The following is a 72,089-nucleotide window of genomic DNA, read 5'->3' as shown; positions in this document are numbered from 1 at the left end:
CGCAGCCGCTGAGATATGACAATACAAAGGCTACCTTGGTCTGATCATTAGGGAAGGCCCCAGGTCTGCATAGGAAGTGCAAACGACACTGATTCATGAATACGGCGAATCGTTTGGGGTCCCCAGCAAAGCGTTCAGGTGGGGCCAGCGGCATGTTTCCAGGCAGATTAATCTGCACAGGGTTACTGGAAACCACAGGAGCGGGGTTCCCTCCAGAACCGGGTAGAGGAGTTTGCCCAGCTTGACCTTGCAAAAGCTGTCTGGCCAGGTCATCAGTTCTTTCCTTTGATATTATTAATTCCCTCCTGAGGGCATTAGTCTCTTGACGAGCGGCATGTACTTCGGCCTGTAATTCCCCCAGTTATTTTCCATAGCGCCTTGGTGGGAATTTGTAGGAAGGCTTCGCGTTCTGTTACGCTCACCTGACTCCCACGGAGGCGCTAGCCTGGTTCGCGCTGCTATGACCTCTTCTAAGGTGATGCGCAGGGTTCGGAAGACGGACTGGACCGGGCCCCCAAATCTGGCTTGCCTGGCTCACAGAAGTATCCTTCTGTAGGCGAAAATAGGGGATTAACTGTCTGCGGGGTAATGCAATTGGCCTCCCACTTTCCCCTCTCGCCCTCCTCGAAACCCTTCTGTGATTTCTCGTAGCGTCTCACCTTAGGGTCTGGAAGGACGAGCTCTCCATCCTGCTTCTGATGCAGGGGCGCGTTGGTATCCAGTTACTTCACTGGATTTTCGGATTGGTGAGAACCAAACTTGCTTGGCGTCCAGGTAAGTTTTTTGATAAGAGGTTCCCCTTGTGTCCATGCATTAATGTACTAATGCTAGTGTCTTTTTCCCCATAGGGGCCGGGGTACGGAATGCCGGGGAACAGGCACCGACCCGAGATGAGCGGTGAAATCCTTGTAGAAATCAGGTAAGTCTTTAATGAGCGTTTTTTGGTAATGTCTTTTCATTTGCTCATTAACGCTGATGTCTCTTTTTCCCCTTAGGGGCCGGGGTCCGGAAATGCCAGGATGCGGCGCGGACCCGAAATGAAGAGGGAATGAATCAACAGGTAAGTCTTAACATGGAGATTTAGCTTTCCTTATTCCCTTCTCTCTCTCACCTTTTGTTCTGGTCTTTTTTCTCCCTACGCGCTGGGGCGTGACTGCGAATCCGGATGATCGCTGCTGAACATGGAGGCGCCCTGTAAAGGTGAGTGGAATGCGGCGCTGCAGCGATCGAAGCGATGAGCTTTTAAATTAAAGTCTTCCTTTTCAGGATTGTCGGCGAGATGTCTCCGGGATGCGGATTTAGCAGGTAAGGACTTTTCCTTCTTCTGTTCTCTTCTTCCCTTCCTTTACAGGTGATCCAGGATGCTGGCAGGCGTGGCAGAAGTCAGGATGCAGGAGCAGACACGGTGAGCGTCCAGCTGCTAGATGCAGAACAACGCGAAGCATGTGTGGCTGTTCGGGTGGGGTTTAAATAGCCTTGGAAGAAGTTCCAGGTATGTATCCTTCCTCCAATCAGGTATGTATCCTTCCCCGACCACGCCCGGATGGTAAATTAGTCCTACAGGTAAAGTAGTTCCTTTCAGGCCTCAAGGAGGCCGGGATCCTGCAGCATGGTCTGCATCAGGTAAGTGCACCCAAGCAATCCCATAATGAGCCTGGCACCTATGGCGCCAGGACTGATGTCTTTTATGAGCCTGGCGCCATAGGCGCCAGGACACTGTCCAAAGGGCCCCTATATGGGGTTGCTGGGTCCTTCCTTGGGGACTGGATGTCCGCTTTCGGGGACGCAGGGCTTGAACCGGCTCCCCGGGAGCGGGCATCATGACACATAGCTGGAATAACTTTTGCGGGGGGCACGCATACAATTGCTGCATTCGCGGATGATATGCTCTTCACTTTAACCCAACCAGAGACGTCCCTGGGGGCGATAGAAAGGGAACTTAACCAGTTCGGGCAGTGGTCGAGCTAAAAATAAACGCAAGCAAGTCTGAAATTCTCAACCTCACCCTCTCGAACAAGGTTGCGCACAACCTCAAAAGGACCTCCCCATATAGATGGGTGGAACATTCCAAACTTACCTGGGAATTAAACAGGCCATATCAGTGGAATGGCTATACCAAGCGAACTATCCGCCACTCCTGGAGAAGCTCAAAACCAAAATGATAGACTGGGACCCACTATCTATAACATGGTTAGGATGCATAAATGTCTTAAAAATGGTGGTACTACCAGAGTTACTCTATTACTTCACAGCCCTCCTGGTTCACATTCCCCCAGCCCTATTCAGAGCCCTCCACAAAATAACAAGTACATTTGTGTGGAATAACAGACCCCCGAGAGTGGCCAGTAGCTCCATTTTATCAGTAGTGGGAGACTCATGGGACAAAGCGGTGAAAAGAGTGCACATCACCACATATCCTTCTGCATATACACTGGTATTTAACAACCCGCAATCCACCCCAGGACACAAAACACCCACATTTGAAGCCTGGCAACAACAGGGATGCCTGAAAGTTAGAGATATGTTCAATGGGGACCAGGTTAAACAATTCGACCAATGTAAGACAGACTTTGCCCTGGGGGAAAGGGAAAGATATAGCTACGCCCAACTGAGGCACTGGCTGCACCACCCCTCTATGAAACCAGCAGTGAGCCGACAACTAACCCCTTTCGAAAAGTACCTAAACAGGGACCCATGGGACATGCGAGTGGTCACATCTATATATAAGCATATAAAAGCTGGCGAGGCCCCTCTGGCAAGACCATACAGGAAAAAATGGGAGACCACCACTGGGTGCACAATAGAGGAAGCAGAGTGGACGAAACTATGGACGCACATCCCCAGACTGACGAGATCCCTCCAAATTCGGGAGATCTGGCTAAAACTCCTACTTCAGTGGCACATGACACCGATTAGACTGCACAGAATGTACCCAGGCACCTCGCAGCTCTGCTGGAGGGAATACGGATCCACATTTGGTGGGAGTGCCCCAAGATAGAGCAATACTGGGGGTGCATATAAGAAGCAATCGAGCAGGTCCTAGGGGTGAAAAGCAAGGGGAATAGAGGCCTGGCAATGATAGGACTCGATGGGCATTGGAGGAAATCACCTCAAAGCCGGGTTGCAAGCTCTACGTTATGATGATGATGATGACAGCGGCACTGGTGCTGGCACATAAATGGAAGTCCAGGGATCCCCCACAGGACCACGAATGGGTGACGAAAATCTGGAGCTTTGTCGCCCTGGAGTAGCTCGCCTACTCCATTCAAGGACTACAAAAGGTTCAGTACAGACTGGTCCAGGCTACTGAGATAACTAATGGAGGGGGCACGTGGAGTATGGTGCCCAAGGAGCATGGGCCTCTTGGGAATAACCGACAGGCCAGGGGAAGGGGAAGTAGCCCAACCCTAAACTGAATCCAGCATGGACACATCATGTGAACAAGGGCAATGTATGGACATTCCTAGGATCATGAGGATGGTACCAAGCACTCAGAAGCACCAAAGAGAAATACTCAATGCACACAATGTAAGACTTGCCAGAGAGATGAATGCAGGGCACATAATGCAATTATGAATGCCGCAGAAAGACAAGAACACCTCATCCAAGTACAGTCAATCCTTGACGGTCACATGTATGCATCAAGGTACCATAACGGTTGAAGGTGGCAATCTACCAGAGGAAGAGAAGTAGTGAAACAAGTGACGAGGGCACCCACTGAGAGTTTGCAGTGTCTTTCAACTTCCAGAACCAGCCACCAATTCATTGGATCCATCAACCAGTAAAGAAAGAACCATGCAAAGTAGAGGAGGCGAAAATGGAAGATGCGAGGAGAACATTGAATGACATGAAGATATCTGGAAAAAGGTTAAGCCTTTCACTCAGTCTTTTCCTAGTCACCAGGTGGTTGTAAAGGGTTTACTAATCGTGCTCTGACACTTTTTGTGCAATGTCTCTTTGGCCGTATGATGTGTTGGGTGGAATCACCATCCTGGCATATCTACAAGTAAGTAGCAATATGCTTATTTGGCGATCCTCCAGATGGCGTCACGTCTCCGCGAGGCCGCTGACCAGCACCCAACCCTTCCTTACATATGTTAGAATTGGAGACGATGTGTTACTATAATGTGTCAGACAGTCTCACTATGAGAAAGACTTGGACGAAGACGAACACAAGAACGCTACAGTAAAGCCTGAAGGGTGCTCAACCAACTGTAGTCAATTTGCCTGACATTACACTGGGACCGTCGCTGCTATATAAACCAAACAGCGAAGAACGAAAACGAGTAAGATATCTGGAAGGAGAACTCGGTGAGCTAAGAGGCCGCCAACAAGCTTGGGAGTTGGAAACGGTGTTCGGAAGCAGCAGCAAGGCAGCTGTGTAGAGTGCCGAAGACAAATCCCAGGACAACAGGAAAGATTCTCACCAGTCGGTGGGAAGCCGGGCAACCCTGAGGTTGAGAGTCAATGTGGTGGTTGCGTGACCTGTAATAGGTGGACTGTCTGAGAACTACACCCAGACCCCCAACAGTAGCCTATCACGGGGCCACATAGGCATTTACTTGTAAGTGTGGTAAGTATGAGGAACTGTGGGGGTTGCGCGACCTGTAACGGGTGGAGTGTGGGCTGAAACTTGCATTCAGACTGCCAGCACTAACTGCCCACAAAGCCAAGACGGACGAAGAAGAGAGTAAAGAAATGCAAAGTCAGATTGACTGAAGAACGGTGGCCGAAGAAAGTAGAAGAAGAAACCCGCGACCCCTGGCGAAACTGGTGAAGAGTTCCCTGAAACAAGGTAACAGGAACAATGTTAAGTCCAGGAGGGTGATTGTAAAAGTTGAAAAGATGACACTGAAAGAGAAAACTGAAGTAGACCATTTTGTGAGGCAACTCCCTGGGCAGTTCCATAAAACTGTGATATTGAGAAGTCAAGAGGGACTCCTGGAGCCTCTTCCTCGCCCCGGTGGGGCCAATTTGACAAATATTGGCAGAACTGTGAAGACTCAAGGAGAGCTCAGGTTGAGGGGAAGTCAAAGGACAGTGTATATCTGGAAATAATCCAAACCCTGTGGGAATAATTTAAGGAATTAAACATAACGTGACTTATGAAGAGCTGGGTCAAGCTGGAAGTACACTAGGAGAAGGGAGCCTTTTTCCTAGTTTCGTAAGACTTATGTAACATTGTGAAACTGGAACTTTGAACATTTTGAAACCAGAATTTTGCAGAACTGTTACTTAGGAGAGGGGAGCCATTCTCGTGGGTTGTGCGGGTACGCGTTTCATTAGCTTAGTAATGTATGTTGTAGAGATGGGGATACAATAGGAGTTTTGACCAGGACGGTACCTTTGATTTGGGACTTCACAGACTTCCTGACAGGTCTGACTCTTAGTTTTGTTGAGGCAGGGACAGCACCTCCAGCTCTAGGGATAGGTAGGTGTATCTATTTGGTTGAAATAAAAGTCTATAGCAATCACAATGCCAACCCACAAATGGTATGCGTTCTTCAATGCATCATTAAATACCCACATATAATTTTTAATAGGGAGCTATCTTCTGCATAGTATTTTTTATATAGTATAAGATAGTCCATCCTTTTGCCTGCCTGGGCAAAAAGCTTAAACCAGACTCAGACCAACCGATCTCTACCCTTTGACAGAGCCAATGCACCCTGACAATGTTTTCCACCTAACTGTTTATCCAGCTCAGATGTTGAAAAGCCAAGCCCTCTGCTTCAACAGCATCATTGTGTTCATTTCAATAAGTGGAGGCAAATTACATTCCCAACCAATGAACAAAGCTTATCAATTCGACCACGATGTGTAGGCCTATATCTTCTACTATGTTTATTTGGGTTTAACCATATACAGTAGCCTGTGGCCCAAACTGGGCCTGGCTAGGCAGGCTAGGCAGACTAGGCTAGGCTAGGCTAGGCTAGGCTAGGCTAGGCTGGGCTGGGCTGGGCTGGGCTGGGCTGGGCTGGGCTGGGCTGGGCTGGGCTGGGCTGGGCTGGGCTGGGCTAGGCTAGGGTAGGTAGGCAGGCTAGGCTAGGCTGGGCTGGGCTGGGCTAGGCTAGGCTAGGCAAGGCTAGGCAGGCTAGGCTAGGCTAGGCTAGGGTAGGCAGGCTAGGCTGGGCTGGGCTGGGCTGGGCTAGGCTAGGCTAGGCTAGGCAGGCTAGGATAGGTAGGCTAGGATAGGCAGGCTAGGCTAGGCAGGCTGGGCTAGGCTGGGCTAGGCTAGGCAGGCTAGGCCAGGCAGGCCCGGCTAGGTAGGCTAGGCTAGGCTAGGCTAGTCTAGGCTAGGCAGGCTAGTCTAGGCTAGGCAGGCTAGGCTAGGGTAGGCTAGGGTAGGCAGGCTACATACTTGCCCCATACGGAAAATATAGAAGTAAAGACAGAGACACTAGGGGGTAGGCATAAAGTACTTTATTTAGTGTTTCTGTGGTGTTTGGTGTGAAGGACTGAACCATCCAGGCCACCATGGGCTGTATAGAACGTTCACTGGACAGAGAAGGCGACAAAAAAAGAGCAGACCTCCCCTCCCCCAAAAGGGGCCTAGCCAGGGGACAAATAATTCAAGAATAAAGAAAACAGTTGGAAAAAAGGCAGAACATTGGATAGAAAAGAGAAGGAGCAGCAAGTGGTGGCTCGCTTGGGGGGCAGACTAGACCCCCCAGGGTTATAAAGACTGAATACCAAGCCACGTGTGGAGAGCAAACTGTCATTGTTACCATGGGTTATGCTCCCGTAGCAGCCTGCCCACCTGCGGAATGGTGATCGCTGTTGGCCCACCTCGGGAGCAGGCTGGACAGGCTAGAGCTACTCAGTATGGCCCACAAATGTTGAACAGCCTGAACTGACCTGGCCGTGCCCCTTGTCAGCCTGCCTGAAGGTCAGGCAATACCATAGCTCTCAACCTTTAGTGTCACCAGGGTGGGTGAAAACACCAGATTTTGTTTTTGGTGGGTGAGGGCACATAGAACTGTATAGGCGTGTACAAGGCTTGGCGGGTGATTTAGCGGATTCCAAGGTGGGTGACATCCGCCAGAAGCATGTGAGTTGAGAGGTATGCAATACTGGTCCAGAAGAGAAGTCCTCCCCCACATTCACACCTTCCACCACTTTCCTCATCCGTGCAACATTTTGAAGCCTACAGCCTTTTATTTAGGCAATAGGCCCCTCACAGGGGGGGCGTTACCACTTCAGGTAATGCCCCGGGGCTCATAGTTACAGGCCCGAGTGAAGCGAGGGCCTTAACGAAGGCCATGGTGCATTACCTGAAGTGGTAATGCCCCCCCTGCGAGGGGCCTATTGCTATTAGTACCCCCGCCCATAAGCCCGGGGTACTAAAAGCATTTATTTTCTGTTCTGAAATGCTCTGCCGTTGCGTTTTGGAACAGGAAAAAAAAGTTTAAAAAATGGCCACCGTTGGGGAAGGGAATATGATGTCCGTTTTCCCTTTTGATGGTGGCCATTGAAGATAGGTGTGAAAAAGTAAACAAGCAGAATAGCCGCCATGCCATGGAAAAAAAATGGCCACCGTTGGTGAAGGGAATGTGAAGTCCCTTCTCTCTTTCCATGGCGGCCATTCAAAAAACAGGGAAAGGTTTAAAAAAAAAAAGAAAATAGCTGCAATGGAACGGAGAGAAGGGACTACATGTTGTCCCTTCTTCCTTTCCATAACGGCCTGTTGCAGATTGGGAGCAGACAGAAGTGTTCCCAGCACGCCTGCTCCCGAAATGGACAGCAAAGAAGGTAAGTGGGGTTGGGAGGGCGGGAAGGGATTTCTGTGGATGGGGGGAGGCAGACAACACTTACCTCGTTCCCCGGCAGGGGAAGATGGCGGCATCCGCTGGTAATTCCCCCGTTCCGAGCCTCCTCATTTACTGAGTGGCTGCCACACCCCTCCACTTGGTATGGAAGGGGAAGGAACATTGTAAACAGTGTCGCAAGGCACTGTAGGTAAGGGATTCCTGGTTAGGTAATGCCTGCACTGCAGGTAATGGTGTGCACGTTTAAAAAGCACATGACACCTCCCTGGGTACTAATTCTATAGGAACCATGGATGTACATGAGCCATGTACAGAGCAATGCTGCAGCCATGACATGAGATAACGTGGCAACATCAGCCATCTTTAAGGGGTAACGTGGTGAGGAAGCCGATAAGTTGGCAAGCACACAAGAGAGTAAAAGGCTGAGCAAATTATTTTGGATACGTCTGATTCTTTTGACACTGTCAACCACACTTCTCGTCTCTTCACTCACCAAGATCTTGGGTTTCGGAAAATCTGTTCTATCTTGTATTGCCTCCTACCTGCGAGGTCACTCTTTTAAGATCTCTTGGAACTCACAGACCTTTAACCACACCACTTTCCTGTTGGCTTCCCCCAAGGATTGGACCTTGGCCCTCTGCCCTAAAAAAATGCACTAATGCACTGCACCTTTCACTATCAGCTCTTTGCTAAGGACAGGCATTTTTCTGTATACCTCTTTCACACCAGCCTTCTTGTAATGGATTACCAACTGTCTCACTGCAGTCTGTAACTGGATGTGTTTCCACGGTCTTATTCAGAACTCTTACAAATGGAAGCCATCTTTTTTCCACCCAACGCCATCCCTCTCCCTCCTCCCGTCTCTTCAATATTCCTAGAATTAAGTTCTTCCTCCCTCATCGAAGACTCACAACCTTGGGGTCCTCTTTGATAGCAACCTATGATTGCAGCAATCAGTTTTGTCCCCGTTCACGCCCTCATAAACTGGCTCGCCACTTGTTTTCCTTTTTGCAATATTGTACAGGCACCCTTCCAGGGAATGCCTCCGCCATCTGTAAAACTGCAATTGTAAGTCCTTTCTGATCAAAAGTGCATCCCTGTTCTTCAAATAAATATGAATACAAATACAAATTGACCCTTTTGGCAATGCATTGGGCATTTCAACAACCCGTGGGTCCATTTGCCGGGTCATCACCTTTGGCCGTGCCCCAGGCAGGCCATTAAAGGCTCCTAAATGGGTCAGTGACAACCAAGACCCCCACTATGTCCCAGGTCCAAAAAGCTATGGAAAGTGGTCATTCAGTCAGTAACCACACTGACCCTATCAGTGTCCCACAGGCCTCAAAAGGGGTCTCTATGCCCAAAGGTCACCATCCTTGTCTGCAGTTCACGCCCATGGTCCGGAGACCCACATGTCGCCTGCAGAACTGTTTGGTGGTCCACAGGCCCCACCAGTACCCCTTAAACCTGGTCAGGTGCCCCTGGATCCTGTGGCAGAACATTTTCTTTATACTTTATGGGTATATTGTGCCCTCTAGAAGGGCATCATTTGAAATTTGCCCTCCCTAGGGTCAGTGCAATGCCAGAAGTGTCTCAACATGCAGACCAGCATATTGCACCCAGAAGAGTTGTGTCAGATGGCCCACTTGGAGGAATTGTGAAGGTTGGCCCGTGTATTGCACTTGGGGGAATTGTGAAGGATGGCCCGTGTATTGCACTTGGAGGAATTGTGAAGGATGGCCCGTGTATTGCACTTGGAGGAATTGTGAAGGTTGGCCCGTGTATTGCACTTGGGGGAATTGTGAAGGATGGCCCGTGTATTGCACTTGGGGTAATTGTGAAGGATGGCCCGTGTATTGCACTTGGAGGAATTGTGAAGGTTGGCCCGTGTATTGCACTTGGGGGAATTGTGAAGGATGGCCCGTGTATTGCACTTGCGGTAATTGGGAAGGATGGCCCGTGTATTGCACTTGGAGGAATTGTGAAGGTTGGCCCGTGTATTGCACTTGGAGGAATTGTGAAGGATGGCCCGTGTATTGCACTTGGAGGAATTGTGAAGGTTGGCCCGTGTATTGCACTTGGGGGAATTGTGAAGGATGGCCCGTGTATTGCACTTGGGGTAATTGTGAAGGATGGCCCGTGTATTGCACTTGGGGTAATTGTGAAGGATGGCCCGTGTATTGCACTTGGAGGAATTGTGAAGGTTGGCCCGTGTATTGCACTTGGGGGAATTGTGAAGGTTGGCCCGTGTATTGCACTTGGGGGAAATGTGAAGGATGGCCCGTGTATTGCACTTGGGATAATTGTGAAGGATGGCCCGTGTATTGCATTTGGGGGAATTGTGGGGGTTGGCCCCTGTATTGCACCTGGAGGAGTTGTGGGGGTTAGCTCATGTGTTTCACCTGGAACAGATGTGTAGGTTAGCCAATAAATTGTGCTTAGAAGATTGTGTAGGTTAGATAATATATTGCACTTAGATTTGTGTGGCTTGGCTCCTGTATTGCACTTGGGTGGATTGTGAGGGTTGGCCCATGTATTGCACTTGGGGGAATTGTGAAGGATGGCCCGTGTATTGCACTTGGAGGAATTGTGAAGGATGGCCCGTGTATTGCACTTGGGGGAATTGTGAAGGATGGCCCGTGTATTGCACTTGGGGGAATTGTGAAGGATGGCCCGTGTATTGCACTTGGGGGAATTGTGAAGGATGGCCGTGTATTGCACTTGGAGGAATTGTGAAGGATGGCCCGTGTATTGCACTTGGGGGAATTGTGAAGGATGGCCCGTGTATTGCACTTGGGGGAATTGTGAAGGATGGCCCGTGTATTGCACTTGGGGGAATTGTGAAGGATGGCCGTGTATTGCACTTGGAGGAATTGTGAAGGATGGCCCGTGTATTGCACTTGGGGGAAATGTGAAGGTTGGCCCGTGTATTGCACTTGGGGGAATTGTGAAGGATGGCCCATGTATTGCACTTGGGGTAATTGTGAAGGATGGCCCGTGTATTGCACTTGGAGGAATTGTGAAGGATGGCCCGTGTATTGCACTTGGGGTAATTGTGAAGGATGGCCCGTGTATTGCACTTGGAGGAATTGTGGGGGTTGGCCCCTGTATTGCACCTGGAGGAGTTGTGGGGGTTGGCCCCTGTATTGCACCTGGAGGAGTTGTGGGGGTTAGCTCATGTGTTGCACCTGGAACAGATGTGTAGGTTAGCCAATAAATTGTGCTTAGAAGATTGTGTAGGTTAGATAATATATTGCACTTAGATTTGTGTGGCTTGGCTCCTGTATTGCACTTGGGTGGATTGTGAGGGTTGGCCCATGTATTGGACGGTATCAGGTAATAAAATCGCTGAAAAAATGTCACAGTAAAAAAGAATCGTGGTAAAAATGCCATGGTTTGACCCGGTAAAGGTGAGCCCCATTATACCATTTAAGGGGAGTGGGGGTGTCCCCTGCTCCCCTTAAATGGTATAATGGGTCCGGGGGTTGCAGGGGCTGTCCCCCGCATCCTTTACATGCATTGCGGCACAAAAACCACAGCATTTTTGCCGCAATATTTTGTAACCACAGCATTTATTGACACAAATTTATCACATGGAACCAGTTGCACTTAGATGAAGCCATTACTGTGCTCCGGTAACACTCGGCTACTTCTATATTACAGATACTGTCCCTGCATGGCTCTGAAATTGCCATTATATAAGACCAAGCTGCGCTATGACTCTTGAGGTTAGCCAATGTATTAAATTGGATGTTTTGAGGGTGTTCAATGTATTGAATATCGGTGTTTCTTGAGGGCAGCCAATGTATTTAATATGGGTGTTTCTTAAGGGCAGCCAATGTATTTAATATGGGTGTTTCTTAAGGGCAGCCAATGTATTGAATATGGGTGTTTCTTAAGGGCAGCCAATGTATTGAATATGGGTGTTTCTTGAGGGTGGTCAATGTATTGAATATGGGTGTTTATTGAGGTTGGTCAATGTATTGAATATGGGTGTTTCTTGAAGGTGGTCAATGTATTGAATATGGGTGTTTATTGAGGTTGGTCAATGTATTGAATATGGGTGTTTCTTGAGTGTAGCCAATGTATTGAATATGGGTGTTTCTTGAAGGTGGTCAATGTATTGAATATGGGTGTTTCTTGAGGTTGGTCAATGCACTGAATTTTGATGTTTTTTGAGGGTGGTCAATGTATTGAATATGGATGATTCTTGAGGGTGGTCAATGCACTGAATTTGGATGCTTTTTGAGGGTGCTCAATGTATTGAATATAGGTGTTTCTTGAGGGTAGCCAATGTATTGAATATGGGTGTTTCTTGAGGGTGGTCAATGCACTGAACATAGGTGTTTCTTGAGGGTGGTCAATTAATTGATTATGAGTGTTTCTTGAGGGGAGCCAACATATTGAATATGGGTGTTTCTTGAGGGTGGTCTATGTATTGAATATGGATGTTTCATGAGGGTGGTCAATGCACTGAATTTTGATGTTTTTAGGGTGGTCAATATATTGAATATGGGTGTTTCTTGAGGGTGGTCTATGTATTGAATATGGGTGTTTCTTGAGAGTAGCCAATGCATTGAATATGGGTGTTTCTTGAGGGTAGCCAATGTATTCAATATGGGTGTTTCTTGAGGGTGGTCAATGTATTGAATATGGGTGTTTCTTGAGGGTGGTCAATGTATTGAATATGGGTGTTTCTTGAGGGTGGTCAATGCACTGAATTTGGATGTTTCTTGAGGGTGGTCAATGCACTGAATATGGATGAAATTCGACAGTAGCTGATGTATTGAAATCGGATGAACGTGATGCAACTGTTCACAAACCCATTAACAACTCTCAAATATTATGCAGACACAGAACAATCTACACCCTACCTCTACCACAACAGAATATAACACAATCGCAAGCTACAACAAACTACACACACCATACAACACTGAAAACCAAACTGATCTTGCCACATAAAACACCACCCACTCACCCAGCAAGCACAACGTAACACCTCCCAATGACAACAAACCAGCATACAGTGAGCTTGTTTTTCCCGAACTGAGGCTGCCAGCAACACATCAAAGCTACCATGCGCAAAACTCATCAGATCATGGGAATGCGCAAAAGCTCTTGAATTCTGTACGCTTCCTGGAGAATAAGACCCTTAAGCAAAAGAAGAGTAGGCAAGAACACTGGTGCCATGGCATTGCCCATAAACCTTACTAACAATCCCAACCCCCTTCCTTTTCAGACCCACCTGAGCGTTCCACGAGTAGCTCTGCATGAGTTACTGGTAAAATCTATTCCTGTTCCCGCCACTTAGTCCCATGGAATTACCGCGGGATTACAAGTGGTGGCAAGGCGGTATTAATCCCCATGTGTGAAGACCATAAAACCCCATGGGTATTCGGATGGAATTACTATGAGCGCAAATTCTACTGCAGCAGGTCTGCTAATGATTGGCCTTAAAGGGGAGATTGTACCTCCAGCTTAATGTCCGATTAAACAATGGGGTAAACAATGAGGTTCTGGGGATGTGGAGCTGCCTCCGAGTTTGTCCTGGGGAGCAGTGTCTCATGCTCGGGGCTTTTGCTCTAAATAATGGGGCTTTAGGAGGGGGGGCTCTGGGGATGTGGTGCTGCCTCTGAGCATGTCCTGGGAGGCAGTGTCTCAGGCTCTGGGCTTCTGCATTAGATTAAATATTGGGGTTCTGGGGATGTGGTGTGCTTCTGAGCATGTCCTGGGAGGCAGTGTCTCGGGCTCTGGGCTTCTGCATTAGATTAAATATTGGGGTTCTGGGGATGTGGTGTGCTTCTGAGCATGTCCTGGGAGGCAGTGTCTCGGGCTCTGGGCTTCTGCATTAGATTAAATATTGGGGTTCTGGGGATGTGGTGTGCTTCTGAGCATGTCCTGGGAGGCAGTGTCTCGGGCTCTGGGCTTCTGCAGTACATTGTGTGGATATTAACGCCTCTGTCAGGCTAGTTCCTGGGTGCAGCAACAGTGTGTGTCCGGGGTCTGCTGTCTGCACCCCTCCTTCTCCTCAGCCCCCGGAACCCACCCTTCAGCTGCAGGAAATCCCAGCCGAGAGCGGAAAGGCCCAGCAGCTTCTGATCAGGTGAGTGATGGGCTGTGCAGGGTGATGTGCTGTGTGATGGGCTGTGCAGGGTGTGCTGTGCAGGATTGTGCTGTGTGATGGGCTGTGCACGGTGTGCTGTGTGATAGGCTGTGCAGGGTGTGCTGTGTGATGGAGGATGTTGGGGTAATCAATGAAGATGAGTGTGCACGGGATTCATCCCAGTATCACACATGCACATCTCTAGAGCACGGTGTGTGATCTCCCCATTGTAAAGCACACACGCCACATGAGCAGACGCTGGGAACTGTATTTGGTCCTCCAGCCCCCAATCCACAATGGGGAGGGGGGAATTACCCTCCACAACTCGAGGGTATCTCAGTGGGCAAAGTTCCTCGCCCCTAATCCCAAGATTGGGAGGAGAACGATAATGGGATGAGGGGGGCTGGGGTAGGTAGAGGCAGAAGGAGGGGATATTGCATTGACATAAATATTATGACAGTGCCTTATCACAGGGTGTCACATGTCAGCAGCGTGTTTAATAAATGTGTTGTCATGCCGGGGGCTCTGTGGTGGTTAGGGCTTACAGTGTAAAGGAAGAAACACAATTGTCCCAAAATGAAGATTTAATAGTTTGTTACAAACACAAAAACTCGCAAACACAGGACAGCCTGGCCCTTCCCTCTTTGCTGAGGGAATTGTTCTCACTTGACAGGATGGCCTCAGATTTTATGACATGCCTCTTTTCTGGAATGCCTCCTTCAGTATTACATCGGATGTGAATCCAGAGAGGCTGTGTTCCTATTTCACAGGGTGGTCGTCTCCTTCCGTGTCCCCAGTCAGCGAGTGAATGAGGCCTCCTGACCAGTGGGCATATTGCAGAGGGGCCTGGGACCTCCCTGAGCAAGGTTTCCTGAAGACCAAGACAAGAGGTGTTTTGATTGGACACAACAAGCTACATGTTATGGATGTAGCTTTTAAAAAGAAATGCATGTGTATTGAGCTTTGTATATGATGTGCACTGCCCTGTATTAATATTGCCTCTGTTGGGATGCAAGTGCAGCGTCCTAACCGCGGGAAAAGGTTCTGACTGCGCAAATTGTGTTAGCAGAGAGAGCGCTGGCCGTTCAGTGTCAGTAGTGTGTTAGTAGATCCGCACACGTGGTATATGTAGTAAGGTTTTGACACATTTTAGAAGGCATCACAAAGTCTCACACGAAGAAGCAACAAGGTAATGATGCTGCTTACTATATTTAGAAGTTAGAGCCAGGACACTGTTTTATATCTGTATAACCAGCTAGTAGGGGCGCATGTTGTGCTGCAGTTATAACAGTAGAGGTGGTGAAAAGGTAGCTGAAGTACGCAGCCATAAATTAGGGCAATTGTCGTGCAGTGGTGACACACCGGCTGCGTGCAGAAGTAGCAACAGTTCCGCCATTTTGGATTAAGGTAGCGCTGCAAACTGCAGCTTCTGGTAGTTACAGAATGAGGCCACTTTGAGCATCTGATCGATTAAGTTAATAGAATAAAGATTACCCCTGCTAACTGCGCAGGAAGTATTAATTCTATTAAAGACTAGGAGGCGAGCATTATGCTTCAACTTCTTTATTTGCTACCCTTCAGCAGTTTCAACAAACTATATCAAACAACAACAAAGAAATGTCAAGGATCATTGGAATAAATATCATGAGCTACTTAGTGCATTAAGCAATGCATTGATATAAATAGCATTCTATTAAAAAGTGCTCTTCCTATGGGATTAGCAATTTAACCATAACTGCACAGCCACTACTGTGGCTGTACACAGCGTTGACTACTATGTGCAGCTGCCGATTAAAGAACCCGTCAGTTGGCATCTGGAATCTATGACAATCGCAGAAAGGCAGGATGTAGCAACTTAAAAGAAGTGGCTGTGTAGTTATGGTTAAATTGCTAATCCCATAGGAAGAGCACTTTTTGGGAGGCTTATAACTGGACGAATGCACACCAAACTTTGCAAAAAAAGTATATGGTGCACTCTGAATTATTTTGCAAAGTCTGGTGAGGTTTGGTCCAGGGGGGGAAAAGTTATAGGGGGGTCCCAATGTTTTTTTTTCCCATAGACTGAATGGGGGAAAAACATTGCGCACGCCTACAGCCCAAATCGCTGGACGGACGGATTTTTGCTTTTGTAAATTTGTTGAAAATCCGTCCAGTAGTTTTTTGAAAAAACGATCAAAATGTAAGTCGCAAAAAATTAGTGATATCTATGTCCGTTCCGCGTACACACTTCCCTGTTCGCTCCGCGGGCAAGATATCGATTGGCTAATCGGTCGCGTCATGTCCGCGGACATGTGATGCGTTCGCTGATTGGATGGTGAAGAGCGTGAAGTGCATCAGATTGTTCCGATGCGCCTGCCATCTTGGATCCGTGTTTTGGTGTCCGCGGACATCGCCGCAAAGGGGATTGTATAAAAATGTTGCCCTCATTTGTGCGCCCCCACAGTCACTGCGACTTTGGAGGCGCACAAAATCAGGGTGACATTTACTGCGCCCAAGCAGAGCGGGGGTTGAAGGGGTGTCCCCCGCTCTACCTGGGAGCAGTAACGGGGGTCCGGGGTTGCGGGGGTGGCCCCCGCTAACCAATTCGGAAAGCGGGGGACACGTAAGAAAAACAAATAAAAAAATAAAAAGCACCCTGCAGCATCAGCTCTAACCCACGTTAGTGGGAAGAGCTGACCCTGCAAGGATCACAGGGGGCGGGCGGCACACTTCTGTGTGTGCCGCCCTGACGGTGAGTGGAGTGGGAGGGTTGGGAGGGGTAATGTAGGCCGGGGGAAGCAGGCACAGTGATCCATGTGATCACTGCGCTGCGCCGTAACTGGTGTCGGCATTTTCGGCCGTCGCAGTTACGGGGGCGCAGTGATCACATAGATCTGCTGCAAAAACATATTAAAAAAACATAACATTGCACTTGTTAAATGTATCAAATACTGTCTGGGGAGGTGAGGGTTGATGAGGATGGGATGGGATATGGCAGCAAGAAGCAAAAAACTGGTGTTTTATTGTCACGAAAGTCATACGCTACATTTGGAGGTGTTCCACAATATAATGTGCGTAAAGTACAGGTGAAGGACTAATGTGTCTGTGTTAAAATGTATTTAAAGTAATAATGGAGTCAGACTGCCGCCCCTAGAGTCTGGCATCTGAGGCAGCCACCTGCAGTGTCTGATGCAAAGAGAGGCCCTGCACGTGTGTGAGAATAACAGTTCTCATGGACGCGGTGAGCCATGTTGTTGCAAAGTGAGAATGTATTTAGATTCTGAGTGAAGGCCACCAGCTTTGAATTTTTGGTTGCGAACTAAGGAAGCCCACGCATGGGACACAAAGTATAAGGTTCAATTGTTTTTTTACCTTGAGAGAAAGGGACTATTCCGTAAGGAATGCAATGAGAGGAGGTTTGTAATAATGAACATTTGATAAGGTTATGCATTCCAAAAGTGTGTAAGGAACATGTAAATTCAGTTCATGAAGAATCTTTGGTGCGAGCGCAGTGAGCTTTACGGTCTGAATTACGCCAAGACAATGGAAATGGTGAATATAATGTAAGTTTGATTTTGCCGATTGTATACCGGAATGAGCATTAACTTATTATTATCTGAAGATTAATTTTGGGTTATATTCTATTTGTTTGTTCTGTGTTGCTTATTGCAATGTAACACAAGTACTATCTTTGTGTGTAGTTGTCTTTTTTACGTGGTTATGGGGAGTGCAGGACCGAGGTGCATGTAGACTATCACTAGGTTCACCCAGGTTCAACGCTAATATTTCATTAAAATGTGATGTATGACCATATCGAATTGTGTATCAGTTTCCACGTTGTTTTCTCTTTGTTGAGATTGTTTGATGTATGTGCAAATCGTTAGTTTAAACTCTATGCCGAATTAAAAAGTCATTAGATACATTGTAATAAAGTTCGGGTATTGAGACACATTTTCTGTTATGTTTTCGAAATACCTACATCCTGCCTTTCTGCGATTGTCATAGATTCCAGATGCCAACTGACGGGTTCTTTAATCGGCAGCTGCACATAGTTGTCAACGCCTAGATCACAGTGACTGTTTTTTGGGACGATCGCCCAGGGCCAATGTGCTTGTACGATGTACTAGCGATTAGGAGTAACATAACATCCTTTATGGTGGTCTAGGCCCAAGTTGATGCAGAAGCCCTGGAATTCACTGTGCGACCCAAGCGGTTCTTTTATCGAAAACAAACTCTTTGTGTACGGAAAAAGAACAACGTGTGCCTCACGATTAACATTTTGGATCGTGAGCGAAGAAACAAATTTGCAATTTGATTGAATATGGCAATAGTCGGATGTTCTCGGAGCTTTTTATTGTGAAATAAAATTACTTTAGAAATTGTACAGTGTTATTGTTTTCTTTTAAAGTACGGTTTAGTATTCCGAATTGTGACCTGCTGTGTTGTTAGTGGATGTGTGTTGATTTTCGGGTTCTGCGTCACGTAGGTGATGACTGGATGCGTTTGGCTACACTGAAGAGGAACGTCACCGAGAAGGGTGTAGAATATCACTGGAGTTGGTGATGTGAGGCTCAGGGGCGGGGCATATGATTTAGTGACGTCAGGGCAGTTTACCTTTGGCCGATGCAGCAATGGATAAGATTAGCACAAGATGGGCGCGCCCTGCTGCCAGATTTCGCATGTTTATAAAAGAGGAAAAGTGAGGTAAGGTGAATTGGAAATGTTTGTGCGATAGATCAACGTATGTATAAAAATACATGCCCGAACCCTCGGGACAATAATATTTTCTGAGCATTACACTTGTCAAACTTATGAAATAATCTCTGGGGAGGTGAGGGGTGATGAGGATGGGATGGGATATTTCTGACCTGATTTCGAATGAGTTTACAAAGTTTGGTGGGTTTTGGTGCAGAGGGGGCAAAATTAGAGGGGGGGTTGCTAAAATAATGTAAAGGCTTATAAATGAGGTGTCAGTTGATGAATCTACACTTCTTTTGACAAACTGATAATAGATCTAGATATAAATGTTTTCGTAAAGTCTGAATGGATTTTGTGCAGAGCTTATATGACGATTGTATGTGCATTCATTTGACACTTTTGAAAAAATAAAACGTGGGTGGATTTTCAGCAAACTTACGTAAGGCGCATTGGCAAGGATCTACAAGCATGGTTTTGTAAATGTGGCAGTGCTTTCTTGTAGTTTAAAAAATAGCGGTATAGCTTTAGTGACTGAGGGGTAGCCTGTGGCCATGGGCAGTGGCCAGAATGTCCGGGTCATGGAATAAGGTCATGATTCGGACAATCTGGCTACTGGCCATGACCAGAAGGGACAAAACATAGGATTAAAGTGGCCATGTCCACCTGGGACTGGCTTTGTGGTAAAGTTATTCGAAATTAGGATAGATTTGAAAGGGAAGAAAAATGTGCTTGTGGTAATATGGTCATAGGGTTTTCCTTTTGCCTTCTGCAGGCTGCCATGGAAAGCGAAGAGGGGCCCTGTATGGAACCCCTGCCTTCCCTTTCCATGGTGGCTATCTTGGAAAAGGATTTTCCTTCCTAAACCGGGACGCCACAGGCGTCCCGTTGTAGGACGAAAAATGCTCTTTTTTAGTACCACGGGTTCCCGCTTTGGGAACCTAAGCTGCTAATGGCCTTCATCCCCCATTTCAGGGGCTGGAATGGGGGGATAATGATCCAGAGACCTCGTTATCCACCCTTGATTCGCTTGGGCTGCTGGGCCCGTATCCACCGTTCCAGTCCCTCGAGCGGAGGATGAACGCCCCAATATTCCCATTAGCATAACACAGAATGCAAACGTTGGAAAATCTTATTGCGTCTATGTACTTTACTGAGAAATGTAAAGTAGATGGAGTCTATGCGTTTATTTTTAGTTCTATTTTTTAACTGTGAAAGGTGGTTCCTAAAGGAACATTTATTTTGTTTTTGGATGGATTGTTTTTGGCAGGAGAGCTTAGAACGAAAGGTGGGGAGGGAAATGAGGGAAGAGGCACCAAACACTAGTATGGAGGGGCAGGTGGACAGGGGAAATTGGTGTGCGTGTGTTATTTCTAAGGTAGGGGCCAGTGTTTCTCATGCTCCTTGATTACAGCAGTGGTGGTGTCTCTTGGGGAGGAGGGATGGCCTTAGCTGATGCCATTTTAAGATAAATAGCAGTTTTGCTAAAAGTATGTACTGTGTACTAGATTGTTAATGGATGAGTAGGAATACTGTGCAAGGGAAATTTTGAAGTTGAAAGTTCCGAGATCAGTAGAAAATGCAGTTCCAAACTGTCCACGAAGCACAGATCTTATTGTGAAGTGCGTACGGGTTCTCGGACACGTCATCATGGTGCGCGCCAGCATATGGTCATGTGGCACTCTCGGGAAGGTCTGCAATGAAGTCAGATGTTCGTAGACATTATGGTTAAGTTGCACTAATAAAAACCTATGAAATTCAATGAAAAAACTTTGTTAAGGGGATGTTATCGTTAAGTTGCGCTACTAAAAACCTATGAAATTCAGTGGAAAAATGTTGTTAAAGGGACGTTATGGTTCCAAGTAAAACCGAAAAACCCCTGAAATTCGCCAGTTATGGTAAGCTAAGCAACCATAGCTCGCGCCACCACCGTACATCACTGATGACATCACATGTATATTTACCTTTCATGAAAAGTCTGTACAAGGGATTCTTATTGTAATGTTAATAAAAAAGTGTCAAGGATCATTGGAATAAATATCATGAGGTACCTAGTGCATAAGTAATGCATTAATCGAAATAGTCTGTGTTTTCCCCTTTGTATATGTTTCATATGCTGTGAGTGGACCCTAAGTGAATTACTGTAAGAACATATTTGAAGTATAAGTCTACAAATATAGTACTTTGTACTATAGTATAGTGGATTTTTAGTTTGTGACTGTTACTGGCCTAGACATATCAGTAAAGTAAAAAAGAGTGAGCCAGACATGTGATGTCATCAGTGATGTCATCAATGACATTTGTGATGCCATCTTTGATGTCCTGGGTGTTAGTGTTAGCAGTGCACGGTGGTGGCGTGAGTTATGGTGGCTTAGCTGACCATAACTGGCGAATTTCAGGGGTTTTTCGGTTTTACTTGGAACCATAACGTCCCTTTCACAAAGTTTTTTCACTGAATTTCATAGGTTTTTAGTAGTGCAACTTAACCAGAACACCCCCTTAACAACGTTTTTTCATTGAATATATATATAAATAAGTTTAAAATTAAAAAAAAAAAGAAAAAAAAAATAATTATTCGGCCGATGTGGGACGTGATGAGTATCCCTCTGATGAGATTGCAAGAACAGCATGTGCCTGTAGAATGCAGATAGTTCAGTGGGATTGTGCTCTCACAGCGTTTAGGAACATGCCTGGTAATATGATAGTGTAATTAGGATGTCTAGCATCTGATAGTAGGCGGCCTTACATTCAGGAACTGAGACAAGACATGTTTGTTTTAAAGCCTAGACACACGAGGCTCTACATAGAGAGCACTGGCAGGCATAAAGGCCTATATAATTGCTGGATTTAAGAGCGAGAAAACACAGCACTAAATAGCCTAATTAAATGCTTCCGAAAATGCAGCTTCTGATGGCCTGTTTGGCGTGTTCTGAAAATTCAGGGGCAAGATGTGTGTGTTCTGCTTTTTATGCAGGTTCTCATCCCCAGGTGAAAGGTATGGACAGGTGTTGGCTCTCAGCCTTTCACTGCTGCCACTCGGTTTGCACACATTAGCTCATGGCAACTCGGGTCAGAGGTGTTGGGCAACTAGGCACACTGTGCTGCTTCAGGCTATGCTGTCAGAATGGCCTAGCAAACTTTCTGAAAGTACAAAGGACATCTGAGCAGGAGGCAGTCACCCTGCAGTTTCATTGGCTCTCCTGGCACCAGCCACCATGACCCTATACCCCATTTCTTTGCACTGATCACCCATCGTGCCACAAGCCTCCATCTCGAGGGACCTGGAAACATGCAGCCTCTGTCTATCTGTCTGTGGGAAGGCTGCGATAAGTTAAGCAACATTGGATGTTGTTATGAGGGAAGAGGACAGGAGACAAGGGGTTAAGGAATGAGGGGCGGGAAGAGGAACAGGAGGAGCCTGTTGAGGGAAGTGAAGGAGTCAGTTCTAGAATAAATGCTAAACTGATACGACGTGTCCTGTCATTCTTTCGTCCAGCCTGAGGGACTGGTCCTTATAACAACTGGTGACGAGGATAAAAAACAAGGAAAGTCCTTGTTTCCTTCCACACAGCATGGCACTGTCCTCTCCATGCAAGCAGCACGCCCACCACCGCCATCCGGCGTCCTTTGTCCCGCGAGGCTGTCCTTGAGGACCCAGCCGACCCGCCTTACAGCGCCCAGGCCGGCGCACCACAGAAAACACCGTTAGCACGCCGAGCGGGAAGCCCGCAAGGAGGTACCGTAGCAGTAGAAGAGGAGCGCCGGCACCGTTAGCTTCTCGGCTGTAAGCCTGGCCCACCAAGAGTTTGTTTTATAAAATACACATGAAACAGCAGCAGGAGTACCGGCACCAGCATGGACATGCTGCCTCCCTGCAGACCTGTAACCCTAGCACTGTTAACTGAGAAACAACACCACCAGCACCGAGGTCACACAAAGAAAAACCTGGACAGTCAGCAACATGCCACACAGCAATGTACAATCCCACTGATTCAGCTACCACAAAACATCACACTGCTGGGGACCCCCACAACCCAAACCCAACAAATGACCAAGTACACAAAGAGAACAGCCCGAAGGTGCCCAACCTACGCACCTGAATGCTGTGAGCAGATGGGCAGGAAGCTCCCCTAAGCACCGCAACCAGTGTAGCCTTCCTGAGGAAACCTACACCATTCAACCTCCAACGACAAGCAGACAGGGGGCCCAGATGGACAATATAGGTTGAGGACTTTGCCGGCTTCATAAAGGCAGCGGGGAGGAAAAGTCCCCAGTGTTGAAAGACATCTTCAAAAACCTGGCTGGGACTGAGATAAACAGCATCATCAAGACCATCACACCAGAAGACAGGAACGCCTACGAAACGCTACTGGCTGCACTGGACAGGAAGCTCGTAATACAACCAAATCGGGACTATGAACTGTATGTCTTCAACCAGTGCCACCAGGCCTCCCACAAGACGGTGGAGTTCATTACACGACTCTGCCAGAAACTCATTCACTGCCAATTCGCTGCCTTCTCAGACGATGAGGCGATTAGACTTCGCGTGATAGAAGGATGCCTGTCATCCACACTCTGCTAACAACTCCTGAAGAAACACCTATCCATCGACAAAGTGATTGAGATGGCGAGGGTGCATAAGAGAGTGGAGATACAGGCCTTCGCCATCGAAACACTGAAAAAGAAAATGGACAGAGGAGACAGTAGCGGCATTCACCAGTGGCAGATAGGGGGAGAGAACCAAGGCAGGCCACCAGACCCTGCCGAGAACGCCTCAGAGAGAAGGATATACCCAGCGGAGACCAGGCCCATCACTCCAGAGGTCGTGTGATCACTGAGGACAACCCTTCCCACATGCAGGACTATGCCCAGCAATGACGGAGAGGTGCTCCAGGTGCGGGGGAGAAGGGCACTTCCAGACAGTATGCCGGGAAAGAAGACCCTTCCCACTGACACACCAGCAGCAGTCGACACAACCCAATTGGAGAGTACCATTCAGACCAAGCCAGCCATTCCCGCAATGGAGACAAAACCAAGCCTACGGACAACCACTGAGGAGAATGATAAGGGCAATGGAACAAGGTGGGGAATATGCAAAGCACCCGTGAATGAGACACTATTCCAACCTGATTATTATGAGGACACACAGGGCTACCCCAAGGACCAATACACCAACTGGGACAAGTTCTCATATGGACTAGATCCGGAGTTCCCAAATGAGTTTGTAAACCTCATCCAGTGGTCGCTTGAAGACAGCGAGGCACCTAGAGTGCAAGTAATGATGGACACGGTCATGCACACCTTCCTCATTGACACCGGAGTGACCGTCAACATCATAGGGGAACAGGAGTTCAAACTTACAGGAAATACACAAGAACTGACACTGTCCAAGGCAAGAATATTTCAGTGGGGACCCAGCATATCACTACAATCGATTGGACAATTTGAGAAATCATTCTCGTTCAAAGGAAAACGAGTCAACGCCATCATCCACATCCTACGTAGCCCATCCAAGGGAAATGTCTCCTTAGCTACCGCACCGCGGAAGCACTTGGTTTGATTGACATCCACTTCAATGAAAGAGATATGATGATATGCACCGGCAGCCAATCCAGCCGCGAGTCAATCTGCCACCTAGCTTGATCTCTGCTCACCAAAAACTCAATCAAGGAAATGTTTCCCAAACTTTTTCAAGGGCTGGGGAAGCTAAAAGGGACAGTTATCAACCTCTACATCAATGAGCAAATCAAGCCGGTCCCTCAACACCCGCTCATAGTGTGTTTCCACCTGCAGGATGCCGCCTCGCAGGACCTACAACAACTCCTGGGCAATTACATCATTGAGAGAGCAACGGGGCCCACCCAATGGATCTCACCACTGGTAGTGGTGCCGAAGGAAGGCAACAGACTACGTCTCTGTGTCGACATGAGGGCGGCTACGCTGCCATAGAGAGAGAGAGACACCCAGCCCCAGAATAGAGGACATGATTGTCAGTCTGAACCACACCACGAAATTCTTGACCTCAACCAGGGGTACCACTTGCTCGAACTGCACCCCGACTGCAGAGATATCACAACGTTTGCATCGCACAACGGCATCTTCTGGAACAAGTGACTACATTTCAGAATCTCCTCCACCGTGGACATTTTTCAAGAAACTATCAGGCAACTGCTCCTCCCAGTACAAAGGGCATTCAACTACTCAGAGGATATCCTGGTTTATGGCACCTCACAAAATGAACATGACAAGGCCCTCCTAGAAGTGTGCGACATCCTGAGGACAGCTTGAATCACGTTGAACTATGACAAGTGCAACGTCAACAAAGACAAATTAAGGTTTTACGGGCACATCTTCTCCAGGGAGGGGATGCAACCTAACTCCGACAAGAGCCTGCCAATGTGGGGGAAGTCATGATATGGCAGGATATTGCGCCCGCTACCTGCAGAGATACACCATTACCACCGAGCCGCTGCAATGACTCCTGAGGAAGGACAAACCATTCCAGTGTCGGGAGAGTGCCAGAGAGCATTCAACAAAATAAAGAGGGAGCTGGCGAGCGCAACTCATCTGGCATATTTCGACCCAAGCTGGAACACCAAGCTAGTGGGTCTAGGTGCCATCCTGAGGAGCGGAGGAGCGTGCTGAGGGAATTGAAGGAGCCAGTTCTAGAATAAATGCTAAACTGATAAGACGTGTCCTGTTATCCTTTCGTCCCGCCAGATGTGTGATATTTGGCATCAGAAGGGGGCACCTTCTCATACTGAGTGCTACCTGTGCGTGTGATTCCATGTGTACCACACTGTGGTTTTGCACTCAGTACTGTTAAGGGGCCCATGGGTGCTGTGCCCTGCTTCAGAAGGGCTCTGCATGGCAAGCACTATTCCCCTGATATCACTCTGCCGCGCCCCAGTAACTGGACACAGAGGCAGGAGTCTTTTGGAATTTGACTGGCGCACGGGTGGCCGTGCACACCTTTTATTGACTTGATGACACATCTCCCACGTGTCATCTTGCACCTGACTTTTCGTACGAGCCTAGGAGCGGCTTAAGTCAGAACAAGTACCTGCAAACCATATCCTATTATCTGTTACAAACAAACGAAGGAAGATGCAAAACAGCCCAATGAATAAAACGCAAACATTATTCTCAAAACACCCACAAAAGGTGATCCTCCTGCGTTTAACTTTACTCATCCAGATTCTCAGCTGTCTTGCCAAGTGTGGGGAAGGCATGAAGCACGCCCCCAGGAAGTGCCTCCAGCACGTGCCTGTTGAGCCTGTGTTTGGCGGTGTGAAGGTTACTACATGGATCTGTCCTCACTTTGGTAATTGTATTGCTTATCCGGCCGTGCTGCGAAGACTCAGTAGATTTCGCATTGTGGGGCGAGTGCGGCAGCGATTGAGACATTTCCAGAGCGCTGCCGATAACCACTGCAGAAAGCTGTGTTGCACTCTTAAGCGTAAATAATTGGTCATTTCGGAAAATCTGCAAAACTTGAATTTGCGCCTAAACTGTATGACAGCAAGTGTATGTGTAGTTCTGTCTGTCACATACATATGCACTTTTGCAATGATATCTGCCCGTAACATTTACTTGTAATAAGTGCACCTCGCCTGATTTAGCCCGGTGGTAAGGTGTGAAGGGCTGGCATTCACCATTGTAAGCACAAATAAGCATTTGTAAAATATAATGATTCCAATGGTTAATCGACCCCTTAGAAAAACACAGTAAACTAAGGTGCCAAGTATAGTGAGAAGTGTTTGCTGTCTGCGCATAGATTCTTAACTCTTTGTGGGGATAGTTATTGTAAGGTAATCTGTGTGTTGTGACCGGAGTCCTAGGTGCAGAACGATTCATTATGGTGAGGTGCCTAAGAAGGGGACAAGCGCTTAAATTTACTCCAAAATGGAAGCTCTGGAGATGACACAATCTCATGAGGACTCTCCTAAATTAGTAGAGAACCCAACTCTGCCTCCAAATAGGCACGGACAGCCGACCGCAGCGGCGGCAGAGCAGGAGTGCTGTCGGGTAGGTGGGGTGGTGGAGCCCAACTGTCCATCTGGTACTAAAGCAATGGTCAGTGCGGTGATCCACACACCTAACCTTAACGCGCCAGGTGCAGCTAATTACCCATTAGATGACGAATAGTCACAATATTCCTAGCTCCGCCATGTCTGCATATGGACCTGAAAGCTTTATCAACCACATCTCAGACGTCTCCATAGACGAATTAAAGTCTCCTTTGGTCCAGCAACACCAGCTCCACTTCTTCCCCCGGATATGGAGGAAGTGTGCTTGATTAATCCTGCCAATACAAACCATTTTGAGCAACCAAATCTACAGGGAAATGTATTGGGCAAACCACATTCTTTCTGCGAGCTCAGCATCTTTTCCCATCAATGAACTAGGGCATGATGAGACCAAAAGAGGGGCCAATCACTATGAGAATGGACAGAAGGATTTGCTATCAAATACACAGCAACACAGCACTGACATAAATTGTCGCACTATGCATGACATTAGCACCCAATCTATTGATATGAATGAACCAGATAATTTCTCTTTCCAGTCCTAACTAGAACCCTTAATCTTCTAGACAAAGGTCACGAATGATCCCATCTTGAGTTAAGGGACATTAAGGCTTCTGTAAGCTGGAGAGATACATGTATGCACTGGAATACTTTCCCAAGCTTAAAACTCCCACGCATGATGGTTTCATGACCCCAAGACCACTAGGCAACGCAAGCAATGCCAATACTACAATGTTTACTTCCAAGGGCACACAAACAACGGAAATTCAATCAGCGGTAGGTTCAAATAAATCCTTCGCAGATGCTGTCAGAAATGTGTTACCGGGTAACGAATCTTTGACCGACGTCTCCCTCAATACACTGCTACAAGCAGTTACCCACAATGCAGAACAAATAGCAGACATCCTGCTGTTTCTAAAGAACTAACAGTGGCTATCTCAGAGAGAGGGCATGAATGCTCACTTGGTATGTGAAGCTAATAAGAAGGACCCGGTGGCGACATATAATGCACCGAACAGTCCTACTCCACTTACCGATATAATTGATAGCAATCTTATGGCAAGTCCTCTCTTGCCAGATACCTTGATAATGCCTCTTGGTATGGAAGGTGATCAATCTGACAACACACCGTATACGCGCAGGTCAAAGCGCGCTGAACCAAAAGCTCAGAAAAGAAGATTTGTTAGGAATAAAATGCAATATAGTTAGAGCCAACGAAAAAGATCAGTGGACATAATATTAAAATGCAAAATGTATGTAACTTGTCCAATGAGGATGAGGTGGTCGATTTAAATCAGTTGGATGAGGAATCGAAAGCACACCTCGATATTAAAGAAAATATGGCAAAGCAGAAAGACACACGAAGAACAGCTGAATGCTCTATGCCTGGAGCTGCAGAAATAGGCATAACTGTGCCTCGACCGATTAAGATCCCAAATAATCAGGTAAATGATGGCAAATTAATGGATCTGATCAAGGTTCCTTTTCACTTATTGGACAAGGATAACTGTGATTGCTTGGTTTTGTTTTCAAAGTTCTATCCCCTACTTAGCAGCAAAAGAGTTAAGGGTTTTGAAGTTAATCCAACTGTAGATTCAAGCAAACAAAATAAATGAATCCCCACCTAATCGAAAAAGCCGCCCAACCAGGAGATTATTCAGTCATCAGTTGGTAAAGCTAAAGTCCACTCAAAGTCGCAGGTATACAGCGCTGACCTGCACAAGGGGGTGTCACAGGGTGCACCATCAGTCAGTGAAAAACAGGCACCTCCCACAGCGAGCAATGAAAATAAGGAGTGGGGATCGGTGGCATGAAAAATCAATTTAACAACAAACCGACAAATAAGATGTCACCTGATCAACTGACACCTAACTCCCTAATATCATGTAAATAACGATTGAGGAACCTTTCTGGTGTGGGTTTCCCAAGGGTTTGACTTCGGCGCCCTGTTTGTTTTAGTAAAACGTTCACTGATTTTTGGGGTGGTCGCAAAAGACTGTAACAAAGGAGTTCCGGTTCCTCTACTCTGTTTTTTTTGAGAAGCAATAAAGTGTTTTGGGTTACTGTTTTTCTTCTGCGCCCTTATGGATAGAAAAAATATGTATACCAAACTTTTTTCTTGATTTTATAATTCATAGATATCTTTTATTCAAACATAATGTTATGTTTGTTGAATTGCCCTCTATGATAACACGTGTTTCGGCGAAACCATTGCCTTTTTCAAATCATGGCTAGCTAGCAAAAAATAGATAGTGATTTTTTAAAAACATAAATTGACAATCATGAATCAGGTTGTTGAAACATTAAAGTACATGAGTAATGAAAACATTTTTGTTATATTCATGCAATAATTAAATGGTTCAAAACATTATAAAAACATTTGGTTGGCCATTGGGGAGGGGTGAAAGGAAGGATTGGTAAGGGATAAAAAATAAAACAGCAAACAGAGAAAAAGAAATTTGCAAAAAAAGATTAATGAAAAAGTTTTGAAGCACATTGTATTTGAAGGTAATTCAAATATTTCATTTAAATAGTTTCATCAGATTTCTTACCTAATGTTTTAATTTGGATATTCATAATATTTGAAACGTTCATTACTGTGGACTCGAATAAGTCATGGGTTAAATTCCTGTAAATTCACACAAAAGGTAATTTTAAGCTTTGCAGGTTGATTTCCCTTTTAATACTTAGATACCTCTGCTTATTTTTTACATTGCGTCAATGTTCCTGTACACACTACTGGTACATTAAGGTGCTCAATTTTAGTATTCGTCTACGGACTTTAGGTCCTCAAAAAATGGCCTCGGCTTAATTTAAATGCTTAGGTTGGTTTTACCTTGCTAACATTCTGTTGTCACTTTAAAATTGCAAATGTCAAATGGGGTAATCTTTATGCCTCAACGTTGTACTGACGTCCTGATAATTTCTCACGCATCTGCATGTGGTCTCGCATGTTTGCGCTAGTTCCTAATGCAGCCCCCCTAAGGGGACCCGCCTGTACGCTTACCTTCAGCCGCGAATACTGTGTCAAATGGTCCTTGCGGTTCTTTGTCGTCTTCCTATTTACTTTCAGCATGATGTTAACTAGTCCTATCATTGTGTTTACTATGCTCTCCATGTTGGTTTCCTTGCCTCACTTACGGGAGGCTATGGAGCACTTTACAACGTTCTTTTTACATATTAGCATGAAAAAATGACTTTTATATGTACGTATATTTGAACCAATGTGAAATACGAATTAAAAGAAAATATTTGTTAATCTCATGGTTACGCACCAATAGATACTACGTGTTGCTAAAAAGTTGTTTCCAACCTTATGTGTTCATATCCATGATGGTATTCTATGCGGGTAAGTAATTACGTGTCTATTTTTGATCATAGTAACATATATGTGTTCCTTGCTGGGTTACAATTAGTCCTTTTTTGTTTTCTTTGTCGCAGCCATCTTTTGGCCTTTCAGCACGTGCAGATTGGACCACCGGTTCCCGAGGACAAGGAGGGAGTTGTGCTCCTCGCCGTAGCTCCGTTGGTAGGGCTTTGGCCACAGAATTCCCTGTTTCCACGTAACAGCCTCCCACGCTGCCTCTAGCGCACACGTCTCCCTGCCCCACCCACTCTTCACAGCCGCCACGTGCAGGGCTCCAGAAGATGTGATGTTTACAGCGGCGCTATTTCACTCTCAGATCGACAGCCATATAGTGTGCTCCACCTTTGTGCCACTGTGGACTCACCTCCAATATCCCCCTTTAAATGCTCACGGTATTGCCCCTCGTGACATTCCAGTGGCTGTGAGAAGAGTAGAAGACATCTCAGCAGTGCTCCCCTCCCGGCAGAGGTTCCCCCTGGCCACTGTACTTATTAAGGGCTGGCAATGTTATGATCAAACCTGCCCCCGGTGCTCCCACGCTTGGCCAGCTTGTTCCACTCAACGTTCTCAGTAGGCCACTGCTCGCCGGGCTCCAGGAGATGCATTGTTTATGGTGGTGCAGTTTCCCTTTCAGATAGACAATGTCGTGGAGTGTGCCGCCACCCGTGTGCCACTGTGGACTCACCCCCAGTGTCCCCCTTTAAGTGTCTTCAGTATTGTCCCTTGTGATATTCCAGTGGCGGGGAAGAGAGTAGGGAAGGCACCCCACAGTGCATGCCTCCCGGCAAAGGCTCCCCCTGGTCACTGTACTTGATAAGGGCTATCAATGTTAGGGTCAAGTCTGCCTCTCGTGCTCCCCCACTGGGCCGGCATGTTCTACCCAGCGACCTCAGTACTATTCAGTTGTTCACCTGTGTGTGGACCAGGACGCGTTTCCCTCTGCAGGTTGTGGCCTTGTTGTCCTGGCTTCACTGACAATGGGATTTGGGCTGCTGTCTCCTGCACGTTGACAGGCCTTCTCTGTGTGTTCCTTTTCATCACAGTGGCTTCCGCACTGCAGCTCTGACCGTACATCGTTTCCGTGGGGTGCTGCGTTGCCTCAGCGGGGCTTACTGCACCAAGCTCTCTTGTTTTCTTCCGACAACTCTTCTGTGAGCGATTCCGACCAGTCTTCCTTGAAGGATGGGCCCCACCTGCAGCCCAATCCCACCAACCACACAGTGTCAGCGTACTCCTCCCCCAGAGCGCCCTGGAGCCCGGACGCCTCCGGTGGGGTGCCAAGGTCTGGGGTCAAGGATACAGGCAAGTGCCAAATAGGTCAGCCCTGATCTCTCAGGGTTACCCGCTCGACCGGCTGTTGCGAGTCGTGGGACCCAATCCGAGGTCTTTGTGGGGCCCAGGAGGGACTGGGTATGTCTGTACGGTTAGGCAGGAGCACTGCCCATCCCCCTCTCCTTTGCGTTGGTGCTGCTGGTGGCTTCCCCATTCTCTGGCGGCTGCGCGCGTAGTATGGAGCGCGAAAGCCGCTGCACTGCAGCTCCTCCTCCAGAGTCACCAGGCCTCGAGCCGTTCTTCCTATTCCCAAGCACCGCCAAGCCTCAAAATAGACCCCAGTGTGAGCGGGAGGGTGCCAAAGGGCAGAGTTGTGCTCGTTATGTCAGGCTAGCCAGGAATCATCCGGATGATCGCCGGATTTATGTATGGTGTGTCGGAGCTCACAGGCTCACGGCCATCTTGGTTGGGCTCCCGAGTGCCCCCCTTTCCACAGAATATTTCTGTTAACTGTGTGAAATGCCATACTGAGATCCATTGAGCCAGATACATAGGGCAGTTGAACTGTGACCATGCCAGACCCTGCATAGAAGCAAGCAATAAACCTCCACAATCTGTACCAATGTTCTTCCTGAACCCCAATTGTCTTGGTTTACGGCACAGCATTCCTCTATGTGCTCTAATCCTACCGCTGCAAAGATCGTCGAGTCAACGTCCATCAAGGCTATCAACCTAATAGTCTAGAGCCCTTCTTATGAATTGGGATCATATGTGACATTTTCCAGGAGTCCGGTATCTCTTGTATTTTCAAAATATTCTTAAACTGAACATGCTAAATTGTGGCCCACATTCTGTTTTAGTAGGACGTTTGTTAATTTGTTTGGCCCCCCGCGCCCGCCCTTGATGGTTTTTACCCGATTATCACTGCAGCTGTATTTCCAACAGAGATATCAATCTTCCAAATGACTCTTTGACAACTGGGTTCAGGCTCATCCCTAAAAGGGAGTTTATAAATGTTCTCAAAATGCATAACCCATTTTTCCTCGGAGATGGGATTAGTAATTAGACATGGTTGTATTTCCTCCGTCCGATTTACTATTTCCCAGAATCGTCTTGTGTTATTCCCCTTAAAACTGGCTAACATGTTCTCTCCATCCTTTTGGCAAATTTTGTCCCGTTCCTATGCGCTTGTTTTAATCTGCGAACGCTTTCTTTTTTCGTTTCACCCTTTTCAGTCCCCTTTAGGATAATTCTAATCTCTCTATGTAGGGTCATTTTTTTCTCCTTTACCTACTGATTGAAAACACGCCTATTGGACGCCTATTGGACACCCTCCCTCGAACTTTCATCTTTTCCCCAAGAGGTTACTTTCCAAATAAACCGGAAAGTGACCCACAGAGTATTTAACCATTTTTTGTTCCAAAGGGGTTTGATCAAAATCCAGCAGCATTGTAGCATTAAGTTTACCCATGTTCCATGATGTCCACCTCACTCTGTTTCCGCTTGTATTGACTAGAACTTCAGTCACCTTTTTCACTGTATGTTCATTTTTACACCCCCAAAGCTGAGCATGATTACTATTTGCTCGCCCTAATTTCCAAACTCGCAATCTTATGAAACAGTTTACTTGACAAAAAGACGTAGGCCTCATTACAAGTTTGCCGGTCCATTAGCAACGGTGCCTGTAAGCCCACCGGCACCATTGTTACTGGACCGGCACAGTCCGAGTCTGCGAGCGGGTGCCGTCCCTCCGGCCAGGTCAGTCCTATGGGACTCAAATGGGAATGGGGATTAACATTTTTCCGGCACCTGACTTCACGGACTGCCGGGGCTCTAAGGCCCCGGTGTTTCTGTGAAGCCAGGCCCCTGTAAAGTCTGGCGGCAGCCTGCGGTTCTACGGGCACGGCTACCGCCGGACTTGTAATGAGGCCCTTGGTCTATTATGGATGAATAACCCCTGGCTGACCATGTGGATAAGTCATTATGAACTAGAATAAGGCCCCATCGAATAGTGTAGTGTAACCACTGCGATCTGTGCACTTGTTTTTTTGTTGTTGCTTTGGGCCCTGTCCCGGGTTCAGCATAAAATAATCTTGGCTGTCTAACCATTCAATATTACACAACACATTCTGTTCACCAGCTTACAATACTTCCCCTCCTGGGTACTTCCACGACCACTCTTCCATTCTGCTATTTGGAGTTTCCAGAACTAAACCCAAGTTATTCACTGATTGTTGTGTTTTCCTTTTTTATCTCAATCCCCATGATCAATATCGTATCCAAAATCCTCCATTCTTCGAGTTTTTGTATATTTAGGTCCTGCCTAATGGCCACCGCTAGCCCACCCTTTGGCCTTCCCATCAGCCCTTGGCTGGCAGGTATACTGATATCCATCAAATAATACATTGGCTTTGGCCTGCGTTTCCTGGAGAAATATCAGATCGTATTTTTTCAGGGTAACACATAATTATTCCTTGTACACTACATTTCTGAATCCTCTATTATGCCACGAAAGGAAGAAGACAGACTGGTCCCCTCTAAAGTGGCTGGCTCGAGGTTTTGAGCTGCGCTATTAACTCTTTCGAGGTCAGTGCCAGCCAGCGCCAATTCGGCTCTTCATTGGGAGTATCCCCATAGCCACGCCTCACATCCACTCCTCCATCCCTCCTTGTGGGTTCCTGAGACCCCTGCAAACCCCCCTCTTGGTAAGCGGTCCTCACATTTTTAAAGGTCACTACATCATTGTTAGGCAGAAACCTGTGCAGTTCCCTCTGGGACCACTGCAAAAGATTTAGGCAGTAAACCCACTTGGTAGCAGCCCGTAGCACACAGATTCACTTGGTAGCTGTGGCTGAGCAGTCAGACTTCCCTCAAGAAGGCAGTATACAGAGTATTCACAATAGGTCAAAAGAACACAGTGGAACAAGCAAACACTGACCAGAGCTTGGCGTAAAAGATATAATTATTCATTTAAAAACCACATCTAATAAAACACACTGGCACTAATATCAAGCAGTTCAAAAACACGGTCACTAAAAGATATACAATCCCTTCAACGATTATTAGACAAGTCTTCAGTAAAGCAACACTTATTTTCAGACAGCGGTGAGCGCTTAGCGAAGATGGCACTCTAATCAATCGGCTTACAAGGGAGAGAAAGGCAGAGCAAAGATAGAAACAGATCCCAACACTTTTGTAAGAACATAGTAGGAGAAGAAGGCAGGTTAAAACCGCAAAGTCAAAGTTAACAAGGCCGGACCCACTTTAAGAGGCTCCGGACGAAATGTGTCCAAGGTCACACTGTTTATAAGTGCACAAAAGTCTCGTAAAAAGTTCAGAAAGGAGTTGGATCAACAGAAAGGGACCAGTTAGATGGTCAAGGCGGCCAGCCCAGTCCAGAAGGTTAAGGGATTATTATTACCTTGTAGCAATCTTTAGAAAAGGAGGCCTGGTGGACACGGTACCTTAAAATGGTGAGGACGCTCCAGCGGAGGCAGTGGTTCCTGGCAGTGGGTGCAAGTCGGTGCTTCGTCCGGAGGAAGAGAGGATTTCGTCGTGGAGGACAGCAGGAGTCCGTTGCACTGCCAGGGAACAAACCAGCCGCGGAGTTGTCAATTAAAAGGAGCGGTCCTTTTATTTGCGGTGCAAGGGTAAGTGGCTATCCAGTTGCCGGGGTGCTTGGCACGGGCAATTCGACCACTTGGACGTCTTGGAAGTGAAGAAAAAGAAGGTAAACTGGTTGTTCCCACCAGTCAAGGGAAGAAGACTCTCCAACAGGGAGATCTCCTCTGTCGTTGGGAAGTGGTGAGTCGGTTCAGCAGGGCTCCACCGATGGTGTTGTCGTAGCAGGTCGGCTCTGCTTCTCCCTCTTTGGATTTTCAGGTCCTGTGGCGACTTCTGAAGTTCCAGTCCCAAAAGCCCTGCTTTTATGCAAGAAACTCCCATTCATTCAGCCTAGCTGTCAATCAAACATGCTAAGTGGTGAGCCGGGCGGCGCATCACTTGGGCCAATCACACAAGACTGCGACTTGAGTTACCAAGGTAACTCAGTCCAGGGTGCCTAAACCCCCTCCCACACCCCCTGTGGTACCCAGACAGAGTGGCACCACTTTGGAGGGCTTCTGTGGAGAAGCCCACCAAAAGTGGAACAAAGGGCTCGACCTTTGGTTTGGAGTTACAGAGGCGAACACAAACGCCATTTTAAAACCGAGTTCTGGCAAAAAGACCCTACCGGTGAATTAATATTAAATAAATAAACCGGCGGTATCTTTAACATTGCACCAAAAAGTGGTGCCTTTAAAATACATGGGAAAATCCCATAGGAAATATTCTTAGGGAATATTATGCATGGTAACCACTGCCACCAGCCAGAAACTCGATGAGGGAGGACTGCACAGTACCCCCTCGAAAACAGACCCAGGGGCAATCGAATTACCCCTACCAGTACTTCCACAATATGATGGTTTGTACTGGTTCTGTTCACAAATTTGGACTAGTAAAACCAATGGTGACTTTACATGCCCTGGGAGACAGTAGTCAGTCCCAGGGTATGGAGTCTATGGTGGGCTGTCACTATGACACCCCTGTGTTTCTGCACGGAGGGTGCTGTGTAACACACATAGTAAAAACACATGAGACCCTATGGAGTAAAAGACCCCATAGCCCATAAAACACATTAACATTCAAAGGAACACCACACATCATGTCCAAGAGTGGGAGGAAAAGAGTCTCACTCTTGGCAGGAGAAAAAAACAAACTCCAGAAATCCAGCAAAGCTGCTGGGGGACTCACTAGGTTAGGAAATTCAGCCTAAACAGAGAATTCTCCCCAAACATCATACCCCAATTTCTGGAGATTAGCTGATTCCCTCAACAAGATATTACGTACCAGAGGGGAGTGAATCACCAATGCTACGTAATCATAACTCATAGGATGAATAAAATCCACAAATTGAATGTCAGCCGAGATGATTAGTCGGACGCCGGAATCTCTTCAAAGATGGCCAAAATTCCCATTCTATGGAGTGAACCAGGACCACCCTCATCAAATAGGTAGTTCAGAATAAGGCTCGGAGCCTCCGGAAAAATCGGGTCCCGTAGCACAACTTGCCCCTGTCGCGATCCTTCCACCCCTCCTTTATGTGTTGCATCTTTACTGTTTACATGAACTTTTTCCCGCCCTTCAGAAATCCCCCCCTTGATGACCCTCTGCACTCTGTCTTAGATCAGGTCTCGCTAGAGAGGTTCTTCCTAGGTCAACACTATCTACTTGACCTCCACTATTGCTCACCTCCAGTAGATTTCTTACTTCCCATTCTGTAATAGATTGAGGTTGAGCTGATCCTCCATTTGACACGTCAGGAGATAGCACCCTTGTATTGTACTTGACTTCAGATTTGCTTCCTCCAATCTGGCGTGCGTTTCATTCTGTTTATTTTCATCACATCTGATAATCATACCTCCATTAACATACTTACTTTGGCCATTGGCTGTGGGACAGAGATGATTCTTAGTTAGCTTCCATTAATTCCCTGCCTTAAAAAAACTTGGCTGTTCGAGAAGTATAAGTAACAACCTGTTTTATGCATTGTCCTGAATTGCCATCTCTGAACAGTCACTCAAATGTATCCTACTCTACTGTAACATGCTACTAACAATTGATGTACTAACGCTGTGATACACCATGTTTTGGGTGTTGCTATATATGCAAAAATAAAATAATACGGTTGGAAACGCGATTGAGTACATGGAGAGCGAGGAACTGATAATAGAAATTGGGATTGTGAATGAAGAGCACAAGAAGGTACATAGAAAAAAACAACAGATGTAAGATAGCTAGGAGCAAGGGCATGAAGAGATTTGAAAACAATACAGAGGAAGTTAAGTGTAAGCCGAGAATGAAAAGGTAACCAGCCAAGAGAAGATAAAGAAGTAGAATCACGAGGAGAAAGCAAATACAAAAGCCGAAGTAGAGTATTAAAAACAGACTTTAGAGGAGCACGACATGAAACAGGAAGACCAAAAAGTAAGACAGAGCAGTAAAATAGCTGTGAGAAAGTAAACGACAAAATCAGAGGTTTAGTGGCACTGAAAGAACTTAGGGGGGGTTGGTATCAAGATAAAGACCATCATCACGAGAATCAAACCCTCAAACTGCCAAGGTGACCCGTGCCCTGCTGCTATCGTCAAGGACTCGGCCCACGACCTGGCCCCATTCATCACGGCCTTCATCAACTCCTCCTTTAAAACTGGGACAGTCCCTGACAACCTCAAAGACGCTTGGGTGATCCCACTGCTCAAAAAACCAACTCTAGACCCTAGCATACCCACTAATTTTAGACCCATAACCACAGTCCCATTCCTGCTTAAGATTCTGGATCGCACGGCATAACTGCAGATCCAAGACCACTTGGAATCTAATAATCTCCTTGGCTCACGGCAATCTGGATTCCGCCCTAGACATGGGACAGAAACGGCCTTGATAGATTTAAAAACCCAAATTGAGATCTTGAAAGATAATGGAAAACTAGCTATGTTTCTTCTCCTAGACCTCTCTGCAGCCTTTGATTTGGTCAATCACCAAATCCTATGACGGCACCTCCACTCTGCTGCCCATTTCTCAGACTCTGCCTCAGCGTGGATCAAATCCTTCCTGAGCAACAGATCCATGAGGGTCTTCTCACCATCTGCAGCCGCTGACCCTGCTCCTATTCACTGTGGTGTTCCACAAGGATCGTGTGTGTCACCGACACTTTATAATGTTTTCACTAAGCCGCTCTTTGATGTGCTTGATTATCTGGGTGTCTCATATACTAACTATGCTGACGACACTCAGATACTCATTCCCATCACAGGCGACTACCTAGTTGACACTAAGGCCCTGAATGACGTTTATTTGGTCATCCAGGCCTGGATGGCCCAACATGAATTATGTCTCAATGACGACAAGACGGAGCTTGTCATCCTGGGCTCACAGCAAAGTGTTCATAAGCTAGATCCTTCCTACCAGGCATTCATCATAGAAGGTAATACTATCAAAGTCTCCAAAGACACTAAAACATTAGGTTTTTACTTGGACGCCACCCTCTCCTTGACCCGACAAACTAATGCTGTTAGATCAGCGTCGGCATACACGTGCAAACTCATTGCAGCTTGCAGACCATTCCTGACCACCCCGAACAGTGTCACCTTAGCTAGAACGCTCATTATGTCCAGGATTGACTATTGTAGCGCTCTATATCTAGGGACCAGCAAAGGGAATCTAAATAAACTCCAAGTCACCCAGAACAATGCCATTAGGGCAGCCTTAAACATTCCCAGAAACCACCACATCTCCGAAACTAGATCCAACCTACACTGGCTTCCTGTCAAACAAAGAATAGCACTGAAAACACTTGCCCTCACGCACAAATGCCTAGCCAACAAGGCCCCCCCTACCTTTGCAACAGGCTCTCCTTCCACTCCTCCACCCGACCGCAAAGAACTGCTCAGCTCCATAGCCTCTCTATCCCTAGGTTCAAACTGCAAAAAGCGGGGGGTACGAGCTTCCCTGTCCTTGCCTCCAAGCTGTGGAATACCCTCCCTGTCACCATCAGATCTGAAAACACCCTGAACACTTTCAAGCTAAAAAGCAAACTTTGGCTTTTTGATCAGAACTAGGCACCTCTGCCTCTAGGCCTATCTGCTAACTCCTACTGTTAGTTGTATATAATCATGTTTGCACATTCACTTGTAGATAATAATCTTGTATGTATATCTTGTATATAACCATGTATGTAGACTACCTGTATGTATATTAACCTAAGTTGCGCCCGGATGCCCTTGGGCCTGATGGTGCGTGTTACAAATAAACAAAATACAAATACAAATACAAGATTATGAGTAGTAGAGAAAATAGGTAGACGAGAAGGAGGAAACAAGACAAAAGATGGAGGGGAGGGTGGAGGAAAAGTGCAAGCTGGAAAAAAGAGAACTTCACTATTCGATGCATTAAGAACAAGAAAATGATCAGACATCCAGGTTTTAATAGCACAAAGGCAGGACAAAAGATTACTCTGCATAACAGCTGTGAAGGAAGAGAAAGACAAAGAAGAGCTGGGTGTCATCAGCTTAAAAATGGTGAAGTAAACCAAAAGAAGAAATAATTGCAGCGAGAGAGGCAGTGTAAAGAGAAAAAAGCAAAGGACCAAGGACAGAGCCCTAGGGAACACCATGAAGAAGAGGCGCAGGCTCAGGGCAGGTACCAGCCCAGGAAACTGAATAAGTGTGGTTAGATAAATAAGAGCCAAACCAGGATAGAACAGATCCAGAAAACCCAAAGGAAGAAACAACGACTGTAGGAGTAACGCATGCTCCACCGTGTCAAAAGCAGCAGACATATCCAATAGTATGAATTCATTGAATTTAAAACAGATACATTTTTCTTGCACATTTTGTTGTTCATTTTACTTTTGACGACGATAAAAAGACACATCCATAGTTTTAGTTTCATAGGTAGAGAAACTCTCTATAGGATAGGGATATGAATACTTTTATCCACATCTTGTTCAATTTAATAAAATGTCTAATGTTGAGAACATTACCACCTTGTGTCCGTCTCTCATTTCTGACCCCTCACAGTATCTAATATGTGTCAAAACTAACTAGAAGTGATACGTGCCCCTTCTGACACGCAACACTCACCCTGCTCACACTGTGGTACATACTAGTAGGTTTTTCTCAGCCTGAACCTATTTGCCTGGCTGGGATGTTGTAAGTGCATTCCAACAGTTTCCCTACGTAACAAAACTAACTAGTGTACTCGTCAGACATCAGTGAGTTCAAATTAAAAGTCTATTTACTGTCCAAAAAGCTAATCTGACCTGACCCGACCACTAACAAAACAACTAAGGCACAGGAGAATGACTCCCTTCTCCTGCGAGGTGCCTTCTCAGCAGATTTCATTAGTAACATATTTTTAGACAGTTCTTGGTTATCACTTTTATCAATTCGCCAAGTTCTTCCACCTTTCCTTCTTTCTCTTTTCTCGACCTCCTGAGGTCTTCTGGATTAAGTTGTCTCTTCTTAACTGTAGCCCTCTTTCTTTAATACGCACACTTGAAGTCTCTCTTGTTTCAATGTAGACTCTTTATCCTGATTCCCTCAATCAATGTTCTTCCAGTTATAAATCTCCCTCTTCCTGTCAACTTGTATCTCTCTGGGACAAGGATGAATATGCCTATGGTGATTCTCACTCTTCTTATGAATTGGTGTCTCTCTGGGACGAGTATAAGTACCCCAGTGATGACTCTCACTCTTCTTGCCAACTTATGTCCCACTGGGACGAGTATGATTGACCCAGTGATCATTCTCACTCTTCTTGTCAATGTGTGCCCCATCGGGACGGGTATAATTGATCCATTGATCATTCTCACTCTTCTTGTCAACTTGTGCCTCACTGGGACAAGTATGAGTAACCCAGTGTGATTCTCACTCGTCTTATGACCTTGTGCCTCACTGGGAAGACTATGATTGACCCAGTGGTGATTTTCACTCTTCCTATGACCTATGACCCTATGCCTCACTGGGACGAGTATGAGTAACTCAGTGATGATTCTCACTCTTTTTGTCAACCTGTGCCTCACTGGGACGAGTATGAGTAACCCAGTGATGATTCTCACTCGTTTTATGACCTTGTGCCTCACTGGGAAGACTATGATTGACCCAGTGATGATTTTCACTCTTCCTATGACCTTGTGCCTCACTGGGATGAGTATGAGTAACTCAGTGATGATTCTCACTCTTCTTGTCAACTTGTGCCTCACTGGGACGAGTTTGAGTAACCCAGTGATGATTCTCACTCGTCTTATGACCTTGTGCCTCACTTGGATGAGTATAAGTACCTCTGTGATGACCCTCACTCTTCCTGTCAACTTGTGCCTCACTGGGACGAGTATCAGTAACCCAGTGATGACCCTCACTCTTCTTAGGAACTTGTGCCTCGCTGGGATGAGTCTAAGTAACCCACTGATGACTCTCACTCTTCTTGTCAACTGGTGTCTCAATGGGACGAGTATGAGGGACCCAGTGATGATTCCTACTTGAGAAGGCATCATGAAGCAAGACACAGACAAAAGACTCAAAGTTCAAAACAAACTGATTTATTAAAGTAAATGTCAGCATGGTTGAAGGCCTAACTTGCCCTTTCCTAAGGTGGGATGTCACTACCTGAACGAAACTAAGAAAAGTCTGAGACAAAAAGTTCAACTTAAAAGTCTGTCGGTGTCCAAAACCTATCCTTGCCCTCACAACTAAAGCTAAACAATGTGTAGGGCTGTCTATAATCAAAGAAATGGTGATCAACATAAAGTTCTTAGCTTCTTCCAGCTCTTAGCTTCCTTTTCAGCTCCTCTTTCCCAAGTTTAAGAAAGTTCAACAAAAGTCTCAGAATTACCTCTCTCTCACTCAAGGTAATACAGTTCCACACACAATCCTCGGGGTTCCCTTCCCCTAGTTCCAAGCAGCACAGTTCAAAGGAAAATGGTCTCAAGGCTTCTTCTCGAGACAAGTATAACTCCTCATGTCTCGGGGCTCCCTTTCCCAAGACTGATGTTCTGCCCGTTATACCGATTTCAGTCTTCCACACAAAAGATTCAACACAACTTAAGGTCAGCTTGACCATGTTCCTGTATTGCCTCATCCATTCACTGGCAGTGCCCCTTCTTAGTGTATTCCACAATGTCTTTTGGTTCTCACAGTGAAGGGCTCACTGGTATAGGCGCAGTTGTCAGACCACACAGTCCACACATCACAGGTTGCGCAAACACGATCCAGCTCTTTGTTGGCCTCTTGGCTTCATGGACAATATTTACACTTCTCTGACTTCTCCTCGGTAGCCTCCTGGCTCTACCACAGTGTGCCACACACCTCTTGCCAGTCTTTGGCCTTGCTCCACTGCATTTGGTTATAATGTTCACTTTGTGGTGGTTTTACTCCTGTCCCACCTTTCTATGATGCTCTTTCACACTCGGGCTTTTTCTTATAGGCCGTTGTCATATGGGCACTTTCCCTTTGGCTGTGTTTAATTATTTACTTTGCCCATGAAGCTTCATCTAATTTTAGATTCAACAAGCTTAATTCACCAGATATTCAATATGTTAAATTTCAAGTTTCATTCAGTTCAGTATCTAACAAATGCTCAATGTACTCAATTCCATGTTCCCATTTGGTTCAGTCTCCGATATGCATCTAGCACGTTTATTTTCAGGTTTTTCCTTCCGTTCGGTAAAGCATTATCTCTCTGCCACTGACAGCTATACATGGATACTCACAGACATACTTGTGCAAACACTAAGAGACAGCCGCTGACAGCTGGACATGGATACTCACAGACAGGCTCTTGCAAACACTAAGAGACTCCAATGACAGCTGGACCTCGATACTCACAGACAGGCTCTTGCAAACACTAAGAGACAGCCAGGGACAGCTGGACATGGATACTCACAGACAAGCTCTTGCAAACACTAAGAGACTCCATTGACAGCTGGACCTGGATAGTCACAGACAGGCTCTTGCAAACACTAAGAGACTCCAATGACAGCTGGACCTGGATACTCACAGATTTTTCCAGACACTAAGAGGCAGCCACTGACAGCTGGACATGGATACTCACAGACTGGCTCTTGTAAACACTAAGAGACTCCAATGACAGATGGACATGGATACTCACAGACAGGCTCTTGCAAACACTAAGAGACAGCCACTGACAGCTGGACATGGATACTCACAGACAGGCTCTTGCAAACGCTAAGAGACAGCCACTGACAGCTGGACACGGATACTTGCAGACAGGCTCTTGCAAACACTAAGAGACTCCAATGACAGCTGGACCTGGATACTCACAGACAGGCTCTTGCAAACACTAAGAGACAGCCACTGACAGCTGGACCTGGATTCTCAGACAGACACTTATAGACTACTCCTTCTGTTTTTGCATATTTCTTGGATACAATCCTTAAAGAAGTTCTTTCAGACCAAAAATAAACTATGTGTCTGATGCAACACCATAGTTTATTTGCACAGCTCTGCCTTTGATGTTACATTATGTACTTGGACTTTAAAATGACCAATACTCATATTAAAGCTACAGAGAGACAGAGGTAATCCTGGACTGCTGGACATAGGTGCTCACAGAAAAACACAGAAAGTCTGAGTCAGACATTACCTGCAGAATATGATCACTCACAGACACACATCAACAACTGCTGACTGCTCGACATTGACACTCACAGACACACAGAGACAATCCGAGGCAACCACTGACTTCTGGACATTGACACTCACAGACACAGAGACCATCCGAGGCAACCACTGACTGCGCGACATTGACACTCACAGACACACATAGGCCATCCGAGGCAACTACTGACTGCTGGACATTGACACTCACAGACACACAGATACCATCCGAGGCAACCACTGACTGCTGGACATTCACACGTAGAGACACACAGAGACCATCCAAAGCAACCACTGACTGCTGGACATTCACACGTACAGACACACAGAGACCATCCAAAGCAACCACTGACTGCTGGACATTGACACGTACAGACGTACCGAGGCCTTCCAAAGCAACCACTGACTGCTGGACATTGACACATACAGACACACAGATACCATCCGAGGCAACCACTGACTGCTGGACATTCACACGTAGAGACACACAGAGACCATCCAAAGCAACCACTGACTGCTGGACATTCACACGTACAGACACACAGAGACCATCCATGGCAACCACTGACTGCTCGACATTGACACTCGTAGACACACAGAGTCCATCCAAGGCAACCAATGACTGCTTGACATTGACACTCACAGACACACAGAGGCAATCCAAGTGTATTGCTCGCCAAAAGTGCACGGACAGTTATTTATCACCAGTACATTTGCAGAGAAAATACTTTGAACGCAGGTAGACAAAGCAATGACTCACACCCACACGTGCAATTAGAGGATAAGGCGCACTTATACGGCAATTTATTCATAGTTAAACATACATAAGCAATAAGTGATAACACAGAAATAAATCACAGAAAAGATAGTAAATTAGCAAGAATACATCACCATGGGCGTAACTGAATTCCTCATCTCGCCAGAAGCGGCTGAAAGACCACAGTAACAGCCAGGCCGAGAGCACAACAACCCACAGGGATTTCGGAACAAGGCGTCCCCCCTCCGACTGAGGTCTTTGTGCTTCTCCCACCTGACTTTTCCAGAGCTCTGCATATATGCCCTCCTCAAAAGGGGTGGCAATTTCTCGAACCTTCTGGCATTAGCGCTTGCGCATTTATAAGTGACCGCTGGTTGCCGGCCGGGTCAACCGACAGTAACCCCAAGGAGCAAAGCGCTTCTCTCTCCTAACGCACCACGGAAAACAATTCCATAACTCATCTTCAACCTTGGCACGGGAATAACATACCTTCTTATCAGGTACCAGCCGGCACCTGTGGATCCTAGCTTTCCCAGCCCTGTGTCCTTGGCTGAGGCATGCATGCCAGTCTCAGCAACAAATAACGTTGAAAACATGTTTTTCAGCAAGTGCAGCTTCCACTGAGGCATGGAATAAATGTCCATTATGGCTCTGAGTGTCCTTAGAATACACTGCGCACCAGCGCCATGTTTTAGCTCAAGCATCACAATCCACCCTTGGATATTTACTTTCCATAGCCCAGTGGTAGAGGAGCCGGTATTTGAAACCGTCGAAACATCAGAACTAAGTTGGGAATACATTGAATACAACAGCAACCAGCTATTATGATAGCTAATATAATACAGATGCAAGCAAAGGTGTAACGCAGTGTACCCCCAATTACAGGAATCCATGAAAATAACCAATCCCACCAATTCCCAATATGATCTTGAGACACTTGGGAAATGAGGTCCCTCAAACCTTGAATATGACTTTCAATGGATTGTGAATGGTCACTTAGATTAAAACAACACATACCTTCAACTGCGGTACAACCCAAATTATGTTTCAGCAATAGATAATCAACGGCAGCCCTGTTTTGCATAGTTGCTTTTCTAATAACTTTGCTATCAAGGAGCAGCTCTTCTAATGCTTGAAAAGTATGATTATGTCCTTTTACTACTAAACATGATAGTTTAATTAAAGATGTGTAACCCCCAGCAGCTAAACCCCAAACTCCCACTAATGAAAGGGCTAATGCTAGAACCTCAGCCTCTGATAGGAAATGCACATGTGAATCACAACCTGGAGATAAACCCACAGATTCAAAGGTTGACCTTTTACATCGAGACATTGCTGGGTGTAAAGGGAACATCATTAGTCCTAATCGAGTTAAGGCACATGGACCTCCGGAAATGTTAGCTGGAATGTAAGTGTATGTGATGTTGCCACAGGAAAGTAGCCATCCTGTTGGAAGTTTCACATGATTTCGATGACTGGCAGCTATCATGGTATGATTGCAAGACATAGGGCCTCATTACACGGTAGGCGGTAACCATGGCGCTAATAGCGCCAGGGTTGCCGGCGTTATTTTACTGTGTCCGCCATGGTGGATGGCGGAATTACCGCCCCATTACAAGGTGTAAGGGGCGGTAATTCCCCATTCACCATGGCCCTTCCCCATTCCTATTTTTGCCCCATAGGGCTCAATGGGAAGGGGGAAGGAGCAAATAACGGAACCGCTATTAGCGGTACCGTTATTTGCACTGAAGTCCCTCAGCGGGTCCCTTCATTAACGTGTGGTTTGACCACACGTTAAGGACGGGACCCGCTGAGGGACCTCGTAGTATGGCGGTAGGGGATTACCGGCACCGGTGCCCTTACCGGTGCCGGAAATCCCCTACCGCCATCCGTGTAATGAGGCCCATAGTATTGTTCACACTGGTACATGTGCTTGGAACTCGTGAAAACAACCTTTTCTCAAATTCAGTTTGATTTTTCTGTTTCGTGAAATTCAGCTGTTGGCATTTGCCAATTTCACTCGGTCGACAGGTCATAAAATAATCAACATCTCCTTGAGTCACATTGTAAGTTATAATACGTGTCAGGTTTCTCCACTTGCGATCTGTTTCCTGGCAAAATCTGCAGTACTCATAGACAGAAAAGGACTGACGTCAGAATCTTGTACCGCACAATCATGGTGCATGATGCCAAAAATGTGCTTTAGAACCGGAACTGGCGTTGGCACCGCTACTAAACAAGTAGTCAGCAAAGCTTCAGCATTGGGCACGTCAGTAAGGCAAAAGTGTGTAATGTTCAGTACCTGTTGTGCCAAATATGTCCACATATTCTCCATTTGGGTAATCATCGGGGAATATCTTCGCCGTCCTAAAGACATCTCTGGCATAGCTGGCATCAACATTGTTTGCGCTTGCACCTGACGTGTTTGCCGCATTCCACGAACCCATTTCTTCGGTCTGGCTGGCTTTTCGGCATTGGCATAGGGCTGCTTTCTGACATCATTGCTCATCATCATGGATTTCCCATGGATCGCTGGCACAAATGTGACATTTCGCATTTGTTGCAGCATGCCGTTTGACTCTCCCAAACGGAGTCCATTTAGTCCCACTATTAGTCCCACTATTACACCAGCCAAACACAGGATCTACAAGGCAAACCCATAAAAGAGATATCAATGTTGAAAATCACTCTCTTAGGTAACAATTGTCTGCGGGCACATACTGCCATTTTTCTTTGCCGGGTTCCATTACTAAGACTACCTGGTCTTTGCCTGATGCAATAACATCTGCGGGCACCAATGGGCCGCTTGGTCTTTCGACCCACACCTTTGCACCCAGTACCATACTGCCTGACGAGCCAAAACCACGATCCCCATGAGTAGTTAACACTGTGGGAGGCTCCCCCTTTTTGATCATGGACAACTTAACAGGAACATTAGTCAATTGGGCCACCCAATCGCCCTTATGAATCGGTAACACTTGGGCTCCACTATTCATTAAGATGACTTTGATCTCGCCTTGGTAATCAGCGTCAATGACCCCTCCCAGCACTTGAACTCCCTTCAATGCTAATCCAGATCTAGGGGCAATCCATCCCATATGCTCTGGAGGAGTTTGTACCCCAATCCCTGTTTCAATCACAACAATCCCTCTCGGGTCTAATCTGATTTCTTCATGAGAATGCAAGTCTACCCCTGCTGACTCTGGAGTCGCCGATAGGGAGCTAAAGAACCCGGGGTAATTTCCCAGTCTCTCTAACTGAGTTGGGTTGAATCTGTAAAGCAGGAATCATTAGTCGCAACAATGGAGTCTCATGATTATTCACCGGCCTTTTGTTTAGCACTTGCACCTCATCGAACACACGATCATGCCAGCCTGCTAAACTGCCATCTCCAGATTTGCGCAGCTGTTCTTTCAACAACCCATTGATCCTTTCAATTAATCCTGATGCTTCGTGGTGATAGGGGACATGGTAGAGCCACTCAATACTCTTTTCCTGACAATATTCCTGAATTAATTTGCCTTTGAAGTGTGACCCATTGTCACTTTGGATTTGCAAAGGCACTCCGTAATGCAACGTGATCTGATCTAACAACTTAATGGTGTTCAGTTGTGTAGCACGTTTGCATGGCAAAACCATCATATATCCAGAGTATGTATCCACAATGGTGCATGCATACTGACAGCCTTTGCTGATTGGCAGAGGACCGATGTAATCAATCTGCCAAATTTGAACTGGTAACTTTCCTCTTCGCGACGTAGCCTGGACAATCTGAGGGATAGGCCTATACTGTTGGTTTTGGCACACCGGACATTGAAAAATGATTGTTTTCACTACCTCTAAAGGAATACTGATTCCTCAAGCTTGTGCCCACCTGATAGTAGCCTTTTCACCAAGGTGCCCACATTTGTGGTGAGCCCACTTGGCCAAACCCTCCAAATTGTCTTCCTTAGCCTTCGCATCCACAGATGAAATCTTGGTGTGTTCATCTGCAACAGAATTAAACCAACGTTCTAATGAGTCGGTGGCACAATGCGCATCCACATGATACAGTGACTTCACTTTGTGATAACATCTCCACAATATCTTGCCACAGTTCTTTTCCCCACAACTCTTTTGAATGAATATTCCACCCATTTTTTTTGCCAGGTTGGCAGCCACACCGCCAATCCATTTGCCACTGACCATGAATCTGTGTACAAATGACATCGACCAGGGGTCTCTTGTTTCAATGCTTGGTAAACTGCGTAAAGTTCTGCAAACTGACTGCTCTTCCCTTTCCCTGACGCTGTCAAAATATTTTTAGTCTTGGGATCGTATGACACCGCTTTCCAGTATTGCTCGGTTCCCACATATCGGGCTGAGCCATATGTAAACCAGGCATGCTCTGTCTGCTCTACGGTGAGATCGCCATAAGGTACTCCCCATTTCACGGGAGACTCGCGTTTCTCAGACACTTCCGGTGGTATGTAATCTGAGGGTGGTATGTTGGCTACTTGCTCATGTAATTTTTCATCCCCACCCTTCCCTAATTTAGCTCTGTCTTGAATGTACCATCTCCATTTAATTATACTGGCTTCTTGAGCGTGTCCTATTCTGTGTGTTTAAGGAGAGTTCAACACCCATTGCATCATCGGGATTTCCGGCCTCATCAATACATCATGCCCCACTGTCATTTGCTCAGTATCGACAAGGGCCCAGTAACATGCCAGCAATTGCTTCTCGAACGGAGTGTATGAGTTACCAGCATCGGGCAACTTACGACTCCAGAACCCCAATGGCACACGTTTCCTGTCCTGTTTCTGCCACACACTCCAGTTAGCGTAATTGTCTTGCACAGACACATTCAATTCCACTTCGCCTTCCTTCAATGGCCATAAATCAAGCACCTGCTGCACGGTGTCTTTCGCCAAATCAAATGCTTTTTGCTGCTCCTCCCCCCATTGAAACTCATATTTCTTTTGTGTCACTTTGTAGAGGGGAGCCAGTATCTGCCCTAAATGGGGAATGTGCTGCCTCCAAAACCCAAACAGCCCTATGAACTGCTGAGCTTGCTTTTTGTTCATTTGAGTGGTGAACTCAAGTATTTTCTGTCGGGCCTTCAGCACCATGTCTCGATGCCCATTATGCAACTGAATCCCTAGGAATATCACTGTCTCAGCTGGCCCTTGAATTTTGTTTGGGTTAATCTCCCACTTTTCCTTCTTCAATCCTTCCATAATGACTTCTAACTGGTTTTGCACACTTCACTCATCCTTGCCCTGAATCAGAATACCATCAATGTAGTGAGAGATTTGTATGTCAGGTTTACACAGTATCTTGTCTAAATGCTCTGCCACCAACCGGTGACAGATAGTCGGGCTATGTATGTACCCCATAGGTAACCTTGTGAAGGTGTACTGTTGCCCATTCCAAGAAAATGCGAACTGCTCTTCCAATTCTTCAGCAATTGGCACAGAGAAAAATGCATTGGCTAAATCTACCACTGCATACCAAGTCCCCTCAAACTTTTGACATTCCCAATCAAGGTAATGGCATCTGGGACTGCGGGCACTAAGGGAGGAGTGTGTTCATTTAACTCGCGGTAATACACGGTCATCCTCCAAGACCCGTCCTCTTTTTTGACAGGCCAGAGAGGGTTGTTCCACATGGTAGTAATAGGGCGTAACACACCCGCCTCTATGTACCCTTTGATGATGTCTGAAATTTCCTTGTGCCCCCCGGGAATGCTGTATTGTTTCATCGTTACTCGCTTCATTGCCACAGGCACCTGCACTGGGGGCATCTTCAATTTGCCTACGGTAATGGGTGAGCAGGTCAATGCACTCACCCCAAACTGATACGTTTTACCTCCAAGTCCCAAAGTCAATCCTTCTAGAATGTCAAAGCCAATTATGTACTCAGGTATTGGGACAATCAACACTTGGTATTTCTGCCTATTCAAATTGCCTATTTTCATCTCCACCTCAGTTTGTACTGCGGGGGTCTCCTTTCCCCCGAGACCTGTAAGAGTAAATTGTCTGCCTTTGAATCGTGTTGGATTGCCATGAATCAGAGAGACCTCCGCTCCGGTGTCTATCAATGCTCACACCCCTTGTGTATTTCCCGGCCCCCAAAAAATCTTAACATTAACATGGGGCCGCCTATCAACTTTTATGCGAGCGGACGCTGCCGGAGCTTGGCCGTAACCCTAGTCAAATTTTGAATGAGTGTAACATGACTCTGCCTCTAACATTGCACTCACCACCTTCCTTAAATGAGCATATGTTGGCTGGTATAGGGAAGGAATCCCCATAGACCCTTCTTCCTGTTCTTCCTCAGGAGGGGCGGAAGGTGAGGTGTCCCTCTGTGGCTTAGTCACCACCTGTTTCTTGACCTGTTTATAGCACTCTTTGGCTGCAAGCCCTCTCTTTTTGTACAGTTAATACATTACCCTGGTTTCAATGCCATCAATTTCTTCTCGTGGCACACCATCTTTTAGCAAGGCCAAAAACATGTCTTTCCGGGACACCCAGAAGTCTCTACTATCTGGCCTCCTGCCTTCAGTTCTTCTCTCACTACGCCCCTCTCTCTCCCGCGGCTTGTCATCACTCTTGTCCCACTCCCCTAAGTCTGCCAGTTGTCCGATGGCATCCACTACTTCATCAGTGGGTTTGCCCGTCATACCTACTAACAATGTCATAATGACACATTTGTATGCGGGCGGTGCAGTTCTGATCACCATATTTCTAGTTGAAACTGAGAGCGACACGGCCCCCATGTGTCCTGGAGCATCTACATGAATTGCCTCCTTCATGGCATGCTCTCTGACCTTTTGAATCGCCTCTTTCAAAGTGTACCGCTTCTTTTCCTCGCTAGACCAATCCGTGGTAACGGGATACTTGCGGTTACATGCCTGGGCTGCTAGGTGCAACAAGGACACCTGTGAAGCCTGCCCATCATCCTCAGGGGGCGGCCCTGCCCTTAAGACCTCCTGTATACTCTGTCAGTTGACAAAGGCAAAAAGCGCGGTGAGTCTGTGGAATCCACCAATAACCCTGCGGCGCCCCCATCTAGCAATCTCACCATCCATGTCAGTAAAGGTTCCCCTGACTTTTGCCTCAAACGAGTAATGATTTCCCCAACCTCCTGCTGAGTGTAATCTTCCAGCGTGGTTAAATCCACAACCCCGCCTGCAGGATTCTGCGGGTGGGGTCCGGCACGCCGTCTTCTAAGCGGCTTAGCCGCCACTGTCTTTTGATTAAGTTCTTCTTTGGAATATGACTCATTTGCCGAGCTGCTCTCTGGGCTTGTTGAGTCAGAAATGTCTCCATCCCACTTATCAGGGTCCCAATCCACACCTGTGGAAGCAATTACAGCTGCCACTTTTCTTTGGTTGACCCCCCTCGTCTTTTCCTATATTTGTACCGGGCCACTCTAACTTCTGCCCTCTCTGCCACAGCCTGATATTTATCAGCCTTGTCTGTCAAAAGCTTCATTTGTAATTGCTGCATTAATGCAATCTGCCGTTCAGCAGCCAATTCTTTTTCTAATCGCAAAATATGCTCTTTCATTTCCACATATTTCTGATGTATTTTCCTGTAGGCATGCAAGAGGACCCACCCCCGCCTGCCCAACGCAGCGCATTCCTTTCCCCTCTCTACTGAAATCTGTTGTAAACAAAACATTACTTCTGACGGAGCAGCTTCTCCTAAGCCATCGTCCCATGTTTCACTCAACCCCGCGCCACATGCCCACACCTGGGCCAACTTATCATATGGGCCCTTAGCCCACCCTGGGATCATAACATCGGAACATTCACCGCCAGCGGGAATGCCCTTTTTTCTAAACAAACTATTCATCATTACGGTAATTTGCAAAACCTCTTTTTCCTTTACTCTGCAGTCACTCCTTCACTAGCGCAAGCATGAACACACACACAAAAAAACAGATTAATGCAGTCTGACACTCACTGCCAAATGAAAACAAACTTTTGCTTGCAATGTAAGCAAAGCCTATCTGCGTTCAAACAGATTCTTTAATATTTGGAGCAATTCATCACAAATATCCCATCCTCGTCGCCAAATTATGTATTGCTCGCCAAGAGTGAACGGACAGTTATTTATCACCAGTACATTTGCAGAGCAAATACTTTAAACGCAGGTAGACGAAGCAATGACTCACACGCGCAATTAGAGGATAAGGAGCACTTATACGGCTATTTATTCATAGTTAAACATGCATAAGCAATAAGTGATAACACAGAAATAAATCACAGAAAAGATAGTAAGTTTGCAAGAATACATCACCTTGGGCGTAACTGAATTCCTCATCTCGCCAGAAGCGGCTGAAAGACCCCAGTAACAGTCAGGCCGAGAGCACAATGACCCACGGGGATTTCGGAACAAGGCGTCCCCCCTCCGACTGAGGTCTTTGTGCTTCTCCCACCTGACCTTTCCTGAGCTCCGCATATATGCCCTCCTCAAAAGGGGTGGCAATTTCTCGAACCTTCTGGCATTTGCGCTTGCGCATTGATGAGTGACCGCTGGTTGCCGGACGGGTCAACCAACAGTAACCCCAAGGAGAAAAGCGCTTCCCTCTCCTAAAGCACCACTGAAAACAATTCCATAACTCATCCTCAACCTTGGCACGGGAATAACATACCTTCTTATCCGGTACCAGCCGGCACCTGTGTATCCTAGCTTTCCCAGCGCTGTGTCCTTGGCTGAGGCATGCATGCCAGTCTCAGCAACGAATAACGTTGAAAACATGTTTTTCAGCAAGTGCAGCTTCCACTGAGGCATGGAATAAATATCCATTATGGCCCTGAGTGCCCCCAGAATGCACTGCACACCAGCACCATGTTTTAACTCAAGCATCACACCAAGGAAACCACTGACTGCTCGACACTGACACTCACAGATTCACAGAGACCATCCGAGGCAACCACTGACTGCTGGACATTGACACTCACAGACGCAGAGGGACAATCTGAGGCAACCACTGATTGCTGGACATTGACACTCACAGAGACCGTCCAAGGCAACCACTGACTGCTCGACATTGACACTCACAGACACACAGAGACCATCCAAGTCAACCACTGACTGCTCGACATTCACACTCACAGATTCACAGAGACCATCTGAGGCAACCACTGACCGCTGGACATTGACACTCACAGGCACACACAGACCATTCGAGGCAACCACTGACTGCTGGACATTGACACTCACAGACACAGAGAGACCATCTGAGGCAACCACTGACTGCTCGACTTTGACACTCACAGACACACAGATACCACCCGAGGCAACCACTGACTGCTCGACTTTGACACTCACAGACACAGAGACCATCTGAGGCAACCACTGACTGCTGGACATTGACACTCACAGACACAGAGAGACCATCTGAGGCAACCACTGACTGCTGGACATGGGTTCAAATAGACACACATATGCATACAGACAACCACGCAGAAACAGCCCCAAACCTAACCATTAGCCATTACCCCTAGCTACTAGTACGTTATAATGCCCCCTGACAACTACCCCTTTCTCATTACCCCAATCACTAACCTGTCCCTAAAATTTGGTAAGGTTACAAATCATTAAAAGTCACTCAGGCCAGCATGAAGGTATCAATGAGATAACTACTTCACAACTACAACAAAACAAAGTACCCATATCTGGCAATGCAGACTAATTCACCATTTCAAAAGCATGTGTTATAGTTAATTGAGTGGACGTGACTATCTCTCCTCCCTCCCTCAGTCCTATGGTACCTAGGGCTGAAAGGTGGCCATTGGCTGTAAATAAATCGCTACACATCTCACTGTTTCCAATGTTACACTGGATTTCTGCTTCTATTCATGATTTCCTTTGTCCAAACACTTGCATCCATGCCATGTGTGTTTAAGCATATGAATGGACTAGGTTGGGTCCAAACCACTTTAATGCATGTGTGATTAAGCACTATATTAATAGACTAGGTTGAGTCCAAAGCACTTTCATGCATGCATGTTTAAGCACTTTATGAATGGACTACAGGTTGGGCCCAAAGCAGCTGCATACATGTGTGATCAGGCACTTTATGAACAGACTAGAATGGGTTAACTGTATGTCATGGCAATTACATAAAATGAAAGATGTGTTAAAATGTTTAAAAGTCAAGACAACACATGCTAGTTTTGGCCTTGACACTTAAACACGAATTGACTGTTTGTTCCTCAGAGGTATTAAGGTGCAGTTTCAAAGAGAAGGTGTATCCACTTTCTCTGCCTCTTCACGTGCCCCACTTAAAGAAATCTTTAAATCTGTCTTCCACTTTGTGTTCTCCACTGGTAAAATAGCTCATCAAGTTAAGCCCTCATCTCAAACACCAGATATTGTCCAACAGAAGCCAACCAGGTGCAACTCCTACTTTGAATCCCTGCATTAATTTTCAAAATATTACAATTCCCACTGAAATAGACTATGAATATCATTGCTATGTGCTGTTTAACTGGTGTATACATAATCTTTTGTTATAACTCCACAGATGGCTGAACTATGAAGAGAGAAAGCAACACTGCAATTCAGGGAAATTACCTGAAAAATGAAGACCCTGGAAAGGTTTACAAGGAAGAACACTGCTGGTGTCCCAGAGCTCAGCGTGTGAAAGTTGTTTCATTCCATTAAACATCACCGTGTCTAAGGGTTATCAGTGGAATCCATGCACACAGGACCTTTGCAAGTACTATCTATAACAGAACAGTCCATTAAACAGGACAGCGTGTTTCCTGCAAGAAAATACATAAAGGACAATCGTCTATGAACTCAATGCAAATGTGAAAAACGTTGGTTTTATTTTTGTTCTCATGCTATATCGGAGAAGACACAGGTGGAATGAGTTGTGCTCCCATCATTGCACATAGATTAAACCTACTAAACTCTGATACATTCATCTATCAGTGTGGCGCTGCTAGAAAACCTTTGGTAATAAAATCAGTCTGATTCATCACGAGAGAAAGCATGTGGTCGTAGTTGTCAGAATTGTGAACTGGGGTGTTCAAGAAAAAGGTGCAGCACAATGTAGATTGCCCATAGGAGTGCAACCATAGAACCCCATAGAAAGAAGCTGTTGTAGGTAAAATCAAGGGTCCCACGAGAGGTTTATAGTGTACATTTTCCAAATGTCCTGACTTTGAAATCATGTGAATTCTTGTCATGGCATTTTTGCTCATCAAAACCCAATCTGGAGACACTCACCTCCAAGAACAAGTGTATCCATGTTCTGAATGTGATAAACAATTCAGTCACGAAATACATCTAACTCTACATCAAAAAACACACTCTGGAGAAAAACCTTATCAGTGTCTGGAATGTCAAAAGAGATTCCTGCAGAAAGCATATCTAAAGAAACATGAGAAACTACACACTGGAGAAAAACCTCATCAGTGCTCAATATGTTCGAAACGATTTATTCGGAAATACCATCTGACTATACATGAGAGAAACCACACTGGAGAAAAACCTTATAAATGCTCAGAATGTCACAAAGGATTCAGTCAAAAAAGCAGTTTGACTCTACATAAGAGAATCCACACTGGAGAACAACCTTATCAGTGCACAAAATGTCAGAAAGGATTCATTTGGAAAAGCCATCTTACTGTACATGAGAGAAACCACACTGGAGAAAAACCTTATCAGTGTTCAGAATGTCAGAAAGGATTCAGTCAAAAAAGCAATCTGACTGAGCATGAGAAAAAACACACTAGAGAAAAACATCAGTGCTCAGAATGTCCGAGAAGATTCAGTAATGAAAGTGATCTAACTAAACATAAAATAAAACATACTGGAGAAAAACCTTATCAGTGCTCAGAATGTCCGAAAAGATTCCATCAAAAACGCAATCTCATTCTACATGAACGAAAACACACTGGAGAAAAACCTTATCAGTGTTCAGAATGTCTGAAAAGATTCAGCCGAAAAAGCAGTCTGACTGAGCATGAGAGAAAACATGCCAGAGAAAAACATCAGTGCTCAGAATGTCCAAAGAGATTCCGTAATGAAAGTGATCTAACTAAACATAAAAGAAAACATACTGGAGAAAAACCTTATCAGTGTTCAGAATGTCTGAAAAGATTCATTCGGAAAAGGGATCTTACTGTACATGAGAGAATCCACACTGGAGAAAAACCTTATCAGTGCTCAGAATGTCAGAAAAGATTCAGCCGAATGACCAGTCTAACTCTACATGAGAGAAAACACACTGGCGAAAAACCTTACCAGTGCTTAGTATGTCAGAAAAGATTCATTTGGAAAAGCCATCTGACTGTACACGAGAGAAACCACACTGGAGAAAAACCTTATCAGTGTTCAGAATGTCAGAAAAGATTCTGTCGGAAAAGCAATCTCGGTCTACACGAACGAAAACACACTGGAGAAAAGCCTTATCAGTGCTCAGAATGTCAAAAAAGATTCAGTCAGAAGAGCAATCTAACTCAACACGAGAAACAACACACTGGAGAAAGACCTCATCAGTTTTCAGAATGTCAAAATATATTCAGTCCAAAAAAGCAATCTAACTCAACATGAGAAACAACACACTGGAGAAAAACCTCATCAGTGCTCAGAATGTCAAAAAAGATTTAGTCGGAAAGGCCATCTGACTCGGCATGAGACAACACACACCAGAGAAAACACCAAGCTCTGAATGTTGGAACGGTATCAGTATTGAAGAGGAACAGACTAAATATAAGGGAAACACCCTGTAGAAAACGCTTCTAAGTGCTGTGAATGTCAGAACAGCTTCAGTGTGAAAGGGGTTCTGACTAAACATGAAACATGAGACTAAACACAGTGGAGAAGACCTTTATCAGTGCACAGAATGTCCAAACATATTCAGGCGGAAGGTCAACAGTAGAGGGAATGCACTGTCACACAAACTTTTCAGGGTTTCGTGTCATTTCAATGAAAAAAATGGTAGTAGTTTACTTCATGGGTGTTTTTTCAAGATTTTACTTCGACTGTTTCTTTTTTTGGCCACCTTACACACCTCCCTTCCCCTTCACTACCACCCCTCCCCCCCTTATTTTCCTCTCATCCCACAAATGCATATACATATTCGAAGCATTTTAAAAAATGAAGTACTTTACTTTGTTGAAACCACGGGACACCTTACCAGTGCTCTGAAAGTCAAACAAGGTTCAGTCAGAAAACCAGTCTGAATTACAATGACTCAGCAGAATTATAGAAAACAGATCACAATATCGACGAGCAAAGTCACCACACCTGATAAAAGTACTGGAGCAAGTCATGTAATGGATAATTACACACATGGCTGCTGTTGTAAAGGCTTCATTATCAACTGCTGTGCAAATATATAGACAAAATATGATGAAACTTCTAATGAACAGCAAAACCTTGAGCAACCCAGCAACAATAGCCCCAGTTGGCGTAGGTGCAGTCTGATTTCTTTATTTTGTAGTCCTTTGTTATTTACCCCATTCAAGCATAGCTGCGTCAAGGCACTCTGAACCGGGTCGAGATGTGATGGTATATGAATCGGCCAAAAGTAGAAATGTTATGTTATGTAAAATGATTTGTAATGCGCACCTGGTACCCGAAGGCTGATGGGCGCAGACTGACAAACACAAAACAGACCACAAATACGGCAGAATAGTTATCTAAACCGGGTCACCATTGGGGGGTTTAGGCAAAGAGCAGTGTTTTCAGTTTCTTTTTAAAGAGTTCTGTTGAAGCCAGCGTTCTTAATGCCGTGGGAAGGGCATTCCATGCAATGGGTGCTGCAACTTCAAATGACCCCTGCCTTGTTTTGTTATTCTTATACCTGGGTACACTGAGCGTATTAGAATTGTCGGATCCGAGAGACCTTCCCTTATCCTTCACGACTATGGCCTCCTTCAGATATGATGGCATTTTACCAACAATGCATTTTTGGGTGATGAGCAGAAGCCTAAAATGAATTCTCTTTCCAACCGGCAGCCAATGAAGACTCCTTCTGGCATCTGATACATGATCTCTTTTACTTAAACCCTTAACTATTCTTACGGCCCCATTTTGAATTACCTGAATACGATGAATCTCTGTCTGAGGGATACCCACCAAAAGACTACATCCATAGTCTAATTTGGAGCCAATAATGGCTCTCGCTAAGGTTTCAACGTTTTTTTCAGAAATAAATGGACGGAGATGATGGAAAAGTTTAAGAAAGTAGGAGGCTGATGAGACAAGACTATTCACCTGAGCCTTCATATTAAGATGTGTATCCAAACATACGCCCCGGGTCTTAACTTTGGACAAGGTTTTGATAATGCAATTGTCCAGATTGATGTTCTTGTATTCTGCTCCTAACTTATCCAATTTGCTTGGCGAGCCTACCAAAAGACGTTCGGTTTTAGCACTATTTAGGGCCATGCCATTGGATATCATCCAGTCTTGTATTTTCAGATAAGTTGCATTGATGAAAGCCACGTCCTTTTGGTAAATTCCTGAGATGGGAAGGATGCATTGCGCGTCATCTGCATAGTTGGCAAACACGATCCCTTCCTCCTCCAACATCTGAAAGAAGGGGATCATGAAGATGTTATAGAAACACAGAGACACGCAAGCTCCCTGAGGGACTCCAAACAGTAATAGCATTGGATCTGCTTCTGCCAATTCGCTGGCAACTCTAATTTGCCTATCCTTTAGAAAGGATTATATTCAAAGGATAGCCTCTTCCGAAAAGGACACGTTTTCTCTTAACCTGGTGGACAGTATTGAATGGTCCACCAGGTCAAAAGCCGCCGAAAGATCCAAGATCATCAGTAAGGCAATCTGGCCCTTGTCCATACCCTGAATGAGATGGGATTTAAGGGCTAGGAGTGCTGTTTTCGTGCCATGATTGGCACAGAATCCTGATTGATACTTATGCAAAATTTGATTCTGTTCCATTAATGAGGAGATCTGGTTATATGCCACCCGATCTAGAATTTTAAGAAGAAAGGCAGTGTTGGTAATAGGCCTATAATTCGATGGGGTAAGCGGGCATAGGTTTGGCTTTTTTAGTAGAGGTGTAATCCAAGCATTTTTCAGATTAGCAGGCACTACCTTCGACTCAAATGAGGCATTGACAAATTTTGTAAGAGCTGGTATTAAGGTGGGTAGGCATTCCTTAATTATAATGGCAGAACAAGGATCACCTTTACAACTGGGGCTCTTAAATTGACTAATAGTTTTTGCCAGTTCCTCTTCAGATATGGGTAAAAATCTGAATACCGGTTGATCTTTATTATTTGCTGGGGAGTGTATAATCTTCTCATGCTGGTCTGATATGTTCAGAGCGCGTTTTTTAATCTCTATGGTTTCTCTAATCTTATCTAGTTTATTTGACATGGCTGACTGAATTTCTGTACACCAGGCCTTATTCTTAATGATTGGGTCTGGTGTAGGTCCTAGCACATGTGTTTGTTCCTTTAGTATTTGAAATAGTTCCTTACAGTCTGATTTAGCATTAATGACCCTCTCATTTAACATCTCCTTTCTGGCTGTTATAACCTCTTTTTTGAAGTTGACAGCACTACTTTTATACATTTTCAAATTACTAACAGATTTATCTTTTCTCCAAGTGTGATAAAGTTTATTTTTCTTAGTTTTTAATTCTGATAGCTCCTTGGAGAACCAGTTGTTATTATGATCGGTTCTCTTCATTTTATTTTTGATATGAGCAAGCTTATCAGTTACTATTTTAATTGAGTTTATGAGCCTATCTGACATGGCGTCTAGGTCTCCTAGTTTGCCTATGTCGGTGTTCAAAGATTGGGCCCAGGGATGCAGTGTCTCTTTATTCAAATTTTTTCGATTCCTACTAGTTACGGATGTTTTTGGATAGGACGGTTTAATCCTAAAGGATTCCATCCTAGACTGAAAACCAATACTAAAATGGTCCGACCATGGGCAAGGTTGTCTATCTACATTGGTTACAGAAAGATTAAGAGTAGAAATCCAATCCAAGGTGTGACCCTTGGAATGTGTAGCGGCTCTGACATGATGGATAAATCCTAAAGCGTCAAGGGTATTCTCCATTAACTTTGCTGTGATATCGGAGTCGCTACCCAGCCAAAGATTGAAGTCTCCCAACAGAACTAATTTCGTGTTTGGTTTCAAAAAAGAAAGTAATAGACCATTTAAAGATGTGGGAAAGGTGGGGTCCACTATAGGAGCTCTATAGAGTTGGAGAGCATTAAGGGTGGTTTCTGCGCTAATAGCAATTTTGATGCATAGTATCTCTGACCCTGGGATGGAGTCAATTTTGGTTTCCCAGGTTTTCAAGGAATTTTTAATAACAAACGCCACCCCCCCACCCCGGCCCTGAGTTCTATCTCGTCTAATCATATAGTACCCTTCAGGAATGGCAAGTGACAATGTGGGGTCTGCCGCTTCATGACTCCACGTTTCCATCAGGGCACAGATGTCCAGGTCATATTCTTCTATAATCAATGCCACTTCTATGGCATGTTTTAGAAGAGACCTTGTATTAAGTAGCAAGTATTTAAGAAAACATGTTGTGGTATTGGCATTGAGGCTAACCTCCTGGTTATCTATTGTTATTGTAGAGGCTACAGCTAGAGGGGCGTTAGATATCTCCATATTCATATTTCCATTATGTTGCAAAGTACATACTCTATTCTCTTTAATTTCTATATTAGATATGTCCGGTAAAGTGTCTTGCAAGGCAGTGGACCATGTCTGGGATGTAACAGCAACCTCTGTCTGTAAGGTTGTCTTAACCTGCAATTTACAGCAATCAGGGGCCGGCATAGAGGGAGAATTCTGATGACCACCTTGAAAAGTGTTTGATTGACCGCAATTAGCTAAAGCCCTGTCATGTTCACTAGCGGATTTATCTGAAAACAGGGGACCAGAAGGGGCGGTGCAAAGCCCTTGTGTTTCAGTGGCTTGTGTGATCATTTGAGATCGAGTTTTCAGATATCCCTGGAAGTCTATCTTTTCTCTCGAAATTCGGATGGCTTCTAACGCCTCTTTAATTCTCATTTTGATTACTTACAGTGTATTGCAAAGCGAATGGCCCTTCTTCCTTCTTCCGTAGCAAACCTGAGCAAACCGGCTTTGACGCGCCGGCGCTGACGCGCCTGACGTGATATTAAGTAGTGCTAAGGACTACAAAGAGTATGGGAATTGTAGTTCCCTCGTAATAGACACTCCTACTATGGGCGCAGCACGCAATTCCGCTCCCTAACGCCGCGATTTTCGGTACAGCTTTACTAACAAAGTAAGACAGATCAAATTTACACACAATTCTGCAATAAAAAATATTAAACAGTTATTAAACAGTTCTTCAGTTAAAAAGAATTAAAACTGATTATCTGAAGCTAAAGGCTAGCGAGCAGAAGTATGTCACAGCTTCAAATTTGCACTTTTAAAATGGTTCTAACTTTCCAACTAACTAACAACAATCAATGGAAAGAGACCTCACAGCAGTGATTTTATACCGGAGCAAACCGGCTTCGACGCGCCGGCGCTGGCGCGCCTGACGTGATATTAAGTAGTGCTAAGGACTACAAAGAGTATGGGAATTGTAGTTCCCTCGTAATAGACACTCCTACAATGGGCGCAGCACGCAATTCCGCTCCCTAACGCCGCGGTTTTCGGTACAGCTTTACTAACAAAGTAAGACAGATCAAATTTACACACAATTCTGCAATAAAAAATATTACAGTTATTAAACAGTTCTTCAAAGTAAATCAACAAATAGTCAACTTGAGCCAGTCTATATAGTGCCAATATTGTCCATGAGACCCCAAAAGGGTTAATTGGATCTTTTTGGCACCAATTGCCATTTGCTATGATGGCACCGTGAGAATTCCTCGAGTATTTTCAAATGGGTATTAACTTCCCAATATAACTTTATACTGAAACTTTTAAGTGATGAGTTTTTAACATCCCGTGGTCAACAGACATTTTATGGGGAGCTGGAAGATTTCTTCCATTCCCTGATAGGTCCATTTGAAGCTGTACAGAAAAATGGCCGGTTTGACTCTCATTGTAGCTTAGCAAGGAAAAACCTACTGATTACCCTAAAAACCAAACCAGTTGACACTCATGAACTTAGGAAGAGATGATCAATATATAAAAAAAAGCCTTTCAGAATACGAAAAAGGAGCTGGTGGTTAATTCCTGGAACCTGCTCCTGGAAGCCTCACATGTCAAAGAGACTAGGAGATTTTGGGAGCTAGTGAATGTGGACCTCCTCTCATTCATGAGAGGGTGGGAAGTAATAAGTGCAGTACCTAGAGATGTCTGAGTAGCCCATTGTTATGATATGATATGATATGGCATTTGTAACGCGCCTATACACAAGCGTTTCAAGTGTTTCAAGGCGTTCTGATCTTTACTCTGATAGACATTTAAATACTCCAAATGCCAGAGATATGCTATTCTTAGACTGAGAGAATTTCAATCCCGCTCTCATGTCAGTAGAGGAGCCCATCCGGCATGTGTTGAGATTCTCTTGGGAGTATGTGCTGAATGTCACCTGGCAATCTCAATGTCACCTGACCTAGTAAGATCGTTGTCTCTGTCTCCCCTCTGTTCCCCCTCCCTTGCCTCATCCCGCTTTGAAACACTTGCGTATAGGCGTGTTATAAATGCCATATCATATCATATCAAGTCTTTCTAGCTCAGAGAGCTGCACAAGCACCAGCCTCTGTACTATCAGGCCTTTTAAATATGACCCTTGTTTTTGGTCTGTTCTTTTATTTATTATTTTTAATAGAATTGAACGTTTTCCCAAAGACATGGAAGGATGTGTTATTATGTGCAATTGCCATGTTCATATCGACCAATATCACTTTTAATTAGGAGTTTTAAGATCTTTTCACATACCCTGTTGTACTATTTTAGTGAGTGGGCGGAGACGCACAACATCTTCCCTGATTCACAATTGGGCTTTTGTGAAGGTCTTGGCAAATCAGGTGCTGAATTTATACCCGATTCTTGCCAATTCTGTTCAAACTAAGGCCAAGCCTATATATATATATTGCTTTCATGGATCTCTCTATAGCATTTGATTTTGATAGTTTGAACAAGTTTAAGCTGTGGATGGTGCTTCATGAATTGGGCATTCCACAAAATATGGTCCTGAACGAACTTCAGAGATAACGGGCTTTGAGGAATCACAGAAGATCCAAACAGTAGAAAACCAATTTTGCCGTAAGATGTTAGGTCTTCCTGGATGTTCGCCTGGTTATAAATTATATATTGAACTTGGGAGAGCATATCTCTTAAGATATGGCTATCCGCTTTGTCAAGTACCAGGGCGATATTTTCAAATATGATATTATGTTAGAGCATTTTTTGTTTGAACCGGGTGGTGATACAAATCTGTGGTGCAACCATATTTTACAATGCTAAACAGCTATGATTATGCACAACCTTTGGACTTCCACCTTCTCTTTGACCAAAGTACAAATTAAATAAATAATTATGCGGCTATGTCTAGCTAAAGGGGCAATTCCACTGATGGTGCGTTGTCGGAGGAAAATGTTTCGGAGCACCAATCCATGTCTTCTTCAGGATTAAAGCTTTACCTGAACACCTCAATGTATCTCCATGAACGTTGGGCTGTCACTAGGTTTTGATTTAATTTATTGCCATTGAATTCCTGGTCTATGGAATAATCACGCCCAAGCATTAAATGATTGTTGCTCCTTCTGTCCTGATAAGGCAGAGACAAGCCTTCATTTTGTTCAACTGTGCCCAGAATATGCTATTTTACATGTACAATACAATATTCCTATATTAAAGCATATTAGCATAAGGACGTTTTCATTGGCTTTTAACTATTTGATTTTATGCAAAGAACTGTGGATGTCAACACTGCTGCATATATATCTGGGAAAAACTATTTACCTTAGATTTATTACATTAGATGCTCTGACTTGATGACCATAAGGTACATGGAATTGTGGTTGTATGCGTTATTCCTTTTTTTTGTAATTATAATTTTTATAAAATTCATACATTAAAATTAATAAAATCAGTACAATCAAATTGGCAGTACTCGGTTCGTTAACATTTCAAAACGGCATAGACGTTCCAGTGTCATTAATTGTCCATGCATAAAACATTAACAATTCATAAATACATCCGCCATAACTCATAACTATTTCCCCTTGGCTATGATCTTCGGAATAACAACAAAATACAGAAAAATGTACGTCTCCATTCAGAGTGCCCTTCAGCAAGAAACAACCGCGAGATAGGGGATACTGCTGACCGCCTTGTAAATGGATCAAACCTTCAGTTGTGCGATCATCAGTATACTTTATCGAGGCCGCATGTCATATATATATATTCCTCCACGTACCTTCTTCTGCCCCCTTTCTAGTGGTTACCCTGAGATTCCCGTCCTGGCGTCTGCATTGTTCCTCGTCATCTCATACTTGACTTTAATGAAGTGCATTGATCCTGTGCATGGGTTTACCTGCTTCTATGTATGCTGATTGTTGTTTCTAATGTCCTTCGAGCGTTTCACAGGTCTCAGTCACATAGATTAACCTATTCTACTAGGGCCAGAGGCTGCTAGCCTACCAGGGTTACCACTGCCTGGAATTACCGTCTCCAAAGACTTGTTCCTTCTGATGAGCTGCCTGAGTTCCCTACACTACTACATAGGTCTTACTTATGTTCCCTCTTATTTTTCCATATATTGATCTAACCTGTGAAGTGCTTTAGAAAGGGCCAAAACTCACAGAAGAACCAAAGAACAAAGAACCAAACCAAGTGGAACTGTGCCATAACAAACGGCAAGGGTTCCAGTCATCTGAGAACTTCCTGTAGTTGCCTCCCTTCTAGATCTCTGTTCTCCATTTCCACTGGAGATTATCCTTCATTTGATACTCAGACAGATAAGACACTGCTCCATCCTTATCCCTTGTTCTATTCCTTAACTTTGGCATTTCTCCTGGGTGACCCACAAATACTTGCCCTATGTGCTCAAAACGTCTAGCTTTCTGTCTTGTACCCTACCCTCTGTCTTGTACCCTACTCTGCCCTCTGTCCCCATATCCTTCAGTGTCATGCCTCAAGCGCCACGTGAGCTAATTATGTGCCACTCGAGAGTCACCTCGACCTCACCTGATACATCACACATAGGCAAACAAAACTGCTTCATGAAGCATCCTGAACCTGTTCCCGGAACACCACTACCAATGCCCCTGGACACAGTCACCCCATTGTAACTTATCTTCAAGCATCATCCTCCCCCTGGCACGGCCAAGCATCAAATATGCCACCTCAAGAAACCTCTGCATGGGAGCGAGCACTAAACTGCCTCACAGCCCTAGAACCGTACTGCTGAGCACCCCGGAATCCATTGCCTTAAAAAATGCTCCCCTAGGAGCACGCTCAAGACTGCCTCACAGCCCTAGAACCGTGCTGCTGAGCGCCCCACAATCCACTGCCCTAAGAAATTCTCACCTTGGAGTGCAAACAGAAACCCTCTTGAAAGCTAGATCTAAGGTCTTTTTTAAGGCTGACCCAGCCATCATCAAAAGACATGCACCCTCCCTACTACTACAATGCGCCTTAATCAACACAAGATCAATTCATGCAGACGCCCTCGACATACACAATCTAATCTCTTCCTTAGACCTCGACATTCTAATGACCACAGAAACGTGGCTACATGCTGCTTCGGGCCCGGCCCTATCCGTTGCCCTGCCACAAGGTACTCCGTTTTCCGTGCTGACAGAGCCATTGCCAAAGGTGGAGGAGTAGCAATTTTAGCTAAAGACGCACTCTCAATCAGGGAACTGAGCTCCACCCCGGCTGACAACTTTGATTTCCTTTCATTCAAACAGACCCTCTGTGACTCTGATACAATCACCATTCATACCATTTACTGTCCTCCAGGCTCAGTCCTGTCCTTTGAGGAAAAACTCCTACACACCTTGGGCACCCACCACGAAATGTATCCTCCGTCGTGATTTCATCCTAAGGTACAACGACCCCAATGACTCAGCAGCCGCATCTCTCTCCAACTCACTCAGTGCTCTAGGCTTTCTACAATGCATCAGCACCCCTACGCACAACAAGGGTTACCTCCTAGATTGAATTGTGGACCTTAATTGCCAGGTGGCCATCCTCTCCAACTTCCCTTGCCCATGGTCAGATCACAACGTTATACAATTTATTATATCACCTATTACGCACACACCTCCCTTGACCATCCCCTTACCACCCACATTTGCACGCAGCTCCAGAAACCTCACTTAGGAACACCTCACCCCCCGACTCAGATCACACCTACCTATGCCCCCCCTTTGACAAAGACCCTAACACACTTGCCAACTTGTATGACAAAATCCTTACCACTGCGGTTGACACTATTGCCCCGCTTAAACCACATGAACTCAAACTATCAGTGCACCGAAACTCATGGTTCACACCAGATATTAACACACTCCTGGCCAACAAACGGCTAGCAGAAGCTAATTGGAAGAAATCACAGACAGAAGAAAAAAGGTTTCTATTCACAACAGCTTCCAAACACTACAAAAAAGCTATCTTATCAGCCAAAGCTGCCACATACAGTGCCTGCATTGCTAATGAAAAATCCAACACCAAAGAAATCTTCACTATACTTAGGGAGCTAGCAAACCCTACCAACCCACCTAACACCATATCCAAAGATGCCCCTTGGTGCACCAACATTCAAGACGCCATGCACACTAAAATCGACTCCCTGCACAGGAAAATCGATACCATACAATCCTTATTAAAACACTTGCAAGCCTTACTCACATCTCCCCCTCCCCATACAAGGACCCCTCAAGATCTCCCTATGTTCCACTTCACCAACGTCACTGAAGATGAAGTCATATCCATCATGAAAGGTCTCAAACCTTCACACTGTAAAGGAGACACTTGCCCAGCTAGTCTCATCAAAGACGGTGCTAACACCTTATCACCTCGCATTGCCGCTTTCATCAATGCCTCCTTCTCCTCTGGCATAGTCACCACCAGCCTCAAGGAAGCCTGGGTGCTCCCCCTTATCAAAAAACCCACACTAGACCCCACCCTCCCAAACAACTATCGCCCAATCACAACAGTCCCATTCTTATTAAAAATTCTGGGCAGAGCAAATCCAAAGACACCTAGAAGCCAACCGGATCTTAGGTATACGCCAATCAGGATTCCGCCCAAGCATAGGACCGAATCAGCATTACTCCACCTTAATATTCAGATTGACGAAATCAGAGACAAAGGCAAACTAGCCCTGCTGCTACTGCTTGATCTATCAACAGCCTTCAACCTGGTGGATCAAACAATTCTGAGCCACCACCTATCCACCTCTGCAAACTTCTCACCTGAGGCAACAATCTGGATCGCCTCCTTCCTAGGGGACAGATCCATGAGAGTTTTCTCTGAACATGCCAACTCCCCACCCACCCCTTTGTGGGGTACCTAAAGAATCTTGTGTATACCCAACACTTTACAATATATTCACAATATCAATGTTCACATTCCTTGACTCTATTGGCATATCTTACACAAATTACGCAGATGACACTCAAATTCTCTTGCCCTCTCTGGCAACTACCCCAAGGACTCCTCCAGCCTCAATTCCATCTATATGACCGTCCAGGCATGGATGGCTACTCACTGGCTATGCCTGAATAATGAAAAAACAGAGATACTTCTGTTGGGACCACTATCAATGATCAAAAGACTGGACCCACAATACTCCTCCTTTAAGATTGACAGCAAAATATCGTAAGTTGCGAAATCGAGGGGATCGTTATTTCTGACTATGCGCCCATTACACTAGATCTCACTCTCAGCTATGGATCGAGCACAACAAGGGTTTGGAAATTAAATACCATGATTTTGAAAAAGGATGAACTGAAAAATATGTTAATAGATGAGGCAGAGGGGTATATTAAAACAAACTTAAATGGCGAGGTGGGAATTGACACTGCACGGGAAGCCTTGAAATGCGTAATGTGTGGTGTGAACATGAAATTGTCTGGTATTAGAAAGAAAAAAGGAGATGAGGAAGCTGAAAAGTTAATAATCTCTATCAAAAAATTGGAAAAAGACCTAATGTGGGGAAATCTGCAAAGCTGATGAAAATGAAATACAACTTGAACAAGATTCTTAGTGATAAGGCGGAGTTCGCACTCTTCAGGTCAAAATGCAGATACTACGAAGGGGGAGAGAAGTGTGTAGATTACTAGCTCACAGGCTAAGATTAAGGGAAGCAAACAGATCTATTAGTGCCATTAAAGGTGATCAAGGTGTGACCAGGGACCCAAATGAAATTAATAAAATCTTTAAACACTTCTACAAGAATTTGTACAGTGATCCCTCTCGAATGGATTTGGTCCGATTGGAACAGTTTTTCGGAACCCTACAGATCAAACAATTGACAAATGTTGAAAAAGTATTCCTAGACTCAGAAATATCTCCTGAAGAGGTGAGGAAAGCAATTTGGAGTCTGAGCTTGGGGAAGTGTCCAGGTCCAGACGGGCTTCCAATTGAATTCTACATGCCGGAAAGTGTGTTAACACTAATGAGAGACAAGTTTGTGAACAGTAAATCAAAAGGAATACTGCCACCGACTATAAGACATGCTACAATCTCTCTTCTGCATAAACAGGGTCACCCTGAACTCGACCCATGTAGCTATAGACCAGTCAGCTTAAAGTAAAATATTATCTAAAGTCCTGACCAACAGCCTGGAGATAATGCGTTCTAAAATAATTCATCCAAATCAGGCTGGTTTCATTAAGGGTAGAGCCTCGGCTTCGAACATGAGGAAGTTGCTGCTCACCCTGGAGGAATGCCAGAAGCTAAAATTAGACTCAGTGGCCTTATCCCTTGATGCTGAAAAGGCCTTTGACCGTGTGAGGTGGGATTTCCTGTTGGGTACTACGGTGATAATGAATTTTGGCCCTTAGTTCCTGAGCTGGGTCAAAGTGCTCTACAAAGAACCTACTTCTGAGATCAACACAAATGGAATTATATCTGGTAGATTCAAATTGCAACGGGGGACAAGGCAGGGTTGCTCTTCGTCTCCTTTACTCTTCATTATCTCGATGGAACCTTTATCAGAAGCTATAAGATCGAATGATAGGATCGTGGGAATCAAATACAATGGGATATGCCAAAGGTTGTGGCTTTACGCGGATCAACTGCTGTTGGTAGTCCAGGAGCTCACTTCTTCCATTTCAGAATTGATGAACTTGATTGAAAAATTCTGTCTAATATCAAATTATAAAGTGAACTAGTCGAAATCCGAGTCTCTACCATGTTCACACTACACAAATAGCATGTTACTGAAGGGCTTAGGCTTCAGATGGTTCCTGACGATTACTTTGAATTTGGGTTACACGATGAGCTTAAATCTGGATATGGTGATACAAAAGATGAAATCGGAAGTGGATCGTTGGGATCAGCTCAACCTGTCCATTGGTGGTAAAGTAAGTGCTATGAAAATGATATTAGCTCCAAAATTAAACTATGTTTAAGTATGATTCACCCTACATGTAATGAAACACGCATGGAAGAGGGTAGATAGCATCCTGCAAACTTTTTACGGAATAAAAAAGCACCGAGATTAAAACTTTGGAAATTACAATTACAATCGGACAGAGGGGGATGGAATATTCCAAACTTCGAATGATTTCACCAGGTATATTCTTTACGACATGTCATGCCATTCTCACTTTCTCCTGTCCTCCCACCTCACCCTCCCTACCCCTCACCCCCCCTACTCCTCAGGCCAAGCCACCTTCATCACTGCCACCCACCTTTGCGGTCAACCGACCCATGGAGCGCGTGTCAGTTGAGGCTTTTGCCGCCACCTTCTCACCCGCTCCTCCCCCTTTGGCTGAATCCCACCCTGACACAGCCCTCTCCATGCTCCACTCTGCTATATCTGATACTCTTGATATCCTTGCCCCTGTCATGAGAATCCGCCTGAAGCCCAAAGCCAAGTGTAACTCCTGGTATGACTCCGATCTCGTCACCCTAAAACGCAAGTGCAGGGTGGCCGAGAGGAAATGGCATGCTTCATGTTCATCCTCTGACAAACTGGCCTGCCGCCTGCTGCAACGGCAATACCGGCTCTCCGCTCTCACCAAAAAGAGAGCCCATATGCAAGCTCGGATCTCTGCGGCATCTAACAACTCGGCTGAACTCTTTAAAATCTGCAAGAAACTGGCAAATCCTGCTGCAGTCTCTACCTCTCCTGTCCCTTCCCAGGCCCTCTGCACGGCACTGGCTTCTCACTTAATTTCCAAAACTCAGGACATCCTGTCCTCACTCTCTTCCTATCGACTCTCTCCCTCTATCCCCTGCTCTTCCTCTGGCCCTTCTGCTGCCACCCCCCTCCCTCCCTCTCTTCCTTTCCCCTTTTTTCTGCAGACAAGGTTTCTCGACAAGTCCGATCTATGAAAGTCTCGTCAAAACAGGTTCACCCCGGTTCCTCCAAAACTATCAAGGACCACATCGACTCCCTGGCTCCTGCCCTGGTTGATTTCTGCAATCACTCCTTCGCCACTGGAATCTTCCCATTCCCCCTGAAGAACTCCCTTGTGCACCCTCTTCTTAAGAAACCCTCTGCTGACCCCTCCTGCCCGGCTAACTATCGCCCAATCTCAATCACTCCCTTCCTGGGTAAGCTCCTGGAGTAACTGGCCATCTCCCATCTTAATCTCCACACCGAATCTGTTGGTTGTCTTCATGACCATCAGTCTGGCTTCAGGGCTGCCAGAAGCACAGAAACTGCTCTCCTGAACATCAGTGAAGACCTTCTCTCCAACCTTGACTCCAACACCCTGTGTGTCCTTATCTCGCTTGATCTCTCTTCTGCCTTTGACACTGTCAACCACGCCATCTTGCTCAACCGTCTCTGTGATAACCGGGGTATCACTGGACAGGCTCTGGTGTGGCTGACTTCTTTCCTCTCCGACCAACCCTCCCAGGTCCAACTTGGGTCCTTCCCCTCTCATATCTTTTTCTCTACCTTTGGCGTCCCCCAGGGTTCTAACCTTTCCCCTTGGCTTTTCAACCAATACCTGGCACTCCTTGCCCACTGCATCGCCGCTCTCTGTCCCAATTTTCATTGCTATGCGGATGATACCCAGCTCATCTTCAGGCTACCCTCGGCCTCCTCCTCTCCTTCCCTCATCTCTGACTGTCTGTCTGCAATCCAGGAGTGGTGTGCCGCCAATAACCTCTGCCTTAATGCCAATAAGACCGAGATTCTACTCATCGGCACACCCTCTCCCTCCTTCCCTTCAGCTCTCTGGCTGGCCTCTCTTGGCCCTCTTCCTGCTCCCGCCTGCAAGGCTAAAAACCTCGGGGTCATCTTTGACTCCACACGCTCCTTCTCTCCTCACATCTCCGACGTCTCTAAGAAGTCACTCTACCAGCTGCACCTCCCCAGAGGTATTCTTCCTCTCCTCTCCTTCCCCCAGAAGCTCACCGTCTCCAGAGCCCTGGTTCTCTCTAAGCTGGACTATTGCAACAGCCTCTATCTAAATCTGCCTGCCTGTACTCTCTGCCCTCTGCAACTTATCCAAAACAGGACTGCAAGACTTGTCCTTGGCCTCAAGCCCAGGGATCGTATCTCTCCAGGACTGAAATCTCTGCACTGGCTCTCAGTGGCTGCAAGGATTAAGTTCAAAACCCTCTGCATTATCCACAAGGCCTTCTGGGGCCGAATTACCTTCAACTCTCTCTTCCTAAATACTTGCCTTCTCAGGCTCTTCGCTCATCTGCCTCCAACTCCCTCAGGGTTAGCCGCTTCTCCAAGCAACGAGTTGGTGGTCGATCTCTCTCTTCGGCATGGTTCTCCCTCTGGAACAGCCTTCCTGCCTCCTTGAAACTTGCGGAGAACCA

At 45.7% G+C, this 72,089-nt stretch overlaps 1 pseudogene; it reads left to right on the top strand.

The window, feature by feature from the left end:
- The first annotated feature begins 13,573 nt into the window (after positions 1 to 13,573).
- On the top strand, positions 13,574 to 64,229 carry LOC138525633 (zinc finger protein 84-like; annotated as a pseudogene).
- The last annotated feature ends 7,860 nt before the right edge of the window (positions 64,230 to 72,089 follow it).

This window comes from Ambystoma mexicanum, chromosome 7p (genome assembly GCF_040938575.1).
Source record: "Ambystoma mexicanum isolate Mex_15411 chromosome 7p, UKY_AmexF1_1, whole genome shotgun sequence".
NCBI lineage: Eukaryota > Metazoa > Chordata > Amphibia > Caudata > Ambystomatidae > Ambystoma > Ambystoma mexicanum.
This window is presented reverse-complemented; position numbering and strand designations above follow the sequence as displayed.